Below are 60,948 nucleotides of genomic sequence, written 5' to 3'. Positions count from 1 at the left end.
TGGGAGGATAAGAGGATTCAAGTAAGAGTAGGCAATGGCAGGAGGACGGGGACGGCTGAGTGGCAGACAAAGACGAGGTTGACGGCGTTCCGCGATGGTCGGAGTGACGGGGACAAGTGGTTGACCTGACGGAGTGAGGCTGCCGACGGTCAGGAGTTGAAGAGGTTCAGGGACTGGGGCGGACTGTGGAGGCTGGAGAGGGGCTCTAATTGTGGGCTGGTTATGTTTGAAACCCTAACTGATGTTTGGGTAAGGTATTAAAAAAAAAAGAAAAAAAAAGTTTCAAAACCAGAATCAAACCTGCAACCTCTGGGTTACAAAACCAACATGTTACCATCTAGACAAGCGCTTCAAATGTTTATAGAGTGGTTCCTTTCTAATTTATAAGGTAGTTCCTTTATTATGTTATACATATATAACTACACTATTATTTCAAAACTCGGGTGGTTCCAAGGAACCACCCGTTAACATCGTAGATCCGCCCCTGGTTCTTTCTATGTTAGCTTTTTGGCTTGAATACGGCGGGTGGTGCCTTTCAAGTTTAGAGTTCTCTTTTTCCTTGTATTGATATGTTTCTAAAGCCATTTGTGGTGTTCAATTGAATTTAAGGTTCCTATATGTAGTAACTAAATTAGGTTCCTTGAACTTGGAATTCATAATGTGTTTCCGACTAACGATTTGAATTTGAAACTTTAAGTCGTGGGCATTGGATCCGATTCAACAAGAGATGAACTAACAGATTGTGCATCGATTAAGGGTTTGAGCAGTAGACATGAGTGAAGACTTTTAAGGCACAACAACCTAGCCCCTTGGGGTTAATTAGGTATTGATCGGAGCAACAACGCAACAAAAATATCAATTACACACACTTTACGAAAGAGTAAAACAAGAGCATGAGATTTATGTGAATTGTTCAAGCGACTTACATCACGGGCTACAACTAGAGTTCTTTTCTCTATGCTCAACCACAATAAATGATTACAATACAAAATTATGAAGCCGGTTTTTCTAATATTTTTCATAATTATATACATATAAAATAGAAAATTATATAAATAATTTGAATCCAAATATCCCATTGGATGAGCAAATGGTACCAGTACTTACACCGAAACGAGTAACTCGGTACCGGTCCCAATTTTTTAAGAAAATCAGAATCAGGAAATTTGGGATTAGTACTGGTATTTATCAAATTTGTGCATGCGTTATATGTACCGAACCGAACATTTTCATCCTGTACCAGTATCATGAATTTGACAAAATTTGGGATCAGGATTTTCGGATGGTATAATACCGAACTTATCCCTACTTAGTTGAGTATAAAAATCACGAATTCAAGTTGGATTCAAAATCAATATTTAAATCGACTGCTAACCTAATTTAAAAGTTCAAAATCCAAACTTATTAAATAGCATATGCCCAAACCTTCCTTTTATTTTAAAACAATAAAAGGTTGGAGAAAATCGATCAGTAGAGGATCACTAGCTTGCTTTATACATCTTTGTATACTGCACTTTTAAGTAGGGGTGCAAACGAGCCGAACCGAGCCCGAGCTCGACTAGGCTCGAGCTCGGCTCGTTTAACTTACATAGAGCTCGAGCTCGGCTCGTTTCGAGCTCTATTTTCAAAGCTCGAGCTTGGCTCGGGCTATGCTCGTTTATTATTTATTAATTATATTATTTTATATATTTTTTATATTATAATTTTTTTTATAAAAGAATATATATTATTTAGTTATTTTTATTTATTTTTTCATAACATAATATTTATTAATTAATAATTATTAAATATATATTATAAAAAAATTATATAAATGGCAGGCTCGTTTAGGCTCGCGAGCCGGCTCGAGCTCAATAAGTAAAGCTCGGGCTCGGGCTCGTTTATTAAACGAGCTTATTTTTAGGCTCGAGCTCGGGCTCGGGTTCGGGCTCGATAAAGCTCGACTCGATCGAGCTTTTTAACGAGCCGATCTCGAGTAGCGCGCGAGCAGCTCGGCTCATTTGCACCCCAGCTTTTAAGTACTTTAATTTTGGATCGTTGCCTATTCAGATGTGCGCACATTTCTTCCTCAAATTAATTAAGCCATCATGGAATCTCTTCTTTGAGCACTATTTGAGCACTAATTAAATGAACTTTGGCTAGTGGACAAACACTGGTAGGAAACAGCAAATATGATATGAACCAACCATTGGTCACCTAGCCGATATTAAAAATGGAAAACACGAAAGAGAAAACCAACTTTGATTAAGTAGTAAAATGGTTTTACTGCAAGAGGGCCACCAGCCCAAGCACTAAATACTTTGCTTTCCTCCAATATTGAATTTAGTTTGCCATGCATATACACTTGACCTAAAGTCACTTTTCATTAAACATGTGATCACTATCGTATAGAAATTTTTTTGATGATACTTATTAAAGTTTAATCGGACAATATTGAAAAAATAAAACTACGGCTATCATAGCATGTCGGACATGACATGGTATGACTTGTTGTGCTAAATACGAACACAAACACGACACGATAACTAATCGTGTCATTTTTTCCAAACACGAACACGAACCTGTTTAGTAACAGGTTAACCTGTTAAGACCTGTTAAGAGACATGTTTACTGACACAATGAATAATACATGTGCAACGAAACCAAAATTTTCAAAACGAGCATAAAAGTCTTAATTAATAGAAAATCCATAACATATTTGATATAAATAAAAACAAATCCATAACATACTAGAAACAAAAGATGACAAATACATAGCATACTTGAAACAAAAAAAAACATATAAGCAAATCTTAACATACGTAGAAAATATAATATCGGGTTCTGACGGGTATTAGTGAAACGTCTTTTGTAAGAGTAAGACTTTAGGATTAAGACTTTAGGAGTGTATATACGTTTATTTTATTAAAATAAAAATATACACATGTTACTAACAAGTTAACATGTCTTTAACCAGTTAGGACACGAATTTAAACATGTCGACATGTTTAAGACACGAAACTTGTTAAGCTCAAACTCAAACCTGTTAAAACATATGATGTGTCGTGTTAACAGGTCCGTGTCACAAATTGACAGCCTAAAGCAAACAAAACGATTATGCCAAGTCATGTATGAAAACATGTATCAACTTAAATGAATGATCTTCCTATTATAGGGGACATACCATTACAACGTATCTTAGTTTGCGGTTATAACCCTTGAAAGTCATGTCAATTATATCAGTAAAATACTCGATTAAGGCATGTGTAGTGAAGTATTATAACGACAATTTATTGGGCTGATAAAGCTCCTACACCACCCCCGGGACATTAGAGCACTCGCATTCCATTCTTCATCTCTATCTATAAATTTAAACTAAAAACATCATTTTCCTCTAAATTTCATTTATATTCAAAAGACATCTCATATTCCACTATCTATTTTTACCTTTACCTTACTCACAAACATTTAGTTTATTATTTTTCTTTTTCCTTCACACTTACATAATATATAAAATGATGAATAGTAATACTCTACTATAGAGAGTTACTATTAATCTCTATTTTATATTACGAAGAATTGAACGTAGAAGCTAAGTGAAAAACTACATTTTTCTTTATATCTTATGAGATAAATATATGACAGTATGGAGTGTGGGATGTAAATGCTCTTTAGCTCTTATAGAAGCGTGGGGATTTCTATAGGAACATCCATATGTGTCTTGAAGTGGTATTGATGTAAGAACATTAAGATGCATTACTAAATTACACATATTTTTGACTAAAATGAGTGATGAAGATGTGGCAAAAAATGTCTGTTAAGAAGCATTACTAAAGCATTGCCTCAACGGTAACGTAGTTACCATTGACACATGGTTGTTGTTCACACTCTTACCACTAATAATTAGTCATTTGCCATTAATGATCATTTTCTACCAAGGGACAAAATTACAACTCATAAGTAGTGACTCATTGTTGATAATTATCACGAATAATCAATTACGACTGATATTAATAGGTTTACATGTAAGTTTGTTCACCATGAATGTCACTCACCTGGTTAGTGAGACCTCAACCAAGGGCTCTTCCCATAGACCACTCTTGGGGCGTTGACCCTAAACCCCCTACCAAGGGCGTTGCGTGCCCATTTGAACTATTGGTAATTTATTGATGCATAGGTTGGCCAATTACCAAACTGTTATAGTCCATTTTCAAGAACCAATTATGATCCATTTTCTTGTTTAAGGAACATTTATGTCATAAGTTAGACCAAAATATTTATTAGATAGAAAGCATATATATATATATATATATATATATAAATTGGATGTGGCTCAATGGTAGAGCTCACTTTACCAGTGAGAGGTAGGGGTTCAAAATTCAGTATCACCAATTTATATGGGAGATATGAGGGATGGCCCTGGTTTGTCAGGGTTCGAGTCCTGATCTCACCCGGTTTTATCGGCTCCTCGCTGTCGTGCGGTTTGGCGGGCGTGGGGGTCGGGTTTTATCTGGTGAATCCCTCAATAGGTGGACCGCTAGGGGCTTCGTCCGTCCGGACTAGTGGCCGGCTCGGGCTACCTTTAACCAATAGGGGCCGCGTACGAAGTATCCAGCGTTACTTAGTTGGTACTTCAAAAAAAAAAAGTTAGAAAGCATATATTCAAAATTAACTTGAAACAAAATAGGCAGGAATAAACACAAAGTGAAGACTAAATTAGTAAATGAAAACCCGATTCAAATAGACTAAACTAAACCAATTATGTAGCCGGTTCCTGTGAGTAGTACAACTGAAAGCTAGAAGGAAGGATCATGATCATGATCATGTTCATGTTCAACCCACCCAAAGATCGATGTGAGGACTCTAGAAACCAGCAAAGGTTTTTCTTTGAAAAAACAACAGAAACAATATAATATTTAGTAAAGAGATGCTATTGAAGCCTTGGAGCTCTTTACTGTCATCCAGCTTAGATTAGTGCATTCTTCGTCACATCTACGTTTCACCGCATTTTTTAACATAATATTAAAATACGCGTGCGTCATGTACAAAAACTTTTAAAAATAATAAAATTATGCACCTAGTTACAGAAAGAAAGTCTAAAATAACAGCTCTAAATATAACTAAACGTGCACTATATAAACAGGCAGCTTGCTGATTCATATTCTATCAGTAAATCACACAAGTACACAAAAACAAACAAAACACACATACACAAACACAAAAACAAACACTCTGAAATTAACATGATAGGGTGGGATGACATATACAAGGTGGTAACATCCATGTTTCCACTCTATGTAGCCCTGCTTTTAGGCTACGGTTCGGTGAAGTGGTGGCGCATGTTCAAACCGGACCATTGCGACGCAATAAACCGACTAAATTGCTACTTCATAATCCCTCTCTTCACATTTGACTTCACAACCCAAGTGAATCCCTTCAAAATGAACTTTCGGTTCCTAGCTGCTGATGTCATCTCTAAAGGCATCATCATTGTAGCTATAACAATTTGGGCTAAGTTTGCACCAAAAGGAAACTATCCTTGGTCAATTACAAGCTTCTCTTTGTCTAGCTTGAACAATTCACTTGTTGTAGGGGTTCCACTTATGAGAGCAATGTTTGGTATTGTTGGAGAGAACCTTGTTATTCAATCTTCTATCTTGCAATTTACAATTTGGAACATAATATTATTGGCTATGTACGCGTTTTGGGGCGTAAAAAAAATGTCTTCTGACGAATTAGCAACGGATCTAGAAGAGGATGTCGTGACGACAACAAGACCATCCTTGTTGATTATAATGAAGATTGTTGGTGTGAAGCTTGCTAAGAACCCAAATTCTTATGCATGCATTTTGGGGGTTGCATGGGCACTTGTATCCTACAGGCAAGTTATACTTTGTCCATATTATACATACATACAGTTAATTTGTCATTTAATTTGTTGTATGTGCATGTCATGTATGTATTCTAACATTAGTGTGAAACTATACTGATTTCAGGTGGGATTTAAAATTGCCAAATATTGTAGAAGGATCAGTATTGATCATGGCCAGAGCTGGTTCAGGTGTTGCAATGTTTTGCATTGGTAAGCATATTTCACTTCTTTTTGGGAAAACTTCTAATATTAATATGAAGTTTTTTTTTAATTATTTTCAAAACTTATGATAAATGGGGCATTTTCTTTATTTTCAATTTTGGTTATTTATATATAAAAATTATAATACATGACAAAACGAACCATAAATAGTGCTTGATATCTTTTGTTTATTATCATCATCATGCCTTTTGAGATATAAATTATTTTCTAATATGTTTACATGAGCCTTTATCAAACACTGACATGGGGTTCTGAAATTTAAAACCAATGCATTGCAGGACTGTTCATGGCATTACAACCAAAGATAATCGATTGCGGGTGGACACTAACCGCATTTTCAATGCTACTGAGGTTTGGGGTTGCACCAGCAGCAATGGCTGTTGGTTCTCTTATTGTAGGTTTGCGTGGTGATGTCCTTTGTATGGCCATCATTCAGGTGATAGAAATATTATATCCATTTTATAAATTATTTATCGACAATAATTCACAAAATACGGTGTCCTAATTATGATCGTTTCATTGGTTAACTCAGGCTGCGCTTCCTCAAGCGATTACGTCTTTCGTATTTGCCAAGGAATATGATCTCCATACAAATGTGCTTAGCACTGCGTAAGTTCAGAATTTAAATATATATATATATATATATATATATATAGTCTATTTTGAGTTCTCACTCTTGTTCATCTTCTCTTTCAGGGTTATCTTTGGCACTATTGTGTCCATTCCGGTGCTGATTTCATATTTTGTTGTGCTAGAAGTTTTAACTACCTAATATATGGTTATATTATTGAGATTCTAAACCTAATATATGGTTATATTTTGTTGAGATTCTAATTATAGAGTTTAGAGATAAGTTAGAACAGTTATTTATATCTGTTTTATTATCATATGCTATATATCTTTCTATATAAAGAGACATCTACATGTCATGAAAAATATTTGACACCATCACACCAATGTTCTATATGTTCTGTTTTCTCCTTGTGATTCTATTAATGTAAATAAATTAAATGGAAGAGTGATGAATGAAATTCAAGAGTTTCAATAACTTGAAGTTTGATGCTTTGGAAAAAAAAAAGAAAAAAAAAACCTTCATTGTAAGAAAAAAGATGAAGTTTTGACCTCTTTCATAGTTCAGTTGTGAATTTGGAATTTACCATTCCATATGTTATAATCAAAAGATTTAAAATAATTTTAGTAAATAATAATTATGAATATAATGAATCACTAAAATTTATGAAGCTGAAAAATGATGATCGGAGTTTGCATAGTGAATTAGTGATAATTCCTATTTTTGAGTTAAAAGTGAATCCATATATCTAAAGAAAAATATTTAGGAAAAGTGAATAATTCAAGTTGGATCAAAGAGAAAATCAAGTCCATCACATTAATCGATAATCACTTGAGTGATTGTCTCTCACATTATAATCTTGTATATTTTAGTAATTAAATGTATTATTTTATTTACATGTCTTATTGTATTAGAGCTCACATCTCTAACGCAAAAGCTCTTGATCATATTAGTCTGCAAACCGCCGTCCACTACCACTAAATTTCTTTTCCTCCCCCCCCCCATATTTCATTTTTGACCATTTACATCCCCATCGTCTCTACAAAAATCTCCCTTCCTCTAATTTCTGTATGAATTAGGTTTTGCAAAAATTATGAAGCCGGTTTTTCTAATATTTTTCATAATTATATACATATAAAATAGAAAATTATATAAATAATTTGAATCCAAATATCCCATTGGATGAGCAAATGGTACCAGTACTTACACCGAAACGAGTAACTCGGTACCGGTCCCAATTTTTTAAGAAAATCAGAATCAGGAAATTTGGGATCAGTACTGGTATTTATCAAATTTGTGCATGCGTTATATGTACCGAACCGAACATTTTCATCCTGTACCAGTATCATGAATTTGACAAAATTTGGGATCAGGATTTTCGGATGGTATAATACCGAACTTATCCCTACTTAGTTGAGTATAAAAATCACGAATTCAAGTTGGATTCAAAATCAATATTTAAATCGACTGCTAACCTGATTTAAAAGTTCAAAATCCAAATTTATTAAATAGCATATGCCCAAACCTTCCTTTTATTTTAAAACAATAAAAGGTTGGAGAAAATCGATCAGTAGAGGATCACTAGCTTGCTTTATACATCTTTGTATACTGCACGTTTAAGTAGGGGTGCAAACGAGCCGAGCCGAGCCCGAGCTCGACTAGGCTCGAGCTCGGTTCGTTTAACTTACACAGAGCTCGAGCTCGAGCTCGGCTCGTTTCGAGCTTTATTTTCAAAGCTCGTGCTTGGCTCGGGCTCTGCTCGTTTATTATTTATTAATTATATTATTTTATATATTTTTATATTATAATTTTTTTTATAAAAGAATATATATTATTTATTTATTTTTTCATAACAAAATATTTATTAATTAATAATTATTAAATATATATTTTAAAAAAATTATATAAATGGCAGGCTCGTTTAGGCTCGTGAGCCGGCTCGAGCTCAATAAGTAAAGCTCGGGCTCGGGCTCGTTTATTAAACGAGCTTATTTTTAGGCTCGAGCTCGGGCTCGGGCTCGATAAAGCTCGACTCGATCGAGCTTTTTAACAAGCCGATCTCGAGTAGCTCGCGAGCAGCTCGGCTCATTTGCACCCCAACTTTTAAGTACTTTAATTTTGGATCGTTGCCTATTCAGATGTGCGCACATTTCTTCCTCAAATTAATTAAGCCATCATGGAATCTCTTCTTTGAGCACTATTTGAGCACTAATTAAATGAACTTTGGCTAGTGGACAAACACTGGTAGGAAACAGCAAATATGATATGAACCAACCATTGGTCACCTAGCCGATATTAAAAATGGAAAACACGAAAGAGAAAACCAACTTTGATTAAGTAGTAAAATGGTTTTACTGCAAGAGGGCCACCAGCCCAAGCACTAAATACTTTGCTTTCCTCCAATATTGAATTTAGTTTGCCATGCATATACACTTGACCTAAAGTCACTTTTCATTAAACATGTGATCACTATCGTATAGAAATTTTTTTGATGATACTTATTAAAGTTTAATCGGACAATATTGAAAAAATAAAACTACGGCTATCATAGCATGTCGGACATGACATGGTATGACTTGTTGTGCTAAATACGAACACAAACACGACACGATAACTAATCGTGTCATTTTTTCCAAACACGAACACGAACCTGTTTAGTAACAGGTTAACCTGTTAAGACCTGTTAAGAGACATGTTTACTGACACAATGAATAATACATGTGCAACGAAACCAAAATTTTCAAAACGAGCATAAAAGTCTTAATTAATAGAAAATCCATAACATATTTGATATAAATAAAAACAAATCCATAACATACTAGAAACAAAAGATGACAAATACATAGCATACTTGAAACAAAAAAAAAACATATAAGCAAATCTTAACATACGTAGAAAATATAATATCGGGTTCTGACGGGTATTAGTGAAACGTCTTTTGTAAGAGTATGACTTTAGGATTAAGACTTTAGGAGTGTATATACGTTTATTTTATTAAAATAAAAATATACACATGTTACTAACAAGTTAACATGTCTTTAACCTGTTAGGACACGAATTTAAACATGTCGACATGTTTAAGACACGAAACTTGTTAAGCTCAAACTCAAACCCAAACCTGTTAAAACACATGATGTGTCGTGTTAACAGGTCCGTGTCACAAATTGACAGCCTAAAGCAAACAAAACGATTATGCCAAGTCATGTATGAAAACATGTATCAACTTAAATGAATGATCTTCCTATTATAGGGGACATACCATTACAACGTATCTTAGTTTGCGGTTATAACCCTTGAAAGTCATGTCAATTATATCAGTAAAATACTCGATTAAGGCATGTGTAGTGAAGTATTATAACGACAATTTATTGGGCTGATAAAGCTCCTACACCACCCCCGGGACATTAGAGCACTCGCATTCCATTCTTCATCTCTATCTATAAATTTAAACTAAAAACATCATTTTCCTCTAAATTTCATTTATATTCAAAAGACATCTCATATTCCACTCTCTATTTTTACCTATACCTTACTCACAAACATTTAGTTTATTATTTTTCTTTTTCCTTCACACTTACATAATATATAAAATGATGAATAGTAATACTCTACTATAGAGAGTTACTATTAATCTCTATTTTATATTACGAAGAATTGAACGTAGAAGCTAAGTGAAAAACTACATTTTTCTTTATATCTTATGAGATAAATATATGACAGTATGGAGTGTGGGATGTAAATGCTCTTTAGCTCTTATAGAAGCGTGGGGATTTCTATAGGAACATCCATATGTGTCTTGAAGTGGTATTGATGTAAGAACATTAAGATGCATTACTAAATTACACATATTTTTGACTAAAATGAGTGATGAAGATGTGGCAAAAAATGTCTGTTAAGAAGCATTACTAAAGCATTGCCTCAACGGTAACGTAGTTACCATTGACACATGGTTGTTGTTCACACTCTTACCACTAATAATTAGTCATTCGCCATTAATGATCATTTTCTACTAAGGGACAAAATTACAACTCATAAGTAGTGACTCATTGTTGATAATTATCACGAATAATCAATTACGACTGATATTAATAGGTTTACATGTAAGTTTGTTCACCATGAATGCCACTCACCAGGTTAGTGAGACCTCAACCAAGGGCTCTTCCCATAGACCACTCTTGGGGCGTTGACCCTAAACCCCCTACCAAGGGCGTTGCGTGCCCATTTGAACTATTGGTAATTTATTGATGCATAGGTTGACCAATTACCAAACTGTTATAGTCCATTTTCAAGAACCAATTATGATCCATTTTCTTGTTCAAGGAACATTTATGTCATAAGTTAGACCAAAATATTTATTAGATAGAAAGCATATATATATATATATATATATATATATATATATATATAAATTGGATGTGGCTCAATGGTAGAGCTCACTTTACCAGTGAGAGGTAGGGGTTCAAAATTCAGTATCACCAATTTATATGGGAGATATAAGGGATGACCCTGGTTTGCCAGAGTTCGAGTCCTGATCTCACCCGGTTTTATCGGCTCCTCGCTGTCGTGCCGTTTGGCGGGCGTGGGGGTCGGGTTTTATCTGGTGAATCCCTCAATAGGTGGACCGCTAGGGGCTTCGTCCGTCCGGACTAGTGGCCGGCTCGGGCTACCTTTAACCAATAGGGGCCGCGTACGAAGTATCCAGCGTTACTTAGTTGGTACTTCAAAAAAAAAAAGTTAGAAAGCATATATTCAAAATTAACTTGAAACAAAATAGGCAGGAATAAACACAAAGTGAAGACTAAATTAGTAAATGAAAACCCGATTCAAATAGACTAAACTAAACCAATTATGTAGCCGGTTCCTGTGAGTAGTACAACTGAAAGCTAGAAGGAAGGATCATGATCATGATCATGTTCATGTTCATGTTCAACCCACCCAAAGATCGATGTGAGGACTCTAGAAACCAGCAAAGGTTTTTCTTTGAAAAAACAACAGAAACAATATAATATTTAGTAAAGAGATGCTATTGAAGCCTTGGAGCTCTTTACTGTCATCCAGCTTAGATTAGTGCATTCTTCGTCACATCTACGTTTCACCGCATTTTTTAACATAATATTAAAATACGCGTGCGTCATGTACAAAAACTTTTAAAAATAATAAAATTATGCACCTAGTTACAGAAAGAAAGTCTAAAATAACAGCTCTAAATATAACTAAACGTGCACTATATAAACAGGCAGCTTGCTGATTCATATTCTATCAGTAAATCACACAAGTACACAAAAACAAACAAAACACACATACACAAACACAAAAACAAACACTCTGAAATTAACATGATAGGGTGGGATGACATATACAAGGTGGTAACATCCATGTTTCCACTCTATGTAGCCCTGCTTTTAGGCTACGGTTCGGTGAAGTGGTGGCGCATGTTCAAACCGGACCATTGCGACGCAATAAACCGACTAAATTGCTACTTCATAATCCCTCTCTTCACATTTGACTTCACAACCCAAGTGAATCCCTTCAAAATGAACTTTCGGTTCCTAGCTGCTGATGTCATCTCTAAAGGCATCATCATTGTAGCTATAACAATTTGGGCTAAGTTTGCACCAAAAGGAAACTATCCTTGGTCAATTACAAGCTTCTCTTTGTCTAGCTTGAACAATTCACTTGTTGTAGGGGTTCCACTTATGAGAGCAATGTTTGGTATTGTTGGAGAGAACCTTGTTATTCAATCTTCTATCTTGCAATTTACAATTTGGAACATAATATTATTGGCTATGTACGCGTTTTGGGGCGTAAAAAAAATGTCTTCTGACGAATTAGCAACGGATCTAGAAGAGGATGTCGTGACGACAACAAGACCATCCTTGTTGATTATAATGAAGATTGTTGGTGTGAAGCTTGCTAAGAACCCAAATTCTTATGCATGCATTTTGGGGGTTGCATGGGCACTTGTATCCTACAGGCAAGTTATACTTTGTCCATATTATACATACATACAGTTAATTTGTCATTTAATTTGTTGTATGTGCATGTCATGTATGTATTCTAACATTAGTGTGAAACTATACTGATTTCAGGTGGGATTTAAAATTGCCAAATATTGTAGAAGGATCAGTATTGATCATGGCCAGAGCTGGTTCAGGTGTTGCAATGTTTTGCATTGGTAAGCATTTTTCACTTCTTTTTGGGAAAACTTCTAATATTAATATGAAGTTTTTTTTTAATTATTTTCAAAACTTATGATAAATGGGGCATTTTCTTTATTTTCAATTTTGGTTATTTATATATAAAAATTATAATACATGACAAAACGAACCATAAATAGTGCTTGATATCTTTTGTTTATTATCATCATCATGCCTTTTGAGATATAAATTATTTTCTAATATGTTTACATGAGCCTTTATCAAACACTGACATGGGGTTCTGAAATTTAAAACCAATGCATTGCAGGACTGTTCATGGCATTACAACCAAAGATAATCGATTGCGGGTGGACACTAACCGCATTTTCAATGCTACTGAGGTTTGGGGTTGCACCAGCAGCAATGGCTGTTGGTTCTCTTATTGTAGGTTTGCGTGGTGATGTCCTTTGTATGGCCATCATTCAGGTGATAGAAATATTATATCCATTTTATAAATTATTTATCGACAATAATTCACAAAATACGGTGTCCTAATTATGATCGTTTCATTGGTTAACTCAGGCTGCGCTTCCTCAAGCGATTACGTCTTTCGTATTTGCCAAGGAATATGATCTCCATACAAATGTGCTTAGCACTGCGTAAGTTCAGAATTTAAATATATATATATATATATATATATATATATATATATATAGTCTATTTTGAGTTCTCACTCTTGTTCATCTTCTCTTTCAGGGTTATCTTTGGCACTATTGTGTCCATTCCGGTGCTGATTTCATATTTTGTTGTGCTAGAAGTTTTAACTACCTAATATATGGTTATATTATTGAGATTCTAAACCTAATATATGGTTATATTTTGTTGAGATTCTAATTATAGAGTTTAGAGATAAGTTAGAACAGTTATTTATATCTGTTTTATTATCATATGCTATATATCTTTCTATATAAAGAGACATCTACATGTCATGAAAAATATTTGACACCATCACACCAATGTTCTATATGTTCTGTTTTCTCCTTGTGATTCTATTAATGTAAATAAATTAAATGGAAGAGTGATGAATGAAATTCAAGAGTTTCAATAACTTGAAGTTTGATGCTTTGGAAAAAAAAAAAGAAAAAAAAAACCTTCATTGTAAGAAAAAAGATGAAGTTTTGACCTCTTTCATAGTTCAGTTGTGAATTTGGAATTTACCATTCCATATGTTATAATCAAAAGATTTAAAATAATTTTAGTAAATAATAATTATGAATATAACGAATCACTAAAATTTATGAAGCTGAAAAATGATGATCGGAGTTTGCATAGTGAATTAGTGATAATTCCTATTTTTGAGTTAAAAGTGAATCCATATATCTAAAGAAAAATATTTAGGAAAAGTGAATAATTCAAGTTGGATCAAAGAGAAAATCAAGTCCATCACATTAATCGATAATCACTTGAGTGATTGTCTCTCACATTATAATCTTGTATATTTTAGTAATTAAATGTATTATTTTATTTATATGTCTTATTGTAATAGACCAACTGCATTTGATCAATTACTTATATTGTATTAGAGCTCACATCTCTAACGCAAAAGCTCTTGATCATATTAGTCTGCAAACCGCCGTCCACTACCACTAAATTTCTTTTCCTCCCCCCCCCCCATATTTCTTTTTTGACCATTTACATCCCCATCGTCTCTACAAAAATCTCCCTTCCTCTAATTTCTGTATCAATTAGGTTTTGCAAAACCTAAAGTCCTATCATCACCGCAACCATCATTTTACCAGCTAACTCAACCTTTAATCTTCTATGTTTTATTTCATCCTCCCAATGAGCCTTTTGCTCTATTTTCTATAGTTCATCCATTGTTTAATTATTTTCTCACCCACGCCTTATTCTTTTCTATTCCTACGCTTCACAAGCAATTTTGAAAAAAGATGCATCTTATTTTGCTTAAATACTGCAATCTAGCTTCTAGTCCTACTCTTCAACAGAAAAAAAAAAACCAAAACAAAACAAACAAAAAACTCATAAAATGAGTTTTTATCTCTATCAAGAAGATCTTAATCCTACAACAATCACTTTTTTTTTGTCAACAATCCTAAATACGTCTACTATTAGCACTGACTTCTCCATTCCCACTTCAACATCACAACGTACCCTTTTTAGATAAATGTCAATATTGTTTAACCAAATATCACAAAAAATCTCATTTCTTTTTTCTTAAATTTGGTAATATCTCATATTATCACAATATTACTCCTTCAAACATCACCACCACTCTATACCATCTACAATCAATTTTCTAGCCATTCTTTTCTCCAAAACAAGAAAATAATAATGATAAAATAAAGCATGATCCGCCTACATCACCATTACATATGATTACTTCTTCAAACACAACTACTTCTCCATCTATATCAATTAGATTTTGTAAAACCTAATATCCTATCACTGCCGCATCCATCATTTTTCTGGCAAACTCTACATTTAATCTTCTATCTTCGGTTTCATTCACCCTCTAAAAAAGGGAAAGTAAAGAAAAAAACCACAAAGTATATCTACTTAGAATCCATTTACATCTTCAACTTTATCAACTTCTTCTCTTTCTTAAATATTGCAATTGTCCACTTTTATCCAAGATTGGACTTATTCTACGAACATCCATAGCATTTTAAGGAAAAGATGATCAAAAAGAAAATCAAATCCATCACATTAATCGGTCAAAATGGTTTGAGTGACTGTCTCCCATGTCACACCCCAACCTACGGCGGAAATGCCGGGGCGGACTGATTGCTCACAGTTTTTCAAAGGTTACTATCATGCAATAATAAATGTGACAATATCTATTAAGTTAATTAAATAATCAAAAACATCAAATACAAAATCCATATTTCAAATAAATAAGAAAATACAATTATATCAAAGTCTATGATCTTGTTTATTTTCTCTAGCGTGCAATCCTAAGTTTTTCTTCCAAACAAGCTTGAATATCAAACGATAACATGCATATGCGTTGAAAATAGAAAAGGTTTTGTCAACACAAGGTTGAGTGAGCAACACACCAGTTTAAATGTTTATATAGAAAATAAGTATTTGCAACAAGTCATATAAGTATAACAAATTAACCAAATGAGCAAGTATAACTGAGATGTTGAGAAGCACAAAGCTATAACGACTGGCGTATGATCATACTAGACTGAGATTATGTTAGACCTATCCGAATGCGGAAGCATACAAAGCAAATAAGCACATAAACAAGTAAGGTATAAGTTGTTAACACATAAGACAAAGTTGCAGTTTTGTGTATAAGTATATATGAAAAATACCATTTACGCATATGTCCCCAAAACGTGTAAAAATGAAATAAAATAGGGGAATGTGGTACTCACCTCGATAGGCGAACAAAGGAATTAGATAACAATAAGTAAGCCGAAAGCAGATCACGCGTGCTGACGATAAAGCCTAATAAGTGTAACATTTCGGGTTTTTCCACTTTCTCATTTGTAATCGTTACCCGACCCATTTTCGGGTCCGGGCTTTATCATTAATGATATCCGCATTTATCGAGTTATAAGTCATTATTATATTTATATTTAAACTATTTAATTATGACGTTTTTAGCCCAAAATATAAAGTTTAAACCTTTCTGTGTCCATCATCAAACCTTAGGGTCCTAGCTGCAAATATTGTTATCCATATTGTAAAATGGGTATCCATTACCAAACCCGACCCACATTCATGTTTCTTGAACCCTACTCTAATAATCATCAATTTTGGATAGTAAATCAAGTTGTAAACACCAATATGATCCGAGAATCATTATTCCATAACAAACACGGCATTGACCGACAATCAATTTAAGTAAATAACATCCTTTTGATTCGTTTTTCCTTCTTTACTCTAACCGAAACCCTAAATCGCGGATGTATACGAAATCAGTGATATTAATTCAATTAATGTCAAGGATTCATTCCTTAATTGATAGCCGACCTTAACCCCATATATAATTGGATCATAACAGTTGTTACATAGCTCGTTCATCGCGTTTTCAAGCCGACTCTGTATCACCTTCGTTCTTCCCCTTCTGTTCTTCAATCAAGGTAATTAAGTACAAGGTTTTGATCGCGATCTAATGGGGATCATTACCCCTAAATATAATTTGATTATTAATAAACGTACTGGGTTAATCGAAATTCTAGGGTTCTTGGCAATGGGGGAAGTCAGAATCAGGTTGTGTTTATTAATAATTGAACCAGAGACTTATTGCACGTCGCCTAAGTGGCCTGCTGGTTAACTTATGTGTGTTTGGGGTGGAGGTCACCGGTTCGACCCTCCCACACCCCTTTCTTTTTGGAAAATGGTGTTTGAAATCAATAAATGCATTTTTAATCATAATAATAATGATTAAACAAAGTGTTTAACTAAAAACCGACCTTTTAATATTCATTTTTGTTCATATATTTCTCTAAAACATGTTTTTACTTATATATATATATATATAGGTATTGGATCATTTCAGAAGTTTTTTTACAGCGAGAAGTGAAGGTATAACTCCATTAATCCCTAATTTCACTCTCTTTTTTATGTGTAGGTGCGTTGTGTAGGTGCATATGTATGTGTGTAGGTACGTATGTTTGTATATGTGCACGTATGTTTGTACATGTGCATGTATGTTTGTATGTGTGTAGGTGCATAGGTTTGAATGTGGCTCGGTACATTTATATGTTTGTAGATAGGTTTGAATGTGTAATTAAGATATAAATACAACCAACCTACATATGTGTATGTACCATCATATGAAAGGGAGTAAAAATAGGGATTAATGGAGTTATACTTTCACTTCTCGCTGTAATATCACTTCTCGCAAGATCCATCCCCTATATATATATAAAGATAGTTAAAAACTAACGTTTTAATAAATATAAGTACATATATAAATCAAGTAACTTTATTATTAAGAACTAAGGATGATTTATTAAGTTATGTTTTCTTAAATAAAAATAACGGTTTAATAATAAATCTTTCCAAACATAATATTATTATAAATATTAAACGGTTATCGTTTAACTCGTATCGTGATTAAGATCCTCATTTCAAGTATATTCTTTATTCTCTTAGGCTTTAACATTGTTCGCGTGTGATTCGTTTCCTCGTTCTCACTGTCTTAATCATCCTCGTTCATCTTTGAGGTGAGTATCACATTCCCCCTTTTTACTCGTTTTCATACTGTTTTGGGGACATATGCGTAACTTATTATATTTTCACACTTTATCTATACACAAAACTGCAATCGTTGTCTATGTGTTAACTAATCTCATGCCATACTTGTTATATGTTTATATGCTCAATGTGAACCGTATTCGGAGAGGTCCAGCATAATCTCAGAAAATAGTATGATCATACGCTAGTCGTTATAGCCTTGTGCTTTTCGACATCTCATTTCACTTGCTCATTGGTTGATTTGTTAATCTCATTTGACTCGTTGCAGCTACGTATTTTATTATATATGTATAACTGAACTGGTGTGTTGCTCACTCAATCTCGTGTTGGCAAACTATATTATTTTCACGCATATGCAGGTTATCGTTTGATGTGAAGTGTGGACTTAGAAGGATTGTTTTTAAGGACTTAATGCTAGAAGATTTATTTGAGACTTTAAATTTTCATTTGAATTATTTTGATGTTTTGTTTACTTTGGATTTCTTTTTTGTAATGAATAATGGTGTTATTTAAATTAAATAAATAGATATTTAAATTTTAATATTTGCGTGATAGTAACCTTGTGAGCTGTGACAATCAGTCCACGCCCCGACATTTCCGCCGTAGGTTGGGGTGTGACAATAAGGATAATAGAATACGAAAATACTATGTTAATGAACTAGATCGATTAAGAAAGCTCGCTAAATATAATTATTATTAAGTCATATTATATTCTCTTTAATTAAATAATATTTTATCTTATAAAATATTATATGAAAAATCTCTAGTTTGTTAAATTATAAACAAAGTGCATTATAATACTTTACTAAAGATTATACAAGTAAAATCCATCTTTAATAATATTAGTGATTCATTAAATCCATTTAAATGTGTATTATAATATTTTATTATATAAAAGTATTTGTATAAAAGTAAGACACATATTTTATAACTAATTAATTTTCCAAATATATAAATATAGATCTTAATAATATTATTATTAGTTTTCTAAATATATATAAAATTTGTTTACATGATTTATATTTATTATAACATTAGTTTTTAAATTAAAATTTGTTTACAGATTCAAAAATATATATACAACAGATGATTAAATCAGATTTGCTTATAAACCCTAATAATCAAATCGATCCAATATGTTATATTGGATCTAATTAACCATAGGGCTTTTGATCTACATTGAATCGCGATTCAAACCATATAATCAATTACCTTTAACGAAGATCGGATGAGGGTGAACGGTAGCAGCTAGGGCCGGCGATAAGGAGGTTAAAAAACGAAGATCAAAAGGTTGATATTGTATAATTAAGTATGGGGGTTTAGGTCGCGGTAGCTTGAGTGAGCTGGGGGCGAGTTTACTTGAATTCTAACATCATTTTATATAGTATATCGAATTAGGGTTCTAGATAGGTAAATTTTGGGATTTTTGGACAAAGAGGCTGTAATTTAGCAATTATCCGCGTCATAGAGCCGAAAATACAACTAATTAGCTTATTTCCATAACGAAATCGAAATTTAAACGCGTTTTGATCATTAATTGAGGGTTACGAGTCGCGCTAAGGGTAATTGGGTCGGGTTTGGTAAACGAATATCCAGTTAATAATATGGGTTATAATGATATTTACAGATTGGACCCTGGGGTTTAAGGTGGAAACAAAGTTGGACAAAAGTTTGAGTTTGGGTTAATATTGCTATAAATTGAAAGCTATAAATATATTTTTCATAAACCAGTTAAACAATAATAAAATAATAATTAATCTTTTCGATGAGCGTGATATTTTATTTACTAAAATGGCTCCGAACGTCGAAACGAGTCGGGTATTTAATAAAATATATATATACGAAAACCCGAGTTGTTACATCCCACATTATAGCTTTACATATATTTGTAATTAAATGTATTTCTTAAAATTAATTATCAGTTCTTAAATCTTTATGTCTTGTATTAATAGACTAATCATGGTTTTGATTAATATCTTATAAAAACTATGTAAACTTTGATCACACTGAAAGAAATTATTCAAATTTGAAATGCATGTATAAAACATTAATTAAATTTAAACATACGGTTGTAAAAAAAACTATACAAAGAAGAAGCTTTAATATCTTCTAACGTTTTTGATGGCCTCAAGCGAACTACAGAATTCAAGCCTTTTTCCCAAAATGTTATAAATCTCCCTTTTATCTAGCTTTGGGACCGTTAATTATAATTTATAAACTAAAAAAGTTTATACAAATTCATTGTCAAATCTAAATCACTAAACTAGAGAATCAAATCAAAGTTTTTTAACACTTAAATCAAAATTAGCAAATTAAGTCAGTAATTCAAAACAAACATGCACAATAGAAAATTGCAACCAAAAGTTAGGTTCATAGATAAAAAAAATTATTACCTAATTGAGACCAACATATTTGAATAATTCCTATTGTCAACTGTCCTTCCGATTCAAACCACAAATTGAAAGTTTGGAACCCAGATCCACTGACCCACAAGTCCGCAAGTTGCAAGTAGTGCCAATTGAAACTCAAAGCTTGATTGAAAACCCAACTGTCGATTGAAACCCAACTCTGACTTAATCGACTAAAACTCAATTATCAATTGAAAATGAAGATGGTCGAATGAAGTATAGAAATAAAAAATTATCGATTGACTTTCAATTCTTTGTCTTGGCAACAATTCTTGTTCTCGCTCCACAATTCAATTTATGTATTCCAAAGTTCCAAACTTCCAGTGTATTAACTCTGGATTGCAGGCCCAAGACCAAAATATAAACACTATAGGCACAAATACAGATTAAGGCTTTTTAAAAATTCTAAGGACTTTTATTTTAAGAGGCCTCAAGCCCTAGCTTGACCCATTAACACTATTAAGCCGCCTTGTATGGAATTTAAACAAATGATAGAAATGAAGAAGTTTGATTCCAGTATAATAAATTACCTGAATAATAAATTGAAAAATGAGCTCGAATACGACTTGTAAAAAGCTCAAGTCAACTAATAACGAACCTACCATTTAAATTATAACTTACTAGCTATTTAATTTCAATATATATTCAAATAAATTTTCATATAAAACTGATATTGAGTATAGTGCGAATAAATGGAATTGAACAGAGTTATAATTTATAAACACTAAAATTTTGGCTTAACTTGAGTCAACAACTGAACCTAACTTGACTCGAGTTTGATTCGTTACAAACTGAGACAACACGGCTCGACTCATTTACTATGGGCCATGTCTAGCGAGCTTTGAGTAATCGATCTAAGTCTACTTTTTGAACAACGTTTGGGATTTTCTTTTGATGTTTCATTGACTCCTACAACTTGAATGGTCATTACTAATTTCGTTACAAAACAATGATTCGTGTTAAATAAATTTTAAAATTAACTAGATAGAACCCGTTACGTTGCGGCGTTGCAGCAACATGAATTTCGGTCGGTAAACTCGGTTTTTTACAGCACTGACTCTCGAACAAAGAACAAATTCGTAAATGCCCAAAACAATATCGACAACACACGTATAACTTATGATCAAAGCAACACGAATTTGTTCGTTATACGTACCAGTACTAAAAATATAAATTACTCAACGTCAGAATGGTAACGCGCATAGCTACGACAACATAAATAAATCCAAAAAACGATTTGTAAAAGGCAAAAACATTATCGAAATGTGCAACTTATTATCAAATCGACACAAATTCGATTAGTATCGGTTAGGTTCGTTACATTAATGAAAGTAAAACCCAAAAAATAATTTCGTCAACGTTGGCCCAAATACAAAGACTAACATAGTTAAAACAAAAAAAACAACAACATGAATTCGGTTAATATCGGTTAATTTCGTTACGGTATCAAAAGTAGGAAAAAAAATTTGTTCGTCAAATCAAATGCTAACCTAGCTATACATATAACCTGGCTAATATCTGTACATATAATTTGCTTTAGAAAATGTATGATGCCTATTAAAACGTTATTAAAACTAGCTAACAATAATTCTGATGAAAAGATTTGGTGGTAGTAGCAACAGAAAACCAGTTATTGTGGGGTTTCGAGACTGCATGTGTATGTAAGGAAGTAAGGAACCATCTTTAAAACTTGAACACCAACAAATAGAGGAACCAAATATATTGTTGAACTAACCAAACAGTTAATTTAACAACTCAATAAAGTGTGCTAATTAAACTCTGTTATGTATATAATTTATTTACTGGCTTGCCATACAAAAATAAAATAAATAAGAATTATTTACTGGATTTTCCATACCATCATTCAGTTCTCACAAAGTTAAAAAAAATCCTCATTTTATATGATTATTTTACAGTAGAAAGTATATATACTAAAGGGCCAAAATTGTAACGTATGATATCAAAAGTATATTATAGTCAAGAAAATAATTAAAGTGGGTGAGAAATCCTGATACGAGACGAGAGCTTCGGTGCACACATTTAGCTTCAACGGGGAGGAGGTCTTCTAGATTATATGTGTTCTTGCTATAAATAGGGAACTTATGTCATATTTTTTTGTGCGCTTGCATGATGTAAATCACCCACCCAAGGGAGCTCACTTTGGTGGGGTCGGATCATCATTTATATATATATATATATATATATATATATATATATATATATGTAATCTTTTGCAACTAATAATGAGATCGTCTATTATTATATTATCCGTTTATTATTTACTCGATCGTTTGATTTACCGCACCCATCTCGATCGCTTATCAAGAACAAAATCCGTTCGTTTTTCGGATCCGGTGTCGGGACCTACATATACACAGTTAATTAAAAACTAAACTACTTTGTGAATTTGCAATGTGTTAGAAACTATGTATAAATCTGGATTACGTCAACCAAGCAAGATAAGTGAATGAATAAATCCGGTACAATCACACGGTCGAGTTAAACCAATCACAGACGTCAATTCAAATAGAGTCGACTAAAAAAGGAAGGATCATCTTCCGTCCACCTGCAGATGCGCATGTGCGGACCAAATAACCAGCAATGTTCTTTTAAGAAAACAACATCAAAGAAAACAACAGCAATGCTTTTCTTTTATATATATATATATATATATATATATATATATAAAGGTGCTATTAAAAATTAGAAACCTTGGAGTTCATTCATGTCATCCAACTGACATTAATTAGTGCATTCTTTGTCACATCTACTTTCACCACATTTTTTAACATCACATTTTGAAACGTGTGTGTGTGTGCGCATAGGTAGATAGATATAGATAGAAGTCCAAAAGCAACAGCTTTATATTATTAAACGACTAAACGAACATGCGCTAGATATATATAAACAAGCTTGGTGATTCATTTTCTATCATTACACACAAGTACACAAAAAGAAACAAAACACACACATAGTCACATACCATACACAAACACTGAAATTAACATGATAGGGTGGGATGACATATACAAGGTGGTAACATCCATGTTTCCACTCTACGTAGCCCTACTTTTAGGCTACGGATCGGTGAAGTGGTGGCGCATGTTCAAGCCTGACCATTGCGACGCAATAAACCGGCTAAATTGCTACTTCATCATCCCTCTTTTTACATTTGACTTCACAACTCAAGTGAATCCCTTCAAAATGAACTTTCGGTTCCGCTGCTGATGTCATCTCTAAAGGCATCATCCTTGTAGCTATAACAATATGGGCTAGGTTTGCACCGAAAGGAAACTATCCTTGGTCAATTACAAGCTTTTCTTTGTCTAGCATGAACAATTCACTTGTTGTAGGAGTCGCGGTTATGAGAGCAATGTTTGGTCCTGTTGGAGAGAACCTTGTTATCCAATCTTCTATTTTGCAATTTACAATTTGGAATATAACTTTATTGGTGATGTACACATTTTGGGGCGTAAACAAAATGTCACATGACACATCAGCAACAGATCTAGAAGGGAATATGAGTACGGAGGAGGATATAGCGATGGCAACAAGACCGTCCTTGATGATTTTAATGAAGATTGTTGGTGTGAAGCTTGCTAAGAACCCTAATTCTTATGCATGCGTCCTTGGGGTTGCATGGGCACTTGTATCCTACAGGCAAGTTAAATTATTATTATTACTATTATTATTATTATTATTATTATTAATTTGTTGTATGTACATGTCATGTATGTGTTCTTATTCATTAGTGTGAAAATATAATGATTGCAGGTGGGATTTAGAATTGCCAGATTTTATAGAAGGATCAGTATTGATCATGGCCAGAGCTGGTTCAGGTGTAGCAATGTTTTGTATTGGTAAGAATTTTAATTACTTCCTTTTGGGAAACCTTTGAATATGAATATGCAGATTATTTTTAAAAAAATGTTATTTTCAAAACATATTATAGATGGGACATTTTTTTTAATCTTTGAAACTTATATGACCAAATATCTCATTAGCCTATGATATCTTAATTTAGTTTTGTAAACTCCAAAACACAGAAATGAATATAGATAGTGACTAACCCATACATTGAATATAAAACAGTGACCCCATTTAGCTATACATTTATTTTTAACTACATGAGCCTATATTAGAAACTGGCATGAGGCCATAAAATTTAAAAGTTAAAACCTATGCTTGCAGGACTGTTCATGGCATTACAGCCGAAGATAATAGATTGCGGATGGACACTAACCGCATTTTCAATGCTACTGAGGTTTGGGGTTGCACCAGCAACAATGGCTGTTGGTTCTCTTATCGTAGGTTTGCGTGGTGACGTCCTTTGTATGGCCATCATTCAGGTAATAGAAATCTTATATCCATGTTATAATTATTTAATCTATGTATTAACATAAAGTATAATTATTTATCAATAATGATTCACAAACGTACAGATGAAATACGCGGTGTCCTCATTATGATCGTTTCTTTAATTTGTTAACACAGGCTGCGCTTCCTCAAGCGATTACATCTTTTGTATTTGCCAAGGAATATGATCTCCATACGAATGTTCTTAGTACTGCGTAAGTTCATAATTTTGGTTTTTTAATTATTAATTTGACCAACTTTAATTTAATTTGAGTTCTCACTCTTGTTCAATCTTCTCTTTCAGGGTCATCTTTGGCACTATTGTGTCTATCCCGGTGCTGATTTCATATTTTGTTGTGCTAGAAGTTTTAACTACCTAATATATGGTTATGTTATTGAGATTTTAATTAATAGAGTTTAGAGATAAGTTAGAATAGTTATCTATATCTGTTTTTTCTTATGTTATCTTCTCTCTTTACAAAGAGACATCTATAAGTGATGAAAATCATATAAAACATTTAACACCAATGTCACGTTCTATGCTTTGTTTTCTCCTAGAAATTAAAGCTTGTTATGTCATTTCAAATGGTTGAACACCTTCGAAAGCTTCATCATGTACGAGACAATACTGACGACATTTATACAATTTTTAAGATTCATCATTTTAATGATGGATCAACCAAAAACAAAAATTCACTTTCTTAGAAACCATCAGCACTCTTTTTTTCTTCTTGTTTTGGGAAAAAAAAATTTCTATCTAGTTGATGCTATGAATACAAAAATAAAAGTTGATGCTTTGGAAACAATATATATACATATACATATATATGAATTGTAAGAAAAAAGATGGAAGTTTGACATATTATTCATAGTTCAATTGTGAATTTGTGATTTATCATGCCATATGTAATAATCAAAAGATTTATAAATTTTAATTAGTAAATAATTATTATGCAGCTGATAAATGATGATCGGAGTTTACAGAATAATATTTCCTATTTTCAAATTAAGAGTGATACAATCCATATATCTACAAGAAACTATGTAAACTTTGATCACATATTAGAGAGAAATAATTATTCAAATTTGGAACGTATCAAACATATTATCTAGCTAAACGTACGGTTAGAAAAAAATATATTTACATTACATAAGAAGAAGAAGCTTTAATTGGATTATGAAGTGTAACCAAATAACATAAAATGACCAAGTTTGATTCCAGTAAATAAGAGCTGTTATTTTGTTAATTTTTTTTGAGCTTAATAAAGTTTTTTATATATATTTATTAAGAAACATAGATATTACCAGGGGCAGATCTAGGTGGAGTGGTGTGTGGGTTCATGGGAACCCACTGAGTTTCGGATTTTATATAAAATATCTATACAAAATATGAGAGTGAACTCATATATATTTAATGAGTGAACACATAAATAAATTGCATATGTGGCTTGGTGGTAAACATTTTGATTTCTCTTTTTTTTGAGAAGCCATGTTCGAATCTCTTTTCCTGCTTTTATTTTCTTTCACTTTATTCAAGTGGTTAATTAATTCCCTTTTATTTTCTTTCACTTTATTTAAGTGTTAAGTGGCTAATTAAGGCCACAGCTCTCATCGTTCAACTCTTTTAACTCTCCAAACTCCAACCGAGCCACCCTTGGGCCTTGACCCATTCAGAGTTTAGTTCATTTGATTATTGTTTTTTTTGTTTATGTGGTGTTTTGACTTTTGATTCGACTATTTTGTTTACTTGTTGCAATTAGAATTAGGATGAAAGAATGGATGAATGATCATGTTGAGATTTGTTAATTGAAATTTGTTGAAGCTTTTTTTTGTTAATTTAATTGGTGTTTAGACTTTTGATTTAATTTTTTTTATTGTATCGTATTTTTATTATGTGATAAACCTTAACTGATCCGAACCGTTAAATCAACCCGAACATTTAAACCCACTACTAGAAAACTAGGCTTTTACGACCACATATTCGGTCGCAAAACCGTCGCAATAGCCTTTTTGCGACGACTTTCTGACTATATACGCGGTGGGAAAAAAGCAGGTCGCAATTGCCCTATTGCGACCATTTTGCAACCGCCATTTCATTTGCGACCAAATTTTCCGCCGTCGCAAATTTAGATACCGAATCTGCGGTCGCAATATTTGAGACCAATTCTGCGGTCGCAAATTTTGAAACCAAATCATCGGTCGCAAATACTGTGATCACTGCTGCGGTTGCAAATTCTGAGACCACTGCTGCGGTCGCAAATTCTGAGACCACTGTTGCGGTCGCAAATTCTGAGACCACTGCTGTACCAATCATGCGACTGCTATTTTTTTACTATTTTCCGGTCGCAATTTCTTTGAAAAAAAGCTTCTTTAAAAGTTTTATCATATATATACAAAATTTTACAAAATCATACAAATTAGATGCAAACATAAATCAAACTAAAATTTTCTATACATATATATATCAAAGAAGCTTAATATTAACGAAACTAACAAAACAAATAAAAAAGATATCAAGTGTGCAACCTAGGGTTTCATCAACTGCCACTATTAACATGAGAAACCCGAGAAGTCATCAAGGTTTCACGATGTGTTCACAATGTATACCTTCAAATCATTTATGCTTCCAAGACATTCAATCAAAAAAGCCAAATGGCGATCCAACTCCATATCATGGCGTACCTAACAATAATGGAAAGTCAACATTACAAATTAAACAAAATCATGTAATAAAACCATTGATTAGACCATAACATAATTACCTTATCAACAAAACAAGCAGCCAAATGCTCTGCATTTTGATTATCATCTTGTCTTGTGTTTGAAAAGTCAGTATTATTGTGCAGAGACTGAGCAACATCAAAAAGCAGTTTTAAGATGGTAGGATCCTAAATGCCAAAATAACCAAAACTAAATTCATGGTTTTTCCTATATTATATCACGAGTTACTAAACTGTACATTGTGGCATTAGTGAGGTTTTGCATACATAATTACATACAAAGCTTCGTGAGCTCCCATGCATGACAATTAATAAGTCAAGTGTCAACTAAATAATTCTGTAGTAAGAAAAATATAACTATTATCATATTGCAAGTTATTTGGAAAATTTTGAAATTTGAACATTTTTTGTTTCTATTTCATTAATAAAATAAAAATAACAGGCTTACGAAATAAAAAACATATTTCATATCATCCAATTGCGTGACAAACTTCATAACAAGAATGTAAAATTACTTTTCTAACCTTTGGAAAGTGAAAATGCATTTTCGGTTCCCTCTTCCTAATATTTTGTTGTTACCCCAAGCCCAGGCTGAAATACAAATACTATATATAGAATATTAATCAAAGTTGAAAACTAAATAGGAATATGAAATCATTGAAATGCATACTTCGTAAAGATCAGCGACTTTGAGTGCCCACTGCTGCTGTTCATAAGACTTTGGGTTCCTTTCCAGATGTGTAGGTGGGACGTGGCATGCACAACGAAGCATTCATGTGAATACAAGAATGTTGGCACCTAAAATACATAATTACAGTTATTTGGAAGTTTAGTCTGTCGATATGAGAAGGGTAATAAGATAATTTTATACTTATGGGATCTAGGAGAGCTTTATGTATACCTTTAAATTATTCATGTTACTGAAATAATGACATAAATGGCTAGAAATGACATAAAAAAGACAATTAGTGTGCTCGAAAACTACAGGTTGCTATATAAAGATGTTAGCATTAAGACTATAAAAGCTTTACACGATATGGTTTCTTCACCACATCAAGGGGATGACAAACAGACTTGGCACAAGATCCACCAGCAAGCCCACGAACCAAATTGCAATTTGTATAATCTAGCTTGTTAATTAACCAAAGAAATCATCAACTCAATTTGAATCCAACTTCAGTTATTCAAGATATCAAATTCATTAATGTTTATAGCACAAAATAAGCCCGAAACCGGTTTTGGTGAGTTTTTTTTATGCCAAACTAACCGGTTTACTCGTGCCTCGCACCTAATAAGATCAAGCATTCTTTGGCTCAAGAATCCAAATGAAACTTCATTAATCTAACACTTTTACTAAAATTTGTGATGTACCTGTCCCTGTGTTGCCTTATACAAATCATGTAAGAGATGATCTAACATGCTTTTCCCACTGCCACTTAGACCAGCTTGAAGGAAAATGGAATGTGATTACTACTGCATTATTTAAAAGGGTAAAATGTAGATATTTTTTTTTATAATTTTAAATTGAACAGAAAGAATATAATAGTTTGCATACCTATTGTTGAAGATTGATGACTAGACAAGATATCAATGAACTGAATACTAATAATAGCATCGCTTATTTACAAATTATAACAATTGTTTTAGCATCAGAAAGCGACATTCAATTACTGTGAACTGGTAAGCATGTGACATTCAACAGAATCCTCTTTACAAGAGCCTATAACAACAACCATAACCTGATTCTCAATTAAGGCACAATTGAATCCATTATAGTAGTTGCTTAATTGCTTTTCATATAGTTATAACCTAAATTCATCATCATCTATCAATGTAATCAATTAATGTGGTTACACTTCATACAATCATAACCTAAATGCATTCATGAGATAACCTAATTCCATTATCATCTATCAATTGAATCCATTAGATAACCTAATTTCATTATCATCTATCAATTGAGCCTAATTTCATCTATCAACTGAGTGATCAATGAACAAACGAACAATTCATCACCGTGAAGTAACTTAAGGCGTAATTACAGCTACGTAGTTTCAACAAATGTTAACTTCGCGATCTGAACACAAATACTAACAATCATTCAAAATCTGTGGCAACTAATTGTGAAATCGAATAGTAAGATAACCGAAGGCTTGTGATTGACTGAGAAGTTAGACGTACCATACGAATTAACCGGTGGAGCTTCACGATCAGCAGCAATGTCGGTAATCATCGGAGGAGCTTCACGTTTATAAAAGGTCATATTTCGAAAAAAAAGAGTTTTGACTAGTCTAAATTTATTCAATAATGCATTTTGTAAACGAGCCGAGTATGCTCGAGTTCGAGCTCAGACTTAATCGAGCTAGCTCGATCTCGACTCGTTTTCTTTATCGATCTGAAAAATTGAGCCCGAGCTCGACTCGTTTAAAACTCGAGCCGGGCTCCTTTAACTTTTTCAAATTTTTTTATTTTACATATTTTGATATATAAATGACAAAAATATAATTTTAACATGCATATTATATAAAACTTATAAACTAGAGAATTTATAACTTTATATGTTCTATTTTAGTTATTCTGTTATAAGGTTTTAGATATCGAGCGACATAATATATGTATAATTTTTATTTATTTATTTCTTGGTATGCTATTATTATATATAGTTATTAAACTTTAGGTTTTAATTTAAACGAACCGAGCTAACGAGTCAAACCAAGACCGAGCCAAGCTGACCCTGGCTCGAGCTCGGATCGTAATTAGAAATCGAGCCGAGTTGAGCCGAGCTTTTTTCAAGTTATTTTCAAGCGAGCTGCGAGCCACAAGCTTTTTGAACAGCCTTACATGTTTTTCTTTATCGAGGTAACCCAATGATAAAAGACGACTTGAAGACAACGTTTGGTAACATAAGCCCAATATCTCTTATTATGGGGAAAACCCGTCGTCCGAATGCTCACTGCAATAAAACTCGGTTGAAACTGAAATTGAACTTGAGACCTGGGTTTTGACTTCTGAATTCATGTTAAATGTGGATTGGTTGAGGGGCAAGCAAAATAATAATAATAATAAAAATAATAATAATAATAATATTGCTTTCCCAGCTTTTAAAGCTTTTGTTGGGCTTCAGTCACAAGATCTTGACTACAAAACTTATAATCTAAATGCAATTCTTCAAATTACATAGAAAAATTACCGTGAATTTGTGCATTCCATTTACAGTTTCGTCCCTGTTTATTATCATCTTGTGGAGTGACATAAACATATAAGAGAAACCAACTCCTATTTACTAATTAGCATACAAACAATGCTTTTAGGTTCTATATATATTATACATGAGATGGGTGGGTCTTTAAGTACAACACAATGGAAATCATCTTTGACATTAAAATAAGGTAATGAATTTCATTGCGTGGTATACTATTGGTTGTAAGAATTAATGAAGAACTCTAGTGATGTGTTATACATGTAGGAGTAGAAGTGTTTCAAAAGCTCCAACTGTTTAGCCATCAGTTGCAAAAACTCCGACCGATTAAAATAAACGGTTGCAAAAGCTTCGACCGCTTAGCCACCTAAAAACGGTTGCAAAAGCTCCGACCGCTTAGCTACTGGTTGCAAAAACTCTGACCGCTTAAAATAAACGGTCGCAAAACCTCCGACCGCTTAGCCACCGAAAAATCGGTTGCAAAAGCTCCGACCGCCTAGCTACCAGTTGCAAAAACTCCGACCGCTTAAAATAAATGGTTGCAAAACCTCCGATCACTTAGCCTCCGAAAAAACGGTTGCAAAATCTCCGACCGCCTAGCCATCGATTGCAAAAACTCCGACCGCTTAAAATAAATGGTTGCAAAACCTCTGACCACTTAGCCACCGTTGCAAAATCTCCGACCGCCTAGTCACCGGTTGCAAATACTCCAACCGCTTAGCTACCGTGTCAAGTAATTATGTTTTTCGGTAGCAAATTTGCTAAATCGGTCGCTAAAATTGCAACCGGTTTTTTTCGGTAGCAAATTTTGGTCGCAATTGCTCAATTTTCTAGTAGTGGTACCGACCCAAACCGTTGAACCAACCCGAATAGTGAACCCATTGGAAAATATTTCTGGATTCGTCACTGGATATTACATCAACATACCGAACTAATTAATTGACTGAAGTGTAACATAGATGGTTTTAAAATTGGAAGGTCGTCGATCTATTTCAGTTGTTAAGCCGCCCCATTTTTCCCACATGAGAACGTTTTTGACATGTCGACGTCTATAATTAAATGATTAATGTGTTTCGATGATTTTCTATGTTTGTTAGCTATCGATTAATAATAAACAGGGACGGATTTAGTATTGAGCCAGGGGGCGTATACACCCCCTCAAATTCATATTTTCTTCTATAAACTTCTACTATATTAGGTTCAAAGACCCCAAGTGCCTCATCCGTGTTTTTTTAGTGCCCCAAACTCAACTTTCCGAGCTAACTTTTCAAACGCAAGTGTAGTTTTTCTTTCACAATATAACAATTAAGCTTAGATTATTTAATTGTCTAACCACTTCATCAATTGGTTATTAATATTCGGACCATCATAAAAATTAGACCAAAATATGATAGTATTCAAAGAATCATTTCTTTTTTATAATTCTACACTATTTAACTTTAAATTTTTTTATTTGTTCATAAGAGCGTTTTGTGTCGTAACAATTATGCAAAGGTTTTTATCAACTATAATTTGTATTTTGTTATTGTGTTTTGGGGAAATTTATTACTTATATTTCAATACGTGGTTTATTTAATGTAATTTCATTTGACCTGGCCCATTTTAGTTTGACCCGTTTTGGTTTGACTTTACCCGTTATATGTTGACCGTTTTTTGTACCCACTGGCAAAATTTTCTAAATCCGTCACTGTTAATAAATGAAATTGAATTCATTCACTTACACTAGTCATTATCTTCTTCATTGAACATCTTAAATTCTTCACTCCTACAACTTTATTCTTTGAAGTTGTGTTTCATTATTAGAAAAAAGGCTTTTAATGACTCGCGTTACGAGTCATTGATAGCCCAGTCATAAATCAATTTGATATAGAAAGTTTAAAATCCAAGATCATGCATTTGTCACATTCGAGGTTCGGCCACTAAAACCAGTGTTTTAAAAACCGGTTTAAACCGGCCGGTTGTACCGGTTAAACTGGATTTCGCACAGCAGACCGGTATTTTGGCCGGTTTGCTAGGACATCATACCGGCGGTTTTTGTCTAAAATACCGGTTTTATGTAAGAGAAATTGTTGATATTTGCGACCTATATTTTTTCAAAATTACTTTATACCCAACAATTAGCATTCAAACGTGTAAACTTTAGGACTATTTTTTTAAAAATTGAGTGTTTTTGCATTATTTTTTTAATATGGATTAACTTTTAAATTATTTTTTGTTATGTAATCATTTACTTTTGGATTACTTTTGGATTGAATTTACATTTATAGGAAAGTATAAGGTAAATTATTCAACCGGTTGAACCTTCCGGTATAACCTGGTTCAGCCGGTTGTACCATTTTTTAGCCAATCCGATATAAGTAAAATACCGGTTTTTAAAACATTGTCTAAAACTATATATATAGAACTTTACGGCAGGGTGTTTAATTTAAAAAATAAAATAAGATTATATATTTTCTTTTACCCAAATTAAGGAAACAAGTTTACATTTTTGGTCTTATTGTTTATGTTTTCTTCAATGAACATGATGTTACCCGACTTATTTTTCTTTGAAGCTTTATCATGGAGGTTCCGTTTAGAAACTTTTCTGGAAGACAGTGTGCAATTATGCATATAGTATGGTTAGTTTTGTTGATATCTTGGATATAAAATCTAATAAGGCATGAAATAGACCTTATCACATGAGAAATTGAGAATTAGTGTTAATAATTGAATAAGAGAAAACCTCTATTATTATTTTCAGTGTTGTAAAAATCGCTAGTCGTTATTCGATTCGTGGGATGAGGACTCACGATTAATCGGGATTAACTGGAATTTATACCGGAATTAACCAGGATTAATCAACTATTAATCGGGATTAATCAATTATTAAACGACGCTTAGACGAGATATTTACAACACTGATAAAAAAATACTTTATGTTTCCATTGAACGAGGAAAGCTATTTTGGAAACTTACTACACTTCCCCACAATCTTCAAAAGTTTGTTATTGAGGAGTTAGAGGATGTAGGACACTAAGCAGTTAGGAATGGTGACTAAAAAATTATATAAGGATAATAATGTAAATGAAGTATTTGCTGACATAAGAGATTATCATGGCTTGTCGATGACAAATAATATAATCCATAGGTGAATGTAGTCATGGATTTGCTCAATTAGAGAGGATCAAGGTAATGAAGAATTCATATTGATAAATTCGGTGATGATTCATGTGATAGTCTATTAAATGAATCAATTAGTGATTTTGAGATAAGAAGAAGCAAATGATTGATGGAACTAAGGAAATATGAATAAGCACAATGCTAGTGGGATGGCAGCAATTACGTTTTGTGTTGTTCAAAATTCAAATCATTGGTAGCACAAAGTAGGTCAAGAATCTGATTAACGTGTAATTGATACAAGGAGAAAGTTATCATTGTTAAAAAATGACAAACAGAGAACCAAAGTTGTTTGTTGGGGAAATATGCCATAATACATTATTAGGCATAATACACAAGTTGACAACCCAAGTAAATAGATTGACATCCTAATTCATAATAAAGTTGGCCCGAGTGAAACAGGTGGGATAATTGGCAAGGATAAAAAGGTACATTAAAAGTTGTCGAATGTCTTTAGGATATGGATATGTATGAAAACAGAAAACAAAGGATATCACTTGGATGGTTAAGACTTAAAACTTATAAACAATACCATAAGTGTCTACAATCAAGAAAAATAAAAGCCTTTCACTTATGGGTTTATGTACTAAGATGCTTGGTTTATGAATCAGGTGGAATCAAACCCCGCATATTTTAATAACATTACTGATCAAGAGGGGCTACCTGTGAGCGTAATAGCTTAAAACATATGCGTCGTAGTATATACATATACGCCGTGTATGTTTTTTGTATATATATATATATAGGTTTCTTGTTTTTTGAATTGTAATTTTAAATTTGGAGATAATAAAATTCTCTCCCTGCTTCATTTCTTCTTTCTTTCTGTGTTATCGTTTTCAACGATTACACTACTAAGAACATATGAACCGTTAAGATGCAAATCAAGTCCAGTAAGACTTTGATAGAGCGGTAACAAAGCATAGAGACTATATTTTAACGGTGTATGATATCAATACAAACAAAACAATTGAGTTTACCATAGAAATTAAATGAAAGAGTATACATTTGTCTAGGGCCTTTGAAATATGGGTTAAAACTTGTCAAATAGAGTTGTAGGGTTATATGGAGCATCTTTAAGGGCCCTTACCACGATAAACGTAAATGTTGTTGGTTTGGACCTAAACAATGAGATTTATCCTCTTAGATATGTTGTTTGAGGCACAAAACAAAATTTCTCAGACTTCGTTGTCGTAGTGTGTAGGTGTTGATCTAGTTCAAAGCAACAACATCATTTTCACCTTCATCTTTGATTTATCATTTTTTTCATTCTTTTATTTACCAGGTCTAACTATATGTGTGATTTTATAACTAAGGCCTCTCGAATAGAGCTTGCGGAAACCCACGTAAGACTACTCTTCATCTACTCCCTATATCATTGTCTCCCACATATGAATGTCATCTCTTTCTCCTCCTCATTGACTGCAATGAGCTACAATGTCCCTCACATCGCCTCACATATTGTGGATGTTCTTATTATTATATATGTAATTAGAAAAATGATATATGAAATACGGTGATCACCTGATTATGACTACTTTTTTGGTTGACATCCTACGCTACCCCATGCGGTTACGCCTTTCATATTTACTAAGGAATATGAACTTCACACAAATGTGCTTATTACCGCGTAATTTCATAACTTTGATGGTTATTAATTTCTTTACGGATGTTTTTACAATTTTGACCAGCTTTGAATTCTAATTGTTGGATCAATTGATTTTCTCTTTTAATTAGTGTCATGTTTGGCACTATTGTGTCCATTCTAGTGCCGAGACATTTTATTCAGCTAGACATGTTAACCACGTAACATGATTATATTATTGAGGATTGTAATTTTCATGTATCGATCAGATTGAATAATGTGAGAAGTATTCATAAGCTACCTAGCTAACTAATTTCAATTTATTGTAGCATACTCAAAAGTCAAAATATCAATTTGGATTAATACTATTTGAAGAGGTAGGTCTCAGCAGAGCCCAGTTGGACCCGCAAGACTCACCTTGAAGAGGGACGTTTGCGCAAGGACCAACTGGTTCCGCAGGACCCACCATGCTCAGAGATGAAGACCTTACGCGCAGTACGCCAGTCGTTCCCGCAGGGAAAGCCTCCCAATGGTGAAGTATCCCGCCTGTCCCCGCAGCTGCGGATACAAGCCATCAGGGAAGGCTACCCGCACTAATAGCAAGGCTACACGCACAAGGCGCTAAATAATTCAGTGTCACCTGAAGGAATGAGCAAGGCGGGAGTATGAGCCAGTCCGTATGCTTCTGGAAGATCTTTTGTACTATACCTGCCAAGGTATGGACAAAATAGACAAGATCTGACCAAAGCAGCCCATGAACCAATCACAGGGTGACAGCTCACCGACAACAGTACGAGGAGGAGCATGCTCTAGTACTGTTTGTCACTATTAGCCGCTACCTACTCACCAACCCTTGTCGTGGCACGCACATAGCCTGCAGTTGGTGGAAAGGGAACAGTACACAGCCGGCCTTGTCACTATCAGCCGCTGCCTACCCACCAACCAGCATGGCACGTGCGTAGCCCATAGTTGGTAGAACATGAATATTATACAGCTGGCTGTACCTGCTTGGAAACCTACCTTCGGCTATAAATATTCTAACACCTTGGAACGGTAGGATGATCTGGTATTTTACCTTCACTAGCTATTTCTCTCAATATACACTTATATTCAGAGCAATCTAGTCTGATTCTCACGCCGGAGGGTGGTCACAAGGAGGAACCCCCCCCCCCTTCTCAGTGACGAGCTCACGGTGTTTGTTTTGCAGGTCATCTGAAGAACATCCTTCTTTGCCGAACCTAACCCTCGTGGGAAACATCTATTTAACCCCCAGATTATCCGTAATCTGCCCGGGGTCGATTAGTGTTTCTTCATTGGCGCCATCCGTGCATAAAAGCTAGAACTAATTCTCAGTTTTTTCAAAATTTCGGAAGAAATGGTTAACGTTACTCCGGTCCCAAGGCCAGTAAGTGACCAAGAAACCCCGGTAACCACAACCCCAGCTACTGGGGGGAACACCGGCGGTTATACAAATTTTACGAACACTACCCCGGTTACCCAAGCCGGGGCAAGTGCAGTAAACAATATTTCACTGGTCAAAGATGCCCAGTTGGAGAAACAGGCGAGGCTCCCTCGCCAAACACTCGGTCAAGTTAAGGCGTGGGCCGAAGCACGTCAGAAAGAGTTCCAAGCTGAGTTGGATGAACGTTTGCGTTCACTCCAACAGGCTGATGAATTCGGAAGTACTCGACAACAGCTCAACATGAACAGTGAGTGCGAGTACTCGGACGATGATCGGGAGGAATCCGACACCGACGCAAACCCTCGCCACAGGGCGAAAGGGAAGCGTAAGGAAACGGACTTCCAACCAATAAGGAATTTTGGAGAAACCTTCAAACCAAGGAACGCGGGAGGAAACCCACGTGACTTCTCTAAAACCTTCAGACCAACCGCTGCAAATGCGGGAACCTCCAAGTTTGCAAGGGACATTGCGGAAGCAATCGCCTCAAGAAGTGCCAAACAGATGTCAAACATCGGCACCTATGATGGTATATCTGACCCAGACGATCATTTGAACAGATTCATAGCGGGGGCAACCGTCAGCAACTGGACGGAACCCACGTGGTGTTATATGTTCCAGATGACGTTGGTTGGAGCAGCCAGAGCGTGGTTCGATTGTTTACCGGTCCACCACATCTATGATTGGGCGGACTTTCAGCACAAGTTCAGCCAACACTTCAGTCAACAGAGGAAATATACTAAAGAACAGTGGACGATCCTCAACTGCGCCAGAGAGGAGGATGAATCTTTACTAGACTTCATCACTCGCTTCAACTCCAAACGGCTGAGTCTGGGCGACATAAGTGAAGATCTTGTTCGCGCCGCTTTCATCCAGGGTGCCGAATACCCAGAGCTTATCCGCACGTTGACGGGTAAGGACGGCATGCCATCCACATGGGATGCCATCATGACGGCGGCCAAGCGCTTTGCCGAGACGGAGAAGCAACTGGGTAGGGACCTTCCCCAGAGTACACATCTCTACACGCAGAGGACCAGAGAAAACAATGTTCGGATCGCCCGACAGAACAAAAAGAGGAAGCTAGGTATTTGGCAGTCAAGGGTAAACTTTGACACCTCATCCAGCTCTCGCCCTCTTGTTGGCGGAAGGGATAACACGCACCCTTCAAGCCGAAAACACCGGTGGACGCCACTCACCAAAAGCGTCACGGAGATATTTTCCACCGAAAAACTCTCATGGCCAAAAGCTCCAATGATCCGGCAACGCCCTAATGTGGATCAGAGCAAATTCTGTGACTTCCACGGGACAAAGGGTCACAGTACAGAGGAGTGTACATCCTTGAAGGATATAGTTGAAACATTCGTCAAGGATGGAAGACTTGCACACCTTGTGGCATCAATCAAGAATAGAGGGAGGAATGAGAAACGGTACAAAGGCAATGGACGAAAGCCCGTTGACATCAGCATCCACATGGTTCATACTAACATCACAGGAAGAAAAAGACGAACGACAGAACCATGCGCGTGGAAGGAAGCTAAGGTGCGCTTCCCGCGAGTGCCAGGAGGACCCAGCAAAGAAGGCCCTATCGTCATCAAAAGCCAACTGGGGCACTACATCACTTCACGCACTCTTGCTGACAACGGCGCCTCGTCAACGGTGATGTACAGGCAGTTCTTCGACAAGCTAGATGATGAAGACAAGGAACGCCTGGAAACGGTCTACGCCTCGATGGAAGGGTTCGACGGCAGCACAAACACCCCCCTGGGTATCCTATCTTTCCCCGTCACTCTCTCGGACGGGAAACACTCCCGCATAGAAGATGTGGACTTTGTCGTAATGAGGAAGCCACACCACACATACGACATTCTCTTCGGGAGAGACGGGATGGCAAGATTCAACGCCGTGGTATCTTCAGTCCACGGCATGATGGGATGGCCAACAGCTGAGGGTGTAGCGATGATCACCGGCATTCCCCAGGTATGCATCGCATCTGTCTCATCTAAACCCAAACCAAAGATGGCTAAGCCAACCATCACTGAACCGGAAGAATGGGCCTTCAATGGCAAATACCCTGACCAGGCCGTTACCATTGGTCCAACAGTCATTGATCCCACGCGCACCTTACTCAAGCGCTTACTACTGAAAAACGCTGACATCTTCGCATGGACACCAGCTGACATGACTGGTGTACCTCGAAGTAAGGCAGAGCATAAGCTGAAGTGTGACCCGGCTTTTACGCCAGTCATACAAAAGCGCAGAGTAATGGGGGCGGAACAAGCTAACGCGTGTAGAACCCAAGTCAATGAACTCCTTGATGCGGGCATCGTACGCGTTAGCAGATATCAAACATGGGTTGCAAATCCCGTTATGGTACCGAAGAATAACAAACAATGGCGCATGTGCATAGATTTCAAAGACTTAAACAAAGCATGCCCCAAAGATTGTTATCCGTTACCCGAAATTGATCTTAAGGTAGATTCGTTAGCACCGTTTCGCCTTAAATGCTTCCTGGATGCGTATAAGGGGTATCATCAAATCCACATGGCTGTAGATGATCAGGACAAAACCGCATTTCGGACGCCCGATGGCACATTTTGTTATCAAATGATGCCATTCGGACTTAAGAATGCCGGGTCCACATATCAACGCCTGATGGACAAAGAGTTCATTGCCCAAATTGGGAGGAACTTGGAAGTCTACATGGATGACTTGGTCATCAAAAGCCCTGACGCGGAAGCGATGTTGAAAGACATCGAAGAAACTTTCAACACGCTCAGGAAGATAAACATGAAGCTCAACCCGAGCAAGTGTTTCTTTGGGATGGAAGAAGGGAAGTTCTTAGGGGTCATCGGCACTAAAGATGGCTTCAGAGCGAACCCTGAAAAGGTCGAAGCCATTATCAAAATGGAATCACCTACTACCATCAAGCAAGCTCAGACACTGAATGGACGACTAGTTGCACTTAACCGCTTTTTGGCAAACCATGCGGATAAGTCGTTTCCTTTCGTGTCAACATTGAGGAACTGTTTAAAGAAAACGCACTTCCGCTGGACACCAGAAGCGGAAGCAGCTTTTCAGGAGATTCGGTCACGCTTGATTGAACTCCCAACGCTCACAGCACCAGAAGCGGGGGAGGAATTAATCCTGTACCTTTCCGCCACAGATAGAGCAACCGGAGCAGTCCTGCTAGCAGAGCGGAAAGGCATCCAGATGCCAATCTACTATGTTAGCCGTGTCCTAACAGACGTAGAAACCCGGTACTCCACCCTGGAAAAATTAGTCTTAGCACTTGTACAAGCTTCACGCAGACTGAGACGATATTTCCAGGGTCACCCAATCACCATTCTCACCAACTTCAAACTCGCAAACGTTCTAGGCAAAACCGAATTATCGGGACGTCTAGCCAAATGGGCAATTGAGTTGGGGGAATATGCGATAAAGTACAAGCCAAGACCAGCTATGAAAGGCCAGGTCCTGGCCGACTTTATTGCAGAAGTCCCCGCTTCGCGGGAGAAAGAGTGCCAGGAGGAGGCTCAACCCTCCCCAGCACAGGACATCAATGATGTCTGGCGACTCAACACTGATGGAGCAGCCAGCAACAAGGGTTCAGGCGCAGGGTTGAAATTAACCAACCCAGCAGGCCAAGAATACACTTACGCTATTCGACTAGACTTTCCAAGTACAAATAACGAAGCCGAGTACGAAGCATTCTTGGCAGGGCTGAGAATTGCGCGTAAAATGGGAGTGAAAAACTTGGAAGCCCACGTAGATTCCATGTTAGTAGCCAATCAGATAAACGGAACGTACACGGCCGTGAACGACACAATGGCCCTATACCTCGCACAAGCAAAAACCCTTATGCGCGATTTTAATGATTGTAAAGTCATACACGTCAAGCGTAGCGAAAACAAATCTGCGGATGCGTTAAGCAAGCTTGCATCGTTAGCCTTCACCCATTTGGGAAAGGACATCCGCATTGAACTCCTTGAAGCACCATCAGTCCCGCACAAGGAAATTTGTGTCATCCAAACCGGTACAGAAACGTGGATGACACCAATAATAAATTACCTTGCACCGGGTATACTACCAGAGTCAAAAACACAGGCAAGAAAAATACGTTGTAAAGCATTAAACTATCAGCTCATTGATGACATCCTTTACAGACGTAACTTTCTTGGCCCACTCTTAAGATGCGTGGACAACCAAGATGCTGACTACCTCCTAAGGGAAGTACACGAAGGCATCTGTGGAGTACACGCAGGTCCACGCGCTGTTGTAGCTAAGCTAAACAACGCGGGATACTTTTGGCCGGGGATGCATATGGATGCGCTGGCATACATCAGAAAGTGTAGGTCTTGCCAGCTCTACGCACCCAACACGCATCGCCCGAAGAATGAACTTGTTCCAGTCACCTCTTCATGGCCATTTCAGAAGTGGGCCATCGATGTGACAGGCCCATTTCCTACAGCAGCAGGAAACGTCCAGTTCCTAGTGGTAGCCATCGACTACTTCACTAAGTGGATAGAAGCAAAACCCTTAGCCCAAACAACCGCAAAACATATTAAAAAATTTATTTGGGAATTTATTATTTGTCGTTTTGGACTTCCACAGACTTTGGTGAGTGATAACGGCACCAACTTTGCTGACAAGAAGCTACAAAAGTGGTTAGAAGAACTTCAAATCACCCACACCTTTACCTCAGTGGCACACCCGCAAGGTAACGGTGAGGTGGAAAGAGCAAATAAAAGCATCGTCGAAGGCATAAAGAAAAGACTCCTGGAACACAGATCTGGCTGGGTAGACGAAGTTCCACACGTCCTTTGGGCAAACAGAACGCTGAAAAAGGCCAGTACGGGAGAAACCCCGTTCAACCTCACTTATGGCACTGAAGCCATGGTCCCAGTCGAAATTGGTTTACCCTCACCAAGGGTCTTGATTCAGCCAGAAGACAATGATGCGGAAAGACGGTTAGACCTTATGCTAACCGAGGAACGCAGTGTAACACCCCGACCAAAGGCGGATTATACATCGGGGCGCCACATATTGTTTCATTACTCGTGACACTATTGGGTGTCAATATTTAATAAATACATTCGTTCGCGCACGCGCAGGGTAAACACATGATAACATAAATCATTATAAATCAATATATTATAAATCATAATATTCGAACAGCAATAACTTGTCTTGATACATTTTAATCTAGGTCCAAAAGTAAAAACGTCCTACGTGTCCACAAGCTCCAAAACAGCTACTGCAAACCTGAACATGTGTTAAAATAAACGTCAAACACTTGCGTGTTGGTGAGAAATCAAGTTTAATACAATACATAGATATCAATAAATCTGCGCGCAACACGTGTATGTCTGGTGTTTAACAAGGGTGCAATCAGATTGTGATCAAGCCTAGATAGATCATAGCTCATAGTTCATAGTTCAATCCGTGCTCCCAATTGAGCACAAAAACGAGAAAACATCTGTGCAAGTGTAAACAAAGAAAACCGTAAACGATAGGTCTCCCGTGTTCATCTAATGGATCCATGAAAACTTCGGAATAGGCCGAACAAAGCGGTTAATGATACACACATACAAATAAACAGCCAAGTAAACGTCCTCAACACATGGGATACTGCGCGACTAAAGCTCATAAACAAGTTTAAGACTCTAAGTTTGTATGAACACATGAACATCCCAAAACATTTAAAAGAAAAAAGGGATTAGGTACGAGATTACTCACTTGATAAATGATGCGGTGTAAGATAAAGCAAGAACCAACTTTAAACAAGCACAAGTTAACCTATGAATAAGATTATTGTTTTAATGATTGGTTTAAGTCTTGATTATAAGTTAGCATAATTAGTAAGTAAATTATTATATATAATATATATATATATTACCGGAAAAGCAGGGCAGAACAGGGAGGAAGACGGAGGCAGAGAGGAAGACGGCAGAGAGAGCAAGGGGCAAGAGAACAGGAGAGATTAAGTGTTTTGTGTGTGTAGTGTTTAGAAAAATAAGATTATTATTTATAGGAAAACCCTAGGAGACATGAATCCAGAAAAAGGGGAAAAGATCTTTAACAGGATCAAGCAAAAGATATCAAAAAGCATAAGAATACAAAAGCAAAAGATATGGAAAGATATGGCAGCTGCAGGGGGGCAAGATAAAGCTGACAGGGAACAGTAAAAAGCATGGGCGGGTCAGATAAAGGTACTGGTCAAGCATGGCAAAAGCAGATCTCAAAAGATAATGTCAGTCACTTTATCTGCCAACCAATGGGGTTGGTGCGCATGCTGCGCCAAAAGTGGCTTTTCAGACAAAGCAGATTAGGTCAACAGCTCAAAAGATAAGACAACACAAAAGCAACGGCTAGATTCAACAGAAGAAAACTCAAAGGGTTCAGCGCGAGAAGGCTAAGGCGCGAAGGCAGACACAGAAGGTCAAGAGAGCGCGAGCGCGAAGGCAGACAGAACCAACCTTAACGCGTCGCGGAAAGAACTACATTTCTAAGCGCGCCGCGGGAAGAATCACATTTCTTAGCGCGCCGCGGGAGGAACTAAAATTCCTAGCGCGCCGCGGGAAGAACTATAATTCTTCGCGCGTCGAGGGATGAACTACGATTCTTAGCGCGCTGCGAGAAGAACTACAAATCCTTAGCGCGTCGCGGGAAGAACTACCGTTCTTAGCGCGCTGCGAGAAGAATTACAATTCTTAGCGCGCTGCGAGAAGAGTTCGTCTCGCGTATCGCTGAAACAGGTGGTCTTCACGCAGGCTTCCTTGCAAGGGGTCTGCGCAGACAACCTTAGGCGGGAAGGAACAAAAGAGTTAGAAGAAAAAGAGGAAACAAGGCTTAAGGGCGGGACGGCGACAAGAGGGAAAAGAAGGCGGAAAGAGAGAAGGAGAGGGACGGGACGGCGGAAAGAAAAAGAGAGAGAGAGGCGGGAAGGAAAAGTATATTATTATTAAAAGTAAAATATAAGTATAAATATTAAATCATAAAAGAAAGAGATCGGGTCAGAGAAACGGGTACCTGGGTCGGGTCGGATTCGGGGCAGATGTCACAGTCTCCCCTACTTTAAGAAATTTCGTCCCGAAATTTATCTCGAAGTAGGTTGCGCAGAGAACAGGTGCGGGTACTTGATCTTCATTTGATCTTCCCTTTCCCATGTAAACTCGGCTCCGCGCTTGGACTCCCAGCGAATTTTCACGATAGGGATACGACTGCGCTTGGTTTGCTTAACCTCGCGATCCATAATCTCAACAGGCTTCTCAACGAAATGCATAGATTCATCAACTTGAACTTAATCAAGTGGAATGTGAAGGTTCTCGTCAGCTAAACACTTCTTGAGATTGGATACATGGAACGTTGGATGCACATTACTGAGCGCGGGCGGCAGGTCAAGTCTGTAGGCAACTTTTCCCACACGCGCGAGAATCTTGAATGGACCAACATAACGAGGAGCAAGCTTACCCTTCTTCCCAAAGCGGACAACACCTTTCCAAGGCGACACTTTGAGGAGAACAAGATCACCAACTTGAAATTCGAGAGGCTTTCGCCTACGATCTGCGTAACTCTTCTGTCGGCTTCTGGCAGTCAGCAGATGATCACGGATCTTGGCGATTTTATCGGTTGTCTCTTGAACAAGTTCGGGTCCTGTGATTTGAGTTTCACCCACTTCGCTCCAACAAATCGGGGAGCGGCACTTACGACCGTAAAGTGCTTCAAATGGGGCCATACCGATACTGGAATGATAGCTGTTATTATAAGAGAACTCGATCAAAGGCGGGTGCGAATCCCAATTACCTCCAAAATCAAGAACACAAGATCGGAGCATATCCTCAAGAGTCTGAATAGTTCGCTCAGACTGACCGTCAGTCTGAGGATGATATGCCGTACTCATGTCCAAGCGAGTTCCTAACGCAGATTGGAGAGATTTCCAAAAGCGAGATATAAAACGGCCATCGCGATCGGATATGATGCTCAAAGGAGTACCATGGCGGCAGACAATTTCCTTGACATAAAGCTGCGCGAGTTGCTCAACACGGTAGTTTTCACGAATGGGCAGAAAGTGAGCAGACTTAGTCAATCGATCCACTATTACCCAAATGCTATCATGTTTGCTTGCTGTCAAAGGTAACTTGGTAATAAAGTCCATCGCTACACATTCCCATTTCCACGTAGGAATTTCAGGTTGTTCGAGCAAACCAGATGGGCGTTGGTGTTCAGCTTTTACTTTAGAACAAGTCAGGCATTTAGCTACGAACACAGCAATATCCTTCTTCATACCGGGCCACCAATAAGTAATGCGCAAATCCTTGTACATCTTATCAGCGCCAGGATGAATAGAATACCGAGATTTGTGCGCTTCACTCAGGATATCAACGCGAAGATTCTCATCAAAGGGAATCCAGATGCGATTAAGATAGCAGAGAATTCCACTCAGATTAGGCACAAAATGCGCTTCCGCGCCACACGCTAACTCGGCGCGAAGGTTACCATTACTGATGGATGCGCGCTGCGCGTCACGAATGCGCGATTCAAGGTTGCTTTGGATCAGCGCGAAGTGAAGCTGGGTGCGCGGCAAAATACAGTTAAGCTGGCAGGGTTTTCGGCTGAGCGCATCGGCTACCACATTAGCCTTACCAGGATGATACCGGATCTCACAATCGTAATCGCTGATGAGTTCGTTCCATCGGCGTTGCCTCATGTTAAGTTCCTTTTGATCAAAGATATGCTGAAGGCTTTTATGGTCAGTGTAAAGGATACACTTAGTACCATAAAGGTAGTGTCTCCAGATTTTCAAGGCAAAAACAACTGCACCAAGTTCGAGATCGTGAGTTGTATAATTCTTTTCATGAACCTTAAGTTGCCTTGATGCGTAAGCGATAACCTTGCCTCGTTGCATAAGAACACAACCGAGACCTTGGTTGGATGCATCGCAATACACGACAAAATCATCATTACCCTCAGGTAGCGCAAGAACAGGAGCTTCACACAACAAACGCTTGAGCGTTAGAAAGGCTTCTTCTTGCTTCGAGCCCCAAATATACGGTTTACCTTTGTGCGTTAGAGTTGTTAAAGGCAAAGCGATCTTCGAGAAGTTCGAAATGAATCGCCGGTAGTAACCAGCTAAGCCCAGAAAGGAACGGATCTCGGAAGGAGAGGATGGCGTAATCCAGTTCTTGATTGCTTCAATTTTGGATGGGTCGACATGAATACCCATCTTGTTCACAACATGGCCAAGAAACTGTACTTCATCAGACCAGAATTCACACTTGGAAAGCTTAGCATAGAGTTGCTCAGCTCTAAGCTTTTGCAACACCAACCGAAGATGTTGCTCGTGCTCGGCCTTGGTCTTAGAATACACCAGAACATCATCGATAAACACAATCACGAATTTATCCAAGAAAGGCCTACACACCCGATTCATTAGATCCATGAAAACGGCGGGTGCGTTGGTTAAACCGAAGGACATGACCAAGAATTCAAAATGGCCATAACGAGTTCGAAAAGCTGACTTCGGAACATCTTCATCGCGGATGCGCAACTGGTGATAACCAGAGCGGAGATCAATCTTCGAGAAACAAGAGGCACCTTGGAGTTGATCAAAGAGGTCGTCAATACGCGGTAAGGGATACCGGTTTTTAATGGTGAGTTTGTTCAACTCGCGGTAATCAATACACATGCGAAACGATCCATCTTTCTTTTTAACGAACAACACCGGAGCACCCCAGGGCGAAGAGCTAGGGCGAATGAATCCTTTAGCAGTCAACTCTTGAAGTTGGCTTGCCAATTCTTGCATCTCAGCGGGTGCAAGACGGTAAGGAGATTTAGCTACGGGGGAAGCACCAGGGACAAGATCAATACGAAACTCGACTTCACGAGCGGGAGGGATACCAGGAAGATCATCAGGAAAAACTTCAAGGAAATCACGCACAACAGGGATATCGCGAAGCTTCTTCTCTTCAGCAGGTTTAACCACATGGGCTAGAAATGCAATACACTTCTTCCGCATGAGTCTTTGGGCTTCGGCGCAAGACATAAGCTTAAGACCACTGGAGGGTTTTTCGCCGTAAATATGAAGATCACCATTTTCTCGAGGTATGCGAATCATCTTCTTGGCGCAAATAACTTCGGCGCGATTATGCGAAAGCCAGTCCATACCAATGATAACATCAAAGCTTCCAAGAGGCATAGGGATGAGGTCAATCAGAAAATCGTTTTCGTTAAGGTTAAGCGTGCAATCTTTAATCACTGAGTTTATTAAAACAGTTTCACCATTAGCCAATTCAACTGAAAAATCTTCTTTTAAGTTATCGCGCGGTCGCGCAAGCTTCTGCTCGAAGGCGCGAGAGATAAAACTTCGATCGGCGCCAGTATCAAAAAGTACAGAAGCATAAAATCCGTTAAGCAAAAATGTACCATTAACTACGTCATTATTCGCTTGCGCTTGGTGCGCGGTTATGTTAAAAGCTCGTCCACGCGTTACTTGGTTTGAAATCTGGTTCACCGGATTCGCTTGCGTAATCTGAACTTGTAGTCTCGGGCACGCGTTCCGGAAATGACTGGGATCACCGCAGTTATAGCACGACCTGGGTCGTGGGTTTTGGTAGGTTGGTTGTGGGTTCTGCGGGTAGACTGGTGGTGTTGGCGCAATTGGATTGGCGGGAAGGACTCTACAGTTCTCAGCAGTGTGACCAGTACGGCCACATCGGTTACAAAGTCGACACGGGGTTTGGGTTGGGTGGTGAAATCTACAGGTTGGGCAAAAGGGTTGATTTCCTGTGTAAGGCTTCTTAAGTGGCGGGGCAGGGAGTGCGGGATTGGTTAAGGCATAGTTATGGGCTACAGGAGGTGTTGGGTAGGCTGACAGTGGGTTAGGCGCATAAACTGGAGGTTGGTATGCGGGTTGCTGGACTATGGGTGGGCTGGTAAGCGCATAGGCCTTGCGCCTGCGCTTGAGGTTGTTACGGTTTGAGGGTTCGGGTTTGGTTTCTGTTGGTTCAGGGGCAGTCTTGGTGGGTTTGGTCTTTTCTGTTCCCCGCAGGAACAGGGTTCCTGCTCTGACATGGTTGTCGCTGAGCACAGCGGCCAACTCGATGGCGTCAGAGAGGGTTACTGGGTTTCTGGCCCATACAGAATCTTGAATTTCCATGGGGAGACCCCCAAGGAATTTCTCTATGGCTCGGCGGGAAGGGGTAACAAGGTGAGGGACAAGCAAGCTTAGTTCATGGAAGCGCGTCGCGTACTCGCGCGCTTCACCGCTGTATTGCTTCAAGTTCCAGAATTCCTCCTCCAGGCGCTTAACTTCGTTGGGAGGGCAGAATTCTCGCGTCAGAATTTCCTTAAATTCCTCCCAGAGCATGCTGGAAGCAGCTTCTGCGCCACGCGCATGAGCTACTCCATTCCACCATGTAAGCGCTCTAGATTCCAGGACACTGGAAGCATATAGGGTTCGTCTGTCTGAGGGGCATTGGGTGTGGAGGAAAGTGTTTTCTATTTTCTCAAGCCACTGGAGCATCACGGTGGCTCCTTCAAGACCTGTGAACTTTGGAGGGTTACCCGCGTTGAAGGATTTAATGTTATAACTTGAGGTATTATTTTGGCTCAAGGCTTGGGCTATCGCGGCGGCCATTTCCTGGGAACGTTGCTGTCTACGCATGCGCGAGGCTTCTCTTCTCTGAAATCGGCGAGATAGCGGAGGCATTCTATAAAAATTTTAATTTTAGTTAATATCTTGGTTTTAGCGCAAAGTTTTAATCTTATAAAGCTTGGTTTCGCGGAGTCAGTTACTGTCAAAAGTTAAAGTAAAATAAATGACCCTAAATGCAGACTTAATAAAGGTAACAAATTCGAATCAAGAATCGACAATTCATGTATCACCATGACTTTCCGAATTCCCAATTTAAAATATACGAGCAAACGAGTATTGGAGATTGACGATTCATGTATCACCATGACTTTTCAATCTTCAATATAAAACATACAAGAAAATGAGTATTGGAGGTTGACAATTCATGTATCACCATGACTTTTCAAGTTTCCAACCTCAGAACATAATCGTAAATGGAAATTGAAAATCAACTATTCATGTATCACCATGACTTTTCGGATTTTCAAACCCAACAAACGAATATGTAAGAAAAATCAATAAAAATCGAAATTCAACAAAAATCGAAATATCGCGAAATAAAACATAAAATCATATACTGCGCAAGCGCGAGCATATTCATAAATAACGAGTAATTAACAATAAGCGCGCAAACATGAGATTTCTCTCATGCGCGAGAAGGGACTCTTAGGTATTCTAGGCCGTTACGTCTAACCACCTATCCTAAAGTCAACGAGCTCTGATACCAATCTGTAACACCCCGACCAAAGGCGGATTATACATCGGGGGGCCACATATTGTTTCATTACTCGTGACACTATTGGGTGTCAATATTTAATAAATACATTCGTTCGCGCACGCGCAGGGTAAACACATGATAACATAAATCATTATAAATCAATATATTATAAATCATAATATTCGAACAGCAATAACTTGTCTTGATACATTTTAATCTAGGTCCAAAAGTAAAAACGTCCTACGTGTCCACAAGCTCCAAAACAGCTACTGCAAACCTGAACATGTGTTAAAATAAACGTCAAACACTTGCGTGTTGGTGAGAAATCAAGTTTAATACAATACATAGATATCAATAAATCTGCGCGCAACACGTGTATGTCTGGTGTTTAACAAGGGTGCAATCAGATTGTGATCAAGCCTAGATAGATCATAGCTCATAGTTCATAGTTCAATCCGTGCTCCCAATTGAGCACAAAAACGAGAAAACATCTGTGCAAGTGTAAACAAAGAAAACCGTAAACGATAGGTCTCCCGTGTTCATCTAATGGATCCATGAAAACTTCGGAATAGGCCGAACAAAGCGGTTAATGATACACACATACAAATAAACAGCCAAGTAAACGTCCTCAACACATGGGATACTGCGCGACTAAAGCTCATAAACAAGTTTAAGACTCTAAGTTTGTATGAACACATGAACATCCCAAAACATTTAAAAGCAAAAAGGGATTAGGTACGAGATTACTCACTTGATAAACGATGCGGTGTAAGATAAAGCAAGAACCAACTTTAAACAAGCACAAGTTAACCTATAAATAAGATTATTGTTTTAATGATTGGTTTAAGTCTTGATTATAAGTTAGCATAATTAGTAAGTAAATTATTATATATAATATATATATATATTACCGGAAAAGCAGGGCAGAACAGGGAGGAAGACGGAGGCAGAGAGGAAGACGGCAGAGAGAGCAAGGGGCAAGAGAACAGGAGAGATTAAGTGTTTTGTGTGTGTAGTGTTTAGAAAAATAAGATTATTATTTATAGGAAAACCCTAGGAGACATGAATCCAGAAAAAGGGGAAAAGATCTTTAACAGGATCAAGCAAAAGATATCAAAAAGCATAAGAATACAAAAGCAAAAGATATGGAAAGATATGGCAGCTGCAGGGGGGCAAGATAAAGCTGACAGGGAACAGTAAAAAGCATGGGCGGGTCAGATAAAGGTACTGGTCAAGCATGGCAAAAGCAGATCTCAAAAGATAATGTCAGTCACTTTATCTGCCAACCAATGGGGTTGGTGCGCATGCTGCGCCAAAAGTGGCTTTTCAGACAAAGCAGATTAGGTCAACAGCTCAAAAGATAAGACAACACAAAAGCAACGGCTAGATTCAACAGAAGAAAACTCAAAGGGTTCAGCGCGAGAAGGCTAAGGCGCGAAGGCAGACACAGAAGGTCAAGAGAGCGCGAGCGCAAAGGCAGACAGAACCAACCTTAACGCGTCGCGGAAAGAACTACATTTCTAAGCGCGCCGCGGGAAGAATCACATTTCTTAGCGCGCCGCGGGAGGAACTAAAATTCCTAGCGCGCCGCGGGAAGAACTATAATTCTTCGCGCGTTGAGGGATGAACTACGATTCTTAGCGCGCTGCGAGAAGAACTACAAATCCTTAGCGCGTCGCGGGAAGAACTACCGTTCTTAGCGCGCTGCGAGAAGAATTACAATTCTTAGCGCGCTGCGAGAAGAGTTCGTCTCGCGTATCGCTGAAACAGGTGGTCTTCACGCAGGCTTCCTTGCAAGGGGTCTGCGCAGACAACCTTAGGCGGGAAGGAACAAAAGAGTTAGAAGAAAAAGAGGGAAACAAGGCTTAAGGGCGGGACGGCGACAAGAGGGAAAAGAAGGCGGAAAGAGAGAAGGAGAGGGACGGGACGGCGGAAAGAAAAAGAGAGAGAGAGGCGGGAAGGAAAAGTATATTATTATTAAAAGTAAAATATAAGTATAAATATTAAATCATAAAAGAAAGAGATCGGGTCAGAGAAACGGGTACCTGGGTCGGGTCGGATTCGGGGCAGATGTCACACGCAGAGACTTAGCCGCAGCGCGTGAAGAAAACTACAAGCGACAAATGCAAAAGTACTACAACACGCGGGTAAAACTCTGCAACTTCAATGTAGGAGACTACATATTGCGTAACAACGAGGCTTCAAACCAAGAGCGCCCAGGAAAACTGGCACCGGTCTGGGAAGGGCCATACATTATCAAAGAAGTTTTGGGAAAAGGCGCATACCGGCTCGAAAGGCTCGATGGCACTCCTATCCCAAGAACATGGAACGGAGCTCAATTACACAAATGTTACATGTAGATCAATTCCAAACTTGTAAAGAAAAGGCCTAGAGCCACTTCTAATGGAAATGATTCTCCTTTCACATTGTGTTGATAGCCTTACCTTTATACTTATGAACTTCCCACGCTGATATGCCGGTATTCACCGCATAAATATGGGAAGAAGTAAGTCGTTGCATGTGGAAGGCGGCAAAATCCGCATAAACACATAAAACGGTAAAAATTTCTAAGGAAAACCTTCACGCAGGTCAGCTATAGGTAAAGTTTAGTCATCCCAATAAATGAAAGTGACGGTCCTACCCGCACAATCATGATAAAGGAAACTGAACATTTACCTATTGGCAACCGCGCGTCGAAAGGTTAACTTATTCAAAACACTTAGAAAATTTCAAAGGAAAATATGAGGAAAACTTCCACGCAGGTCAGATATAGGTAAAGTTTGGCCATCCTACTAAGTGCAAGTGACGGTCTTATCCGCACAATCACGAAAGAGGAAGCAAAACTTTGACTTATTACCTGCCACGTTGAAAATTTAACTTATCTAAGTACTAAAGAAATTGCTAAGTTAAATCAAAATATGCGTGAAATGAACAAGGCAAGGCATTAGCAAATAATCTTTATTCCATCAAAATTCAAATATTACAAAGATTGCTGGGTACATACCCGCATACAAAAGAAGCTATACAAAAATAAAAATCTACTCTAATGGTGGAAAGGGATCTAAAGGATCAAGCTTCAGGACCACTTCCACTTGGACCCGCACCATCAGTAGAGTGTGGCGGTTCAAGGAAAGCTTTAAGGATAGCTAGCCCGTCATCAGCAGCAGCAATCTCGTTGACCTTCTCCACCACCGGATGCGGGAAGGCAGCATACTGATTCACTGCTTGGTCATACGCAGCTTCAATATCCACATTGTAAAGAGGGAAGTTGGAAGGCGGGATGCCTTGTTCAACAAACCCTAGACCAAGCAGGAAGCCAGCCTTTTCCCCATCCTCATGAGAAGCGTTGAGGGCTGCGCTCATCGCATCGTCATATGATGTGTTCGTGAACACCCGATGCACAACCTACAAAACAGAAGTTTGTCAAACTCAAGAGTAAGGAAAAGCGTATAGAAGTTAGGAAGCTGCGCATACCTGCGACAACGCTTCTCAAAGAAGCCATTCCTTGGTAACCAGAGCCTCCTGGAGGGCAGCTTGAGCTTCATTACGGGCGCGTTCGGCTTCGTTCTTTGTGAGGTTGGCAAGCAACACATCTTTGGCTGCAGCCTCTTCGACGCCCTTTAGCTTACGCTCAGTGTGGTCAAGCACCCCCCTCTGGTCCAAGATCTCCTGGAGCTTCTTGGCATCTTCCATGGCCAAGGCATCATGAGCCTGCTGGAGCCTCTCTAATTTGGCTTTAAGTTCCTCATTTTCGATGCGTAGAGGCTCAGCAGCAGCTTCAGCCTTGGTGGCCCTCTCGGTTGCGTTCCGTGCAGTTTCCTTGGCCAGCCGAAACTGTTCGTTAACAGCTTGGGCAGCCTTGGAACGGGCCTCCAGACGAGCCTGAACGTCAACCTCAAGGGCTTTGAAGGCCTTCTCCTTTTCCGCAGCAACGGCGGCAAGCTTTGCATTCTCCTCCCGGATGGCCCGCGCCTGAGCCACTTCAAGGCTACTCGCCGTCTTCAACTTGTCGTTTTCACGACAAAGTAGCTCGACACGCGGCTGCATCCGGGCGAGAAGGATTCGAAGCTCGTTGGACAGCCTACCTTCCTGGTAGCTGGCTGGCCTCCCCCAGCGCACCGCTTGGGGCGGCGTGACGCGCCCATTCGACGCAGTCCTCAGCAGTCCGGAGGGTTGTTCCCCGGCGGATCTTCCACCGAGGAGCGTACACCTCGTTGGAATCACGAACTACAATAAAACAAAAAGCAGTTAAACAGAGAAACGATGAAAGGGATATAGGCCAAAATAACCCTACGCACCTGTAGGGTCGACAACAGGCCGATAGCCACCAAACCCATCACCTGAACCTAAGGGATAACCATCCAAAAGGTCAAGGAGACGGGAAGGAGGCAAGGATTGGCTAGACGCCCCAACCCCAAACGTACCTGAAGGACTGGCCGTAGTCGCAGGCGCCGGAGGAGACGCGGTGGAGGCTGCCGCGGTGGAAACCAACGGAGGTGAACTCACAACCGTGGCCGCGGCTGCGGAAGAACCCGCAACATAAATCACCGCCGGCTCAGTGACGGATTCGGTGAAAATGGCACTGACAGCCGGCGGAGATAAGGTTACAGCTGGAACAGTTGGCTCAACGGGATGAGCAACTGAACCAGTACTGCAAGCAGGCGTAGCCGCCTGGGTCATCGCCTCGGGTAGGTTGACCAAATCTACCTTCATGGGTCCAGAGCTGCTCCCTCCCGCTCCACTTTGGAATGTCGTAGCATCCACGCCCACACGAACACGATATATAAGTATAATAGCGGAAAGATAAGAAAAAGTTATGAACACTTACGGGTTTTTTTGAGCCTGAAGGTGCGAACAGGCGGGGACGAACCCGATGGAGCCGGCTTCTTCGTACTGGTTACCGTCGTCGTCCTGGGTTGCTCGGAGGTGACAGCCGTTTCAACCTCCGGAGCAGTGGTCTCAACACCACCTGGGTTCCCCGCCGCCTCTTCACTCTCGGTCTCTGACTCGGACCGATTCACCGGATCGGCAGTGGAGGCAACCTTCGCCTTCCCCTTCCCGCCGGCAGCCTTCTTCTTCCTCGCCAAGAAAGGACCATCTGCGGATTCCTCATCAGAAGATGACAAAATTAGAGGAATTCCCGCAGAGGTTTCAGCATTGACAGGGCGAGGGTTAAAAAGTTCTTTACCTGGCCGCCTGGCGCTCAGGATCTCGTGGCCTGGCGGGTAGTCCTCCACGAACCGATCCGCCGTTTGCTCAAGGATGGGCAACTCGTTCTCGTCAAGAGCGCGAGTACCCATCCGAGCGGGACCACCAGCCTCCCGCGGCTGCAGGAGAGACTGCAAGTCGTTTCCCTCTGAAAATAAAGAGATGGTTAGAACAAAAACCCTAACCTAGCAAATAAAATAAAGCATACCGTAAGGGACAGAGTTCAAACCGTATTCGAGGACGATCAGCACTTGCGGAGTCTCAGAGCCGGCATCCTTCCATACCCGGCTCATCCCGAGCATCACCATCCCGGACTCCGCAAACCGGTAAACAGGAGTCTGGATCCGGGAAATCTTGGAGAACCATTCCGCCTCCTGGTAGTTGGAGGCGTGAAGGTTGGGGAGTGCTCTCCCGTTCTTGAATGCCATCGCAATAGGGACGACACGGGCAGAGATGTAGAAGAACTCCCGCTTCCAAGACCGAAGACTGCGCTCGGTGGCGCAAATCTTCAGACCCTTGATCCGGTTGACCAGGGTGTACCACCCTTGGATGCACCTCCAGGAGTAGAAGGTCATCAGGCGGTCGACATGGGGCTCTACACCCATAATGAGGCACACCCACTCGAAATGGCGGATCTTCGCGATCGCCATTGGGTGTACCTCCGTCAAGTGTACACCGTGTCTCTCCAGAACACGGTACACAAACTTCGTCAATGGGAACCTCAGATTCCCATAGACGAAGAATGCAGCGTACACCCCTATCTTGCCCCTGGGGGCATCGTACACCGTCTGATGAGGCTCCGGAAACTCAGGCTCTAAAGACTCGAGCATGAACTTCCGGACGATGTACTGGTAGAGGTCAATAGGAAGAGCGCACTGGCACTCGCCGACAGTGCTCTTGTCGTCCTTTTCGGACGTCGACGTCGGGTTCTCGACGAACAACTCAGCCTCCTCGGCAGTGGCCTCAAAATCACGGGTAGAAGACATGTTTTGGATGTACAGAACAACGATTCCAGAAGAATGCTCGACAGAATAGTGAGTATTCGCCAGAAATCGTTTTAAGAAGATGAAGAGAGAAGTGAAAGTGTGGACTAAGGCGCACCCTCTCGCCCTTTATATACTCATCGCAATTAATGCGATGAATTTAATGCGGAAGAGAGAGAAATCGCAGGTGCAATGAAACAATGACACGTGGCAAAGAGCAAGCTGGCAACAGCTGTTGAAAGGACGCGTGCCATTAATTTCGCGGCCACGCGCCCGAAAAATCGCGCCCACGCGCCTGAAAAAGCGCCTGGAATGACCATATATTGTCACGTCACCATAACTTCCTGCACGTCCTGACACTGTCAGAAGAAACCGTCGGACGACGTTTCAACAGTTTGGACTGTTCTTATCCTTTCACCAACTCTTCGAATTTCAAAAAGATTCAAAAATAAGCGGGAAAATACCCCTTACCTTGGCAACCAAGTAACTATAAGACAGATGCGAGTACAGTGTCAAGGCAAAACCCTTCACATACTTAGCACCCGCAGGGAATTGAAGCCAGGAATACCTTGGAAGTAAAGTAACTATAAGACAAGTGCGGGTACAGTGTCAAGGCGAAACCCTTCACATACCTAGCACTCCGCAGGGAATTGAAACCAAGAAGGATCTTCTGGGCCATGCTTGCGGAAACGGGAATAACATCCCCGCATAGTGGGAACGTCGAGAACTAGATTGTTTGAAGCTCCAAGATGGAATTGGTGGTTTTAACATAATTGATCACTATGTTCAAAACTACCAAAACCTCATGGAGAATCTACACAAGTGGAACTCAACGCTCCTGACTTGCGAGGTTACACACCTACCCGCATCATACCCAAAGATCAAGCAGAAAAGTCGGGAATTTTTGCGTGACATTAGGGAAACCGCGGGAAGAATCCCCACGGACAACCTTAAAACCAAATACTTTTCAAAACCCCTTGATTAAGTCCAAAGTTCACCTCACTTATTAACAATTCATGAGAAGAACATTGGACTGGGGGAACTTGAAGAGGTAGGTCCCAGCAGAGCCCAGTTGGACCCGCAAGACTCACCTTGAAGAGGGACGTTTGCGCAAGGACCAACTGGTTCCGCAGGACCCACCATGCTCAGAGATGAAGACCTTACGCGCAGTACGCCAGCCGTTCCCGCAGGGAAAGCCTCCCAATGGTGAAGTATCCCGCCTGTCCCCGCAGCTGCGGATACAAGCCATCAGGGAAGGCTACCCGCACTAATAGCAAGGCTACACGCACAAGGCGCTAAATAATTCAGTGTCACCTGAAGGAATGAGCAAGGCGGGAATACTCCCGCCCAAATGAGCCAGTCCGTATGCTTCTGGAAGATCTTTTGTACTATACCTGCCAAGGTATGGACAAAATAGACAAGATCTGACCAAAGCAGCCCATGAACCAATCACAGGGTGACAGCTCACCGACAACAGTACGAGGAGGAGCATGCTCTAGTACTGTTTGTCACTATTAGCCGCTACCTACTCACCAACCCTTGTCGTGGCACGCACATAGCATGCAGTTGGTGGAAAGGGAACAGTACACAGCCGGCCTTGTCACTATCAGCCGCTGCCTACCCACCAACCAGCATGGCACGTGCGTAGCCCATAGTTGGTAGAACAGGAATATTATACAGCTGGCTGTACCTGCTTGGAAACCTACCTTCGGCTATAAATACTCTAACACCTTGGAACGGTAGGATGATCTGGTATTTTACCTTCACTAGCTATTTCTCTCAATATACACTTATATTCAGAGCAATCTAGTCTGATTCTCACGCCGGATGGTGGTCACAAGGAGGAACCCCCCCCCCCCCCCTTCTCAGTGACGAGCTCACGTTGTTTGTTTTGCAGGTCATCTGAAGAACATCCTTCTTTGCCGAACCTAACCCTCGTGGGAAACATCTATTTAACCCCCAGATTATCCGTAATCTGCCCGGGGTCGATTAGTGTTTCTTCACTATTTCATAGAATCCATGTATTTTAATTTAAACTTCCAATTTTCTACCTTCATTAAAAGGAAAAATGTCAAGGACAATTATCTTAAAGGGCAGTATGAGATATTTTCTCCAACGTTAAAATGGGTGAAAATTCAACTTTAAAAAATACGTAGACTTTAATGGCTACTATGAAGTCTCTGTATTTATTAAAGGTTCACTTTCAATTTTACATTTATTTAACAGTCACCTTCACTTTCACGTTTATTAGAAATGAATAAAGTTTAATTTTAATAGCTTAAACTATGAGTCATTAGCAGATAATAATCTATAATAACAGTTTGATCAATAGCATTATTAACTTTTTAAGTTTTAAATTTAGATGTTTAAGTATTGTATGTATTTGGGTATCCATCCTACTGGAAGTAGATGAATTAAATGGATGAATAAGTTAGATATATATGAATAATTAATATAAAACAAGAATTATAGTTAAAAAAATAAATAAATACGAGAAATGGTAGAAATGGTGCAAGTTTAGTAAACGCTCAAGCTTGGAATGGGAGAAATGGTGCAAGTTTAGTTTTATAAATTTCCCATTATAGTTTGTTGTATGTTTTCGCCTTGTTAGGTTTATTTTCTTTTCGTGTACGTTTGTTGGGCTTCTCGCGTCTTGTTAATAGCCCTTTTTTTCCTTTTATATTATTGGCCTTTCAAAAAAAAAAAAGTTAAAAAAATAAAGCTCTTGCATTAATATACATCAGTTTGATTGTAACAAAAAAAATAACGAAAGTTTTATGAATTAAACAAATAAATAATAATAAAAAGTTTTGACCTATGACCTGATAACTTATAGTTCATCCACTCTCTTGTAGTATCTCGTACATCATGATGTGATGTAACCACTAGCCAGCCATGTTACGCAAGTTTGCAAATTATAGGGTGAGATTGTGAGTAATTGTGAGTGTAAATTATAGGGTGTAGAAAGAAATGTAGTGATTTTTTTGTAAATTTGGGGAAACATTTGATGGACATTGTTTGCCCTATTTATTTTTTAATATTTGTTGGATTGATTGTGAGTAGATGAGAGAGAAAATTGTAATGATAAAGGTATAAAAAATATTATTTAATTGAACATGAGAGAAAAATATAGTGTTTTTTAGTGTAATTATAGAGATATGGATGAAGAATGGGATGAGAATCCTCTAAAAATTGCACGATCTAAAATATAAATTTTAACACTAAGGCTATGCGTAGTGGAGAGGCTATAAATGAGGGCGAATTGTGACACGTGGCGTCCAGTCAGCAAGGAGTGAGAATTTATTTTTGGGGTGTAGTAGAGGCTACAAATTGGGCCCACAGTATCTTTTTATATTATTATCTTTTTATAATTAAACTAAACAAATAAAAACCAATTTATTTAAATAATTAAATAAAAATGCATTAAAATTAAAAAGAAATACAAAAAAATACATAACTAAAAAAATACATAACTAAAAATTAAAAAAATACAAAACTAAAAAAATACTAATATCCATAATATTCGCGCATTTTTTCAATTCGTTGTCGTTGCAATAATGCGGCCTCTTCGTGTAACCCGGCCGCTTTGAGGGATTCGTATTCTTCACTCATTTCCCGCAATTTCAACATAGCGGCAATCTTTTCGTGTTGTTTGTTGCTTTCTCTCATGGCATCGTTGAGTTCCTCGACACACTTCTTGTGTTTTTTGATGATTTCTCTCTGGGTAGCGGTGAGTTCCACGGAATTCGGTTGGTTCGGGTTGTTTGTAAGATTCATTTTGCTAGATTTTTTGAAGAATTTGGGTATGAATTGTGTATGAAATAGATATGAAATAGAGAAGAATGTGTATGTTTATTTAGATATATATATATATATATATATTGTTTTTATTAATTAATATTTTTTTTACATTTGACCGTTTGCAACGGTCATTAGAATATAATAAAAATATTTTTCAAACACTCCGGGCGATAAAAGAACCCCGCCCCCGACCCTTATCGCCCAAAAATCGCCGGGGATGGTGTTCGCGCCCAAAATCGCCCAAATTGTAGCCTCATTACATATGGCCTAATAGGGTGTTGTGGTTTAACTAGATTGTTAGTTAAATTAACTAGCTCGCATTTTAAGTAGAATGTTGTGAGTTAACTAAGTTTAACTATATATTAAAAAAAACAAGAAAAAAAAAACAAATGATGTGGTTAGTTATTAGTGAGGTGGACCCACTTATTATTTGTGTTTCAACTGTTTAAGTGGATGATGTTCCCTCTTCATTACGCCTCGTTTGATTTGTGTGTGGTGGTGTAGCAGCCGGCATCCTGCCTGTGTGGCAAGGATGGCGCACCTATAATCATCCACAATGGCAATCTAAGCAAATGAGTAAAAAGTATGTAAGGATAGGAGGAGTGTCCCTGTTAAGTACTCTCCACTTTCCTAATATTCAATCAACGAGATTTGGCCTCTTTAAACTTATATATCCTTATTATCTTTAGTTTAGTGGCACCAGTGTTTTTACATGCCCTCTCAACTATTTCTATCCTATTCAAACGCTAACATAACTCTCTCTCTCCCTCTCTCTCTCTCTCTCTCTCTCTCTCTCTCTATATATATATATATATATACATACATACTAGGTTAGAACCCGTGTAATACATGGATTGATAATAAAACAAAAACAATAAAAGAAATAAATTTAATAATATTAATAATTACAAACATTGATATATTCATATAATAGAATTACATTGAACAACTTTTATATCACAAATCAACATTTGACCACAAACAAACGCATACATTTGGCCAGAGACCAAATCAACATTTCACTGCTATTATATACATAATTAAGTTAATTAAAATAGCTATGTTACTATAATTTGTGTTGAGATGTACAAAATGTGTATGGAAAGTGTATGCATTATATTTATTGCTATTTGCTCCTAGAAGTCATAACACTAAAACCTTGAACCTGAATTGTAATTAATAAATAACTGAACAAAAAATAACTACTAAAGTTCATCCAACCATGAATATATTTAGACATATACAAAAACGCTAACTTAAAACTGAATAAATAATAAAAAAAATTCAAGCAACTCTAATATGCATAACTTACTAATTACCAGACTGATCTAGCAAGTTAACAAACCAACAAAATCTCATGGATCAACTAACAGTGCATCGAAATATATGCCAGCCACATATATTTACAAAATGTAAACTAAATAAATGTGACCCATATTGATTAGTGTTAGTTACAAAAGAGTTGTTATTGTTGTCTTAGTTAGTTGTCCTAATAGTGATGGCCCATGACTTCCAAATTTCACTGCACTCACGGATTTTGTATTTTGTTACTGGCATCCAGATCAGTAGAGAACAATCTAACTTCAAAGCAAACTGATATAAACAAAATAAGACATTTAGTTTCTTTCAATAGGAACTGCTAAACCAGCATCAAGTACATCTTAAAAGTGACCCGAAAACCTAATACACATATGTACAACTGTTTTTTTT

General features: G+C 38.0%; 3 protein-coding genes and 1 pseudogene across 13 annotated transcripts; 3 read left to right on the top strand and 1 right to left on the bottom strand.

Annotated features, from left to right (window-relative positions):
- The first annotated feature begins 5,171 nt into the window (after positions 1-5,171).
- LOC143547675 (auxin efflux carrier component 5-like) lies at positions 5,172-6,845 on the top strand. Its single transcript, XM_077039042.1, has 5 exons — positions 5,172-5,860; positions 5,976-6,061; positions 6,352-6,509; positions 6,606-6,682; positions 6,770-6,845. The coding sequence occupies exons 1-5, from the start codon at positions 5,223-5,225 to the stop codon at positions 6,843-6,845; spliced, it is 1,035 nt and encodes a 344-aa protein (XP_076895157.1). The 5' UTR covers positions 5,172-5,222.
- Positions 6,846-11,929: 5,084 nt separating this feature from the next.
- Positions 11,930-13,613, top strand: LOC143547673 (auxin efflux carrier component 5-like). Its single transcript, XM_077039041.1, has 5 exons — positions 11,930-12,618; positions 12,734-12,819; positions 13,110-13,267; positions 13,364-13,440; positions 13,538-13,613. The coding sequence occupies exons 1-5, from the start codon at positions 11,981-11,983 to the stop codon at positions 13,611-13,613; spliced, it is 1,035 nt and encodes a 344-aa protein (XP_076895156.1). The 5' UTR covers positions 11,930-11,980.
- Positions 13,614-23,134: 9,521 nt separating this feature from the next.
- LOC143547674 (auxin efflux carrier component 5-like) lies at positions 23,135-25,229 on the top strand (annotated as a pseudogene). The gene is made up of 5 exons (XR_013137812.1): positions 23,135-24,084; positions 24,199-24,284; positions 24,616-24,773; positions 24,919-24,995; positions 25,085-25,229. The product of XR_013137812.1 is annotated as an auxin efflux carrier component 5-like (transcript).
- A 1,620-nt stretch (positions 25,230-26,849) lies between these two features.
- LOC143547700 (uncharacterized) lies at positions 26,850-29,749 on the bottom strand. Of its 10 annotated transcripts, none has more exons than XM_077039057.1 (6): positions 29,682-29,749; positions 28,872-28,973; positions 28,171-28,298; positions 28,025-28,105; positions 27,543-27,629; positions 26,850-27,462 (listed from the first exon to the last, which is right to left on the bottom strand). In XM_077039057.1, exons 2-6 carry the CDS (start codon positions 28,917-28,919, stop codon positions 27,420-27,422), a joined length of 387 nt encoding a protein of 128 aa, XP_076895172.1. In that variant the 5' UTR covers positions 28,920-28,973; positions 29,682-29,749; the 3' UTR covers positions 26,850-27,419. The 10 variants fall into 10 exon arrangements, 9 of the variants coding, with proteins under 9 accessions (XP_076895172.1, XP_076895171.1, XP_076895170.1 ...); XM_077039056.1 differs by having other exon boundaries at positions 29,056-29,743; XM_077039055.1 differs by having other exon boundaries at positions 28,872-29,394; positions 29,436-29,743.
- Between the last annotated feature and the right edge of the window lie 31,199 nt (positions 29,750-60,948).

The sequence above is a fragment of the Bidens hawaiensis genome, unplaced genomic scaffold (assembly GCF_021521415.1).
Source record: "Bidens hawaiensis isolate Kalapana, Puna unplaced genomic scaffold, B.hawaiensis_p1.1 tig00014775_1, whole genome shotgun sequence".
NCBI lineage: Eukaryota > Viridiplantae > Streptophyta > Magnoliopsida > Asterales > Asteraceae > Bidens > Bidens hawaiensis.
Note: the sequence above shows the minus strand (reverse complement) of the source record. Positions and strands in the feature narration are given on the sequence as shown.

What these genes read in the sequence shown, in the direction of transcription:
- LOC143547675 (XM_077039042.1), top strand. Translation starts at nt 5,223, where the DNA reads ATGATAGGGTGGGATGACATATACAAGGTGGTAACATCCATGTTTCCA. An exon ending in TTTGTATGGCCATCATTCAG is followed by an intron (nt 6,510 to 6,605) that starts GTGATAGAAATA and finishes TGGTTAACTCAG; the next exon opens with GCTGCGCTTCCTCAAGCGAT. An exon ending in ACAAATGTGCTTAGCACTGC is followed by an intron (nt 6,683 to 6,769) that starts GTAAGTTCAGAA and finishes CTTCTCTTTCAG; the next exon opens with GGTTATCTTTGGCACTATTG.
- LOC143547673 (XM_077039041.1), top strand. Translation starts at nt 11,981, where the DNA reads ATGATAGGGTGGGATGACATATACAAGGTGGTAACATCCATGTTTCCA. An exon ending in TGTTGCAATGTTTTGCATTG is followed by an intron (nt 12,820 to 13,109) that starts GTAAGCATTTTT and finishes AATGCATTGCAG; the next exon opens with GACTGTTCATGGCATTACAA. An exon ending in TTTGTATGGCCATCATTCAG is followed by an intron (nt 13,268 to 13,363) that starts GTGATAGAAATA and finishes TGGTTAACTCAG; the next exon opens with GCTGCGCTTCCTCAAGCGAT.
- LOC143547700 (XM_077039057.1), bottom strand. Translation starts at nt 28,919, where the DNA reads ATGTTAGATCATCTCTTACATGATTTGTATAAGGCAACACAGGGACAG. An exon ending in ATAAGGCAACACAGGGACAG is followed by an intron (nt 28,299 to 28,871) that starts GTACATCACAAA and finishes TATGTATTTTAG; the next exon opens with GTGCCAACATTCTTGTATTC. An exon ending in CTGCTTGTTTTGTTGATAAG is followed by an intron (nt 27,463 to 27,542) that starts GTAATTATGTTA and finishes CATTATTGTTAG; the next exon opens with GTACGCCATGATATGGAGTT.